At 37.5% G+C, this 60,948-nt stretch overlaps 1 protein-coding gene across 1 annotated transcript; it reads right to left on the reverse strand.

Moving 5' to 3' along the window:
• Positions 1 to 7,574: 7,574 nt before the first annotated feature.
• Positions 7,575 to 46,501, reverse strand: SLC15A4 (solute carrier family 15 member 4). Its single transcript, XM_001378944.4, has 8 exons — positions 45,737 to 46,501; positions 33,312 to 33,607; positions 27,020 to 27,188; positions 26,338 to 26,415; positions 25,384 to 25,552; positions 20,309 to 20,464; positions 17,669 to 17,827; positions 7,575 to 7,838 (listed from the first exon to the last, which is right to left on the reverse strand). Exons 1-8 carry the CDS (start codon positions 46,370 to 46,372, stop codon positions 7,690 to 7,692), a joined length of 1,812 nt encoding a protein of 603 aa, XP_001378981.1. The 5' UTR covers positions 46,373 to 46,501; the 3' UTR covers positions 7,575 to 7,689.
• Positions 46,502 to 60,948: the final 14,447 nt, after the last annotated feature.

Below are 60,948 nucleotides of genomic sequence, written 5' to 3' on the forward strand. Positions count from 1 at the left end.
TCTCTTTACATGTGAGCAATGAATCCAAGAATCTTTTTCTCCAATCTTTATAGATGTTGGAGTAGTCAACAATATTTGGAATGGCCCTACCCAGAAAGGCTGAGTTGCTCCAGTACGCTGGAAATTCTTAATATACACTTTGTCTCCTGGGTTCAGGTTGTGAAGTGAAAAGTCTAGTCGTTTGGCTTGTACTGAAGCTCTGGATTCATGGAGTTCACACAGTTTGTTCTGTAATTCCTGTATATAGGAAGCACTAGTAGTATCTCCCCCTAAGAGTGATGTCTATGCCGGGGAGAAAGGCTTAGCCTGTATAGGTGGATGTCCAAAAAAGCACCTCAAATGGTGAGATGTGTAGGTCTCCTCTAGGCCTACTTCTAAGATAAAATAGGGCCAGAGGAAGAATTTCAGGCCATTTTTAAATGTGTCTCAGTGGATAATTTGCCAATAATAGTTTTAATTTCTCTGTTCATTCTTTCAACTTGGCCTGAGCTCTGGGGATGATATGGTACATGAAATTTGGGAGTTCTCCCCAAGCAAGAATATATCTGATTTAGAACAGAATCAGTAAAATGACTTCCTCTATCTGAATCAATATGTGCTGCCAGGTCAAAGTGAGGAATAATTTCTTTTAAAAGTACCTTAGCAACAAAAGCCTCTGTGGCTCAGGTCGCAGGAAATGCTTCCAGCCATTTGGTCAGTTGATCTACTATGACTAGACAAAATTTATAATGCCCAGCCTTTGGCACTGTTATGAAATCTATCTGTAGGTGCTCAAAAGGTGTGTAAGCCAGAGAATGCCCACCAAAGGCTTTGCCACGAAAGGCATGTTGGTTATAGGCTTGACAGGTAGAGCAGGCTGTACACACATTAGAGGCTATAGTAGTTATATGAGGGGCTATCCATACTCTCTTAAGAGTCCACGATGCCCTGGGTATCAAAGTGACCATTTTTATGAATAGATTGGCAAATAGAAACTTCTAGGGAGCAGGGGTTTTCCTTCAAATGATACCCATACTCCATTAATCTGTTTTGCTTTGAATTTTTGCTTCCATTTTTCCACTTCCTTTTCATTACAGGAAAGTGATAAATTTAAGTCATCAGTGGGTGTTAATGTTAAAATTAATTCAGGCCCTTCTATGGCTGCTAGCTTTGCAGCAGCATCTGCTCAATCATTTTCCCTAGGTCAGCGCTGCCTGCGTGGGCAGAGCAATAAACTACAGCCATATTACTGCTGGGTTTGTACCCCAAAGAGATAATAAAGGAAAACATGTACACAAAAATATTTATAGCCACACTCTTGTAGTGGCAAAAATTGGAAAATGAGGGAGTATCCCTCAATTAGGGGATGGCTGAACAAATTGTAGTATCTGATGGTGATGGAATACTATTGTGCTGAAAGGAATAATGAACTGGAGGGATTCCATGTGAAATGGAAAGAACTCCAGGAATTGATGCAGGCTGAAAAGGGCAGAACCAGGGGAACATTATACACAGAAACAGAAATAATGTGGCACAATCAAATGTAATTGACTTCTTTATTAGCAGCAATGCAATGATCCAGGACATATCTGAGGGACTTATGAGAAAGAACACTATCCACATCCAGAGAAAGAACTGTGGGAGTAGAAAAACAGAAGAATGTGACTGATCACATGGTTCGATGGGCGTATGATTAGGGATATTGACTTTAAATGACCACTCTATTGCAAATATTTATTATATGGAAATAGGTTTTGAATAATGATACATGTATAACCCTGCAGAATTGCTCTTCAGCTCCAGAAGGAAGGCAAACTCTACATTGGGGGGGCTCTGCCACTGAGCCCCACCGCTACCAGCCCCTCATATTCACATGAAGTGGGACAGTGAGTCTTACAGGAGGTGCAGACATGGACTGTTTGGACTCCATCTTTGTCTCTCATTGTATTATTCTTCCTATCCCCCAGATTCATTCTCTTCTGTGGGGAAAATAACTTTTACTACTTATTAATATTGTTTGAACTTAGCTTTATTAGGCTAGATAGTGCTTGATCCAGAATGTGAGGTATGGATCATAGTAACCCCAGATCTCAGCAAACAGTGCTTCAACTCCACCAAAGTCTTGTTTTAGGTCCACTCAAAAAGCCATATTATGGCTTCACCCAAGTTGCATGTCTATACACCCTTGCTGATGTACATCTCAAGCAACATCTGGAAACTGTCCTTTTGGGCAACTGTCTTCATGTGAGACCCCCCCAGCTTGTACCCTTGTTTGACTTTTATAGACTGTAAAACTCACAGCGGCTTGAAAGGGAGCATCACCTTTTTCTGGTTCTCCCCTTTGACAATTGACCTATAAAACTTCCTACAAATTTTGAGGTTTAGGTTATGTTCTTAATCAACACTTCCACACTTCTGAAGGTATCATCATCCTTCAGATCATAACCTCGATGTGTTGTCATCTTCAATTTTTCACTCTATCACTTCAACTATCTGCTATGTCATTTCAATTTCATAAAACTGATTCCTCAATAATTGTTCTTAGTTTTGACTCCATCACCATCATCATCACCCACACTACTACAACCTCATCCCCCAGGGATGAAACTCATGTTCAGGGAGATTATTTCAAGTAGGGTACTCATGTCTCATCAATACCTTCATTGCTTCTGACTGGACAGTAGAGCAAAAAATACCCACCATCATCTCTTTTAATAGAGAGCTCAAAATCCCAGCCATCTGCTTGATTTTTACTTTAATGTCATCATCATGCCCTATCAGATACACTCTTGTGGTTCTTTCCTTTAATGTATTGCCTTTTCGCCATTAGATTTTAAGTTTTCTTGAAGGCAGAGATTATCATTTTCTTATTTCTATCCCTAGCACTTAGCACAGTATCTTCTACCTAGTAGGCACTTCATAAATGTTAATCATATTATACAAAACCTCTCTCATCTGTGCCCCTTATTCACATAGCTACTGTCCTATCAATCAACAAATATATATATAAAATAATATAAAACATAATATAAAATATATTTTAAAATAAAATAATATTAAATATATAATATATTATGTAATTTTAAACATGAAATGTGAAATATTAAAAATATTGTGTACCAGGAACTGTGTTAAGTACTGGGGATACAAATACAATTTTTTTTAAAGAGAAGCAATCTCTAACATCACAGAACTTACCTTCTATTGAGGGAGACATGTGTGTATATATATATATTATATATATATATATACACACACACACACATACACTATAAGCAGCAAGTCTAGTTATGGATCTCATTATCTTTTGCTTAGAATCTTTTAACAACCTTCTAATTGGCCTCCCTGTTGAAAATCTCTCCCCATTCCAATCCACCCTCCATGCAGCTGCCAAAGCAATTTATCTAAAGTTCAGATTTGGTCATATTACTCTCCTTTTATTGGTCAATGCCAGCGACTCCCTACCAGGTCTCTAGTCAAATGTAATAGAATTTATATATCACTTGAAGGTTTGTAAGTTATCTCACAGTGCTCACAGCAACCTTGTGAGGTAGTTGCTACTGTTATCCCCATTTTACTGATAAGGAAACTGAGGTGCACGGAGGTTTAACTGACTTGCCTAGGGTTACACAGTTAGTAAGTGACCAAGGCAGGATCTGAATCCTGATCTTAAATCTAAGTCCCTTGCTTTATCCACTGCACCACCTGAAAGTTTCTAAATACCATTTTGAAATGAAATACCATTTCAATCATGTCATCATTTTTATTTCTATTTTGTGCAAGTTTTATAACAATTATTAGTACAGCAATATAAGTATGGTTTACAAATAAGAAAATATAAACACAGTTGGGGTATCAAATGACTTTTATTGGCATGAATGTGTTATCCAAAAATTCTAATCATGTCACCTCCTTACCCAGTAAACTCCAGTGGCTCCCTACCACATCTGGGAGCAAATACAAAATCCTGTCTGGTATTCAATGGTCTTCACAACCTGCTCCCTCCTACTTTTTCAGTTTTTTATGCCTCATTTCCCAACATGTACTCTTCTTTCCAGTGATATTGGCCCCTTGGCCAATGCACAGACACTCCATCTCAAATGACCAAATGAGGTCAAGCAGAGTTGGGCACAGCTGAATGACCATCACCTACAGCAAAGGGCTGTAAGAGTTTAATTAAACTTTTCTCACATGGGCAAAGGATATTTTGCTCATATTATTGATGGAAATTCTTTGATTATTGCAGATAGTATGACAGATGGAGCATCAGACTTGGACAGGGGCTTAGATGGTGGCTCTTCCTACTTACTACCAATTTAACTTTCTGCCAGCAGTCAACAAGCACTTATGAAGAGCCTTACTACATGCCTGCCCTATGCTAAATAAACACTGGGGATCTAAAAACAAATACAGCCCCTTCCCTCAGGAAGCTCACACTTTAAAGGAAAAGACACTGTACAAAATAACTAAGTGGAAGGCTATGTCCAGAGGGAAGACACCAGTAGTAGGGGCTGGGAATGGGAAAGTACAGTTTTATTCTGGAAAATCACTTTTCTCTAAGCCACCTTCCTTCTTAAAATGGAAGAATGTCCAACCAAAATGGATATAAAGGTTTTTTAAAGAACTATTTAAATGGGAACTGTGGGTATTATCATCATTTCTGCTTCAAAGTCCAGAATTCCTTATTCCTTCTCCCATTAAATTCTTATGTGGACTCTAAAAAGAGGCCTCCAGTTCTCCACTGTTTTGCAAGGCAGAGGCTGTGGATACATCCTGACTGTATCTTTCCTGGCTCAGATTATCAATTATGCCTCCTATGTAGGCTGGTTTGCGAGTTAAAAAGGTAAAAATGAGGCACCTCTTTGACTTCAGAGAAATCACTCAACTCACAGGACCCTAGACAGAGACGAAGGGAATATCAGAGGTTATCAAGTTGAATCCTTTCATTAAACATCCAAGGTCAGTATGTGATTTACCCAAGGTCCCAGGAGCAGGATTTGGAGCCAGGCTTTCTGACTAGAGCTAATACTGTCACCTTTTCCTCTAGGCTTCAGTTTCCCTGTTCATGAGAATTAAAGTCAAGATGACTTCCAAGGTTCTCCCCAGTACTAAATCCTATGATCTGATCATTCTCCTTCATTTGTTTTACTTGATTATTGTTATTTGGCAGTTATACGGGGGAAACCAATTCTGCATGGAAGGATGGAAACAGCAATGTGAGCTAACAAAAAGGAATGATTTCCTCAAGATGGAGAAGCTGTGTCTTTATAAGAGTTCTCTTTCCCAGAAGATATATCCCATATCTTCATCTTAGGTGAAGTAAAGCCAGTAAAATGTCCTTATTGATCCTAATTCATTAGAGATCAAAGCTACTTGTAGGAGGGAAGACTTTGGTAAAAAAATAATAAGAGCTTGATGGTACAGTGGTTAGAGTACTGCTTAGAGTCAGGAAGTACAGAGTTCATACCTAGCTTCAGTTATTAACTAGCTGTGTTGCCTTGGGCGAGATATTTAACTTGTTTGCCTGTTTCCACAACTGAAAAATGGGGATATCATTTATCCTGTCTGCCTTGGTCTCCCCATCTGTAAAAGGGGCTAATATAGCACCTACCTCATAGGATCATTATGAAGATTAAATGAGATGTTTGTAAAGCAGTTAGCACAGTGCCTGGCATGTGGTAGCTTAATAAATGCTTGTTCCTTTCTGTAATAGAAGATAAGTCTAAGGTCTTAAGATAATTGGACTGAGCATTCAAGAAGATTAATGGCTATATGAGAAACACTTCTCTATAGGTATAAGGCCCATGGGCCATAAATAGCAATCCTGTATGGGTCAGGTTTTCTGACTGCTTTAGGTGGGAATTGCAGCTAGCATCAATTACATGCAAGGAAATGTGCCCTCAGTCACTTTCAACTGCCTCATTTATAGATAGAATAGCTCAATTACACATGAGAAGGAGGAGGAGAAAGGTAAACTGTAAACTAAGATGACTCCTATATGCAGCATTTAGTACATACAATAATATGCTGTCTCTAAACATCCTTATCTTATATTAGTTTAATCACTATCCCTATTAGGGAGAGAAAAGATGAGAATTACCATGATTTATTACCTTCTTATAATTTCAAGAAACCAATCAATACTGCCCCCCCCCCAAACCAGGCTCAAATTCCTCACTTGGTTACTCTCTCTTCCCCTTCAATCAAATATTCCAACTGCCAAAGAAAGGAAACAGTATAAGTTAAAACTCAGAAATTAGCAACAGTTGGAGTTGGATCTGATCTTTCTCAGGAAAACAATGAAAAGTTTGGGGAAGAGAATGACATTGGCAAAGCTATGGAGTTGTCAAATAATTGTTTCTGCCAGGCAAAGAGAGAAGAAACTAGAGATGGGGAATGGGGCGGAAATGAGATATCAAGAAAAATTAGAGTTCCACATATGGACATAGACATAGATGACTGGGAATAGGGGGCAGAAGAGGGACAAAATATCTATATACTTAACTTCAAAGTTTGCAAAGTTAAAAATTATCAGGTTTCATATCTGATTAGAATTTTACTGATAAACTTGGGCTGGGGGGTGGGGGGGGGGGGGGAGTATTAGTTTCAAATGCAGAAAGCCAAGGTATGACTTTCTGCATTTCCAACTATGATTCTCCACATTCCTAATTCCCACTGAATTCCACTGGTCCTGCTGTTCAGTGCTGGGGAAATCAAGACTGGCATATTAAGAAACAAATGCTCCCTCTTGAAAATGAATTTACTTGTGACTCCGTCCTACATAAATGTATATGTGTATGTACAAAGCCTTACCCTCTGTAAAACACATTTCTAGACATCATCCATGTAATATTATATATGATATACTTGTACTGAGTTTGAATTTTTTAAGTTTCTGAAATTTCCATAATCTACAATGACAGGAGTAGTAGATTGATTTCAACATTTTCAAACATATCTGAGCTTCAGGGGGCTGATTTATTTACCTAAACTGAAATTCTTACTGAATGGTTGAAAAACATAAATTTCTAGGACTGAAAACAATAAAATTTGGAGCCTCAAAAGTCAAAAGATAACATTTTAGAAAGCTGAAGAGGACTTGTTAGTTCCAATTGAGAAGAACTGTATAAGGTTTGGAATTTACCTCCCAAGGAATATACATTTTTCAATACATTTAAATCAACAATACAGATTCATACACAATTACTGTATGACTGGACAATCTGCATGCTAGGGCTATCTAGACAGCCACAATCTATCTAAAAAGTCTCCCTGCTAGGACAACTTAGCTGAGATACTTGGGTTATCAATAATGTCATATGTCTGCTAAGGGAAAAATTCCGATGCAATGATAGTCCTAGGTGTTCTGTGGAAATAAAATTCTTAAACTAAATAATATTTTCAGTGGAGTGATGTTGATTCCATAAGTGGAGAAGGGGTTGGAGGTTGGACAAAGTATGAATTTTCAAAGTACCTCCTTCAAATATGATGAATGACATACTTTTACTGAAGAAACCTGAAAGGGGTTCATAATGTAGGATAAGAACGAAAAGAGTTTCCCAGCTCACCAAAAAAGAAATTACAGTAGACACAGGTAGAACAAATTGTTGTGCATTTAATGGCACCTCTTCTCCAATCCATAGCTGGGCAGTACACTAAAAATCCACAAGGTCAAGGTAGTTTCACAGTGTATACACAGGTCAGGGAGTATCAGGACTTGCCATTAACAAGCATTCCATTAGCCCGAGATCGTTGCCGGTCATATTTCACAGAGACAATCAGAAAAAGCAGGAGAGTAACTCCTTGGATAGCAGCCAGCAGGAAAAAGTAGTAGTCCAAGTAGCAGCCATTAATGTTACCTAGAGAGAGGGTAGTAGAGTGAGTCAGCTGAGTGTGACAGAGCTTCATATAAGAAGTCTCCTAAAGCAGGAGATACCCCAGTTCCTCAAGAGCAGGAGGTATAATTCTCTTCTTACCCTCAGTACCTGGCTCAAAGTATGTTCTTAATAAACACTGGTAGACTGATTAATTTATAAAAGAGGCCATTTCAGCCAGCTGGAAAATATCACAAATAAGATTTTACAAGAAAAGAAGTAACATGATAAATGACTTCTAAAGCTTATTTAAAGTTTTCTAAGTAAACAAAATTGAAGTCAAATACTTTTAAAAAACAGTTAATTATAGCACCCAACTAACCAAAGATTAGTTTTGTTGACCAGACTGATTTTATTAAGAAAATATCATTAGATAAGTAAAAATAAAGTTTATGAAGAATACTAAGCCTTCACAATGGCCATTTATGAATGTCAAGAATTTCATGAATGCCTCTCCACCCTATGAAAACCCTGCTCTGGTGCTTCATGGTAGTATAGAAGTGACCCTAGAATCCTAACTGCCACATCCAAGGAACAAAAGCTTAAGCCAGTCCTAGGAAATGTTTCCAAAATGGTCGATACACTAAGTTCAAAGAGACTTCCCACTGGGCTGGCTAAGGTGTTCAGTCATAACGACTCTGAAAGACCATCTAGGAATCACAAAGTGGTTGTCATTTGCATTGGTGCAAAGTATATCTACACCAATAAAATCAAACACCCTTTAAGTACAAAAGGAATGTTATGATTTGTCAGTAAACCAAGATCACTAACCAGTAAGTTTTCAAATAATAACCATAAATCTTAGCTAAATAGGTTAAGTATTTTAAAATCAAAGTTAAAAGTTTTCCATTACTTAATACCTTGTGGAATAAAGCTTCAATAAAATTTTAAGTTAATAAAATTTAGACAAAGAGAATTCCAATAACTTTAATTTTCCCCAATTTTCAAATGATAATGATAGCATTAAGATAAAAGAAAAAATTAAAAATATGAACACAGGTAAATGGACACACACAAAAAATCCCTATTTACTGGTGATATGGTAGCATCCTTACAAAATCCTAGAAAAATAAGCAAAGAAATTAATTGAGACGATAACTTCTGGAAAGTAGTAAGATAAAAAATAAACCCCACAAAAACAATATCATTTTTTATATAGCAAGAGGAACAGCAAAATCTAGAAAGGAATCTTATTCAAAATAGCTAAAAAATGTATGAAATATCAGAGTCTACAAAGATATACTCAAGATACAAGTGAAGAATATTCTTCAAAGACATAAAGAGCAACTTAAATAACTGGTCACAATCCTCATAGGTGGGCCATGTCAATTAACCTAAATTAATTTACAGATAAGAGTGCTATGACAAATAACTAAGGGGATGCTTTACAGAGGTATGTAAATAAAACAACAATAAAATTCATTTGGAGGGGGAAAAAGTCTGGCATCACAAAAAAAATATTATTAAAGGAGAGTAAAATGAGAGAATGAAGAGAATTTAAATTTAGTCCTTCAAATAGCAAAATATATCAAATTGTCTATATCATTTGGTATGGGTGAAAAAATAGAAAAGGAAATCAATGCAACAGATTAGGAGCAAAAGTAAAAGAAAAATAAACATCTTAGAAGAGAAGATGGAAAACCTCACCAAAAGTGATTGAATCCCTAGTAAAGAATAGAGCAATCAGAGTTCAGGGGAGACCACAGGACATAATAGAAACAGCCAAAAGATTGTAAAAAAAAATTGAGGAAAATATAAGGTATCTGAAAAACAGGAATGATAAAATAAGCTGATATCACCAATAAATATGAATGCAAAAATATTGAATAAAATCAGTAAAGGAGCTACACAACAACATATTCAAAAGGATTATTATACACCATGACTAGGTTGAATTTAAATCAGGAATGCAGGACTGATTCAAGATTAGGAAAATTACAAACCTAACAACATTAATAACAAAAAAAATAAAATAAAAATCATATGATTATACCAACAGATTAAAAAAAAAAGCTTTTGGCAAAATATACCACTAATTTCTGTTAAAAACATTCAAAGGTATAGGAATAAAAGGTGCATTCCTTAAAAGGCTAAAGAATATCCCTATAAAACCAAGAGTAAACACTACTTGTAATAGAGAAACACTAGAGGCCTTTAAATCATAAGTCAAAAAGGTCCACTGTCACTTCTATTATATGAAATGATTCTAGAAAAGCTAGGAAGACAAAGAAACTGAGAAAATAATCAAAGGCAAAGAAGAAACAAAATTATTATTTTTTATAAATGATAGTTATTGCCATTTTTCAATCATTCAATCATGTCCAATTCTTTCTAACCCAATGAACAAGAGATGTTCAACTCTGTTGAGTTTTCTTGACAAGGATACTAGAATGGTTTGTTATTTCCTTCTCCTGTGGATTCAGTGGATCCTTTTGTCAATCAATCAGAGGTTAAGTGACTTGACCAGGGTCACACAGCTAGGAAATGTCTGAAGCTGGTTTTGAACTCAAGTCTTCTTAACTCCAGGCCCAGGGCTCTTAACCAGTGAGCCATAGGTGCCTGACATTTAGGCAACTATATTCAACTTTATAAACTATAAAGATTCGACAATTTGGCACAAAAACATCAGTAAATAAATTTTTAAAAATCTAAGAAAACTGTCAGATAGCTATCATAGCTATGACTAAGAGAATTCTTAACCAAAGCTTAGATATGTTCAAAAAGTATAAAATATAATTTTTATTATATTTTACATGAACAAAATGGATTTTACATGAACAAAACTGATATAAGTAGGATAAAACTTTATTCCAAAAAAAAAAATCTTGCATGAAAAATCTCTGATATAGATCTGCCTGATACTTAAAATATATGGGTAACTTAGGGCTATTATCCAACAGAGAGATTTTCCAATTAATGTTAATAAGAAAAATGCAAATAAAATGACACCCAGCAAATTAGAGAAGTTGGCAAAATATGAAAATAGTACTGGAGAAACTATAGAAAGACAGGCATATTAAAATATGTTGTTGGTAGAACTGTGAAATAATCCAACTATGCTGGAAAGTAATTTGAAATTATACTCAGAAATGGACTTAACCATTTCTAAATGATCAGGAAGTAAAATTGCTAAATCTTTATTGGCATCATACTCTGTGGACACCAAAGATAAAAAGAAAGGTATAAATAGCATCTTTTGAAATGGAAACTAGAAAACAAAACTGATATCATCAAATACGAAATGTAGAAATATAATATGCCATGAAAAATACAGAGAAGCAGAAGATATGTACTGATACAAAAGTGAAATTAGCATAATCAGCAAAACAATATGTATAATTACAATGTGAATGGTAAAGAACAATTAAAATGAACATAAAACTGAATTCTGCATAATTATGGTAATCAAGTTTATCCTCAAAGAGAGGAGAAAATACACCTCCCTTCTTTGCAAAGTGGAGGAATGCAAATATGAATGCATACACTAAGGGTTTGGATTGCTGGGGCATTAAGGTACTCAAAAATTACAGAGCAGGAAGCATTTTCTGACAGTGGGGAAAGTGGGAGAGTTTGACTGTGGATCCTGATGCTAAATTTACACACCTGGATGAGTTTACATATCAAATGTGCCAAAGAAAAAATCAAATATAATGTCACCACCAACCAAATGGATTTCTAGTCTCTTACTGTAAGAGAATCTATAGTATACTTTTCCACTGAGACATGAACATAGGTTTCCATTGCAAATGAAACTAGTGACTTTTCTAAATCCTGTGCAATGTAATTGTGTGGAAGAATTTAACAGAGGACCTTGACATTTAGATCTCCTTTGTATACTGAATTCTGTCGAGTCTGATGTGAATTTATGCTCTTTCACAACTTGTGATAGTTGCACACAGAATGGGAAACAGAGGACAGAATCTAGGAAGAAGAAAATGTTCCATAAGTTCTGAAAGGGAAGGAAAGGAAGGGAAATCATTTCTTTCATAAGTTGACTGCTTTTACCCACAATACTTCAATACAAGTGAAGGGAGAAAAAAAGGGTACTTATCAGACAGGGATAATCACAAAGGAAAAAACTACACATCAAAGTGCACTACTCTGCCACACTTTATTTTTCTAAAAATGAGTCCATTTAAATGAAGGCCTCAACTCCCTCCTGGAAGAGAGCAACATACAGTAGAAATGATGCTGAGTCCTGGAGACAGCTCTGCCATAGACTTCCTGCATGACCTTGGATAAGTAAACATGGTAATTCTGGGCCTGTTTCATCAACTATAAAGTGAAGAGGTCTTTATACAGCTCCCATCCTGGTAATTGTACATTCCTACTGAATGATTCAGGTAAGGAATCAGGTTGGGAAAGCATCTGGGAGTTTTTCCCTCTAAATTAGCCCCTTCCCAGAATAGTTTTCCTCTGTCCATCAGTCTTATTCACTAGGTAAATAGAAACATGCTACAATGGTTAAAGCTCTAGGCAAGTTAGAGGATTCATCTCAGGTATGTTTCCATTCAAGCTTCCACATACGTAGAAACCTCAGCACAACTTATTGTCCACCTGACTCCTCTATTTTGATATTTTGCTGATTTCTCCACCATGACCAAGGAAATATCATTCTGCAAGATCTCATCAGCCTGGTCCTCACTCAGTCTCTGCCACTATGATTACAGGGAAGACCCAAGAACTCTAACACCTGCATTAGAAAAGGGGGCTCAGCAAAGACATCTCTTCATTTCCAATGTGAATGCACTACTCTGGGGCTTCTTTGGATTCTCTATCATGCCCAAATCCTTCCCTCCACCTTCTGGCCCTTGCTTTTCAGCTTCCTTTTTATGTCTTCCCCCATTAGACTGTAAACTCTTGAAGGACAGGGATAGTTCTCTTTTTTAATCTGTATTCCCAGTCCTTAGCACAATGCCTGGCACAAAACAAGTACATAATGTTTACTGAGGACAAAGATATCTATGACCAAAGGCACCAAAGGTAAATAACTATTGTGGTTCCCATTCTACTATTTCAGAAAAAAAATCTTTGGCTTACCTGAGACCAGGAGAGTTAGCATCACATAACTTCCAGGTACTTCTTTGTATGGATCAAAAGTATAAGCTCAATTTGAGGTTGAGATTTGGTACCACTATATTTAATATTTGGGTATCTTTAATGATTACTTGACTAACAATTTGCTTGTAAGAAAAGGTATAGAGAACATATTTGGTTGCTTAAAGTTTTGGAGCCTTAATAAATGAGTCAATCAACAGGTATTTCTTTTTTTTTTTAAACCCTTACTGTAGCAGTCCGCCCCCTGGCTATGGGCAAGGGGAAAACAGTATGTGCAGATTGCTCAGTCTTGGGCATGCTCAGTAGTGCTCATGGCTAGGAAGGCCTCTGACCCTTGACCCCAGCTTCTCCCAGGTTAGGCGGGAAAACAGGTTTCTTTGTTCTCACCTGGTTAAGAGAAACCACACCTATGCCTTGTCATTAACCAATGAGAATCATCCCTATGTACTGTGTATATTTGCATATCAAAAACTATATCTAGCCCAGCAAGCTCCGCCTTCGCTCTCTCTGCTCTCTGCTCTCCTTCTCTTTCAGGCTACCTGATGGCTGTCCTTGCAGGAGCTTGGCCTCTGGCCAAGCTCCATCTTTAATCTTTCTCTATTCACCTCTCTGACCTGCGTGGTATGGATCTCAGGACTGGAAAAGCCTACAGAATTGGTCCTTTGATCAGAGCTTAGCTGTGGCTCATTGATAATTAATAAAGACTCATCCTGACCACCTCATATCTCTATTAGGACTCCGTCACTTCCCTCGTGGTATCAAAACTTCTATCCTGTCTCTATCTTCCCACCTTGTGGCTTCTCTCACCTCTGAGAGAGCCAACACTTACCTTCCATCTTGGAGTCAATACTGTGTATTGGCCACAAGGTAGAAGAGTGGTAAGGGTAGGCAATGGGGGTCAAGTGACTTGCCCAGGGTCACACAGCTGGGAAGTGTCTGAGGCCAGATTTGAACCTAGGACCTCCTGTCACTAGGCCTGGCTCTCAATCCACTGAGCTACCCAGCTGCCCCCTCAACAGGTATTTATTAAGTGCCTATTATGTGTCAGATATAGTATGAGGATACAAGTATACAGCATGAAACCATTTCTACTCTTCAGAAGGAGCTTATTTTCAAATAAGGAGGAAAACAAGTGCATATAAAGAAATATACAACATAAAGTAAACACAAATATTTACAAAGTAGTTAAAAACAAGTTAGGAAGGACACTAGTAAAAAGATCATTAAAGATTTCCTATACAAAGAGAGTGCTTGAATTTCATCCTAGAGGAAGAAAAATATGAGGAAGAACATCAAGCATGTAAGGCAATCACTATAAAGCAAGCAAGAAAGGAGTATGATGTGCATTAGGAATAGACATGGCCTGTTTAGCTAGACTGCAAAGCATGGGCAGGGAAATAGTACCCAATGTGACTAGATAGGTTGGGGACAGGATATACATACAGGGCTTTAAAAGCTAATCAGAAGGGGTTATCGAAGTGACTTAGTGAATTGAAAGCCAGGCTTAAAAAATTAGAAAATGAGGAGATGTCCTTTGATTGAGGAATGGCTGAACAAATATGGTGATGGAATACTATTGTGCTGTAAGGATTGATGATCTGGAGACTTTCCATATGAAATGGGAGAACCTCCATGAACTAATGCAAAGTGAAATGAGCAAAACCACAAGAACATTGTACATACAAAGTAAAACACTGGAAAAATCCAATGTAATGGACTTTTCTACTTAGTAGCAATGCAACAAGCCAGGACACTCCTGAAGGACTTGTATAAAAGAATGTTATTCACATTGAGAGAAAGAACTATGGAAGTAGAAATGGAAAAGCAAAACAAATGACATCACTTATCACATGTATATATGGGTATGTGATTTGGGGTTTAGGTCTTAAAAAAAAATTTTTTTAATGGCTCTATAGCAAAAAAAAATACTACAGAAATAGGTATCAAATAACATTTATGCAACCCAGTGAAATTGCTTGTCGGTTCTGGGAAGGGGGAGGGAAAGAAAATAAATCATGTAACCATTGAAAAATATTTAAAAATAAATAAAGTGAAAAAGAAAAAAAAGGCAAGCCAGGCCTAGCAACAGGAGGTCCTGGGTTCAAATCTGTCCTCAGCACTTCCTAGTTGTATGACCCAGAGCAAGTCACTCCACACCCACTGCCTAGCCCTTACATTCTTCTGCCTTAGAACCAATACACAGTATTGATTCTAAGCCAGAAAGCAAGTTTTTTAAAAAATGCTAATTAAAGGAGGTTATCCTAGAAACAAAAGGAAGCCACCAGAGCTAGCAGAGGAAGAGACATGCTTAAGGAAAACTGCTTTGGCAGCAGTATGTAGGATAGACTAAAGTAGAGAGAGAAGCAAGAAGGCCAGTTTGGAAGCTGGTGCGATAATCTGGGCAAGAGGCAATGAATATCTGACATAGGGTAGAAAGAAGGGGTTTGATCTGAGGGATGTTCTAAAGATAGAAAAAGCAAGATTTGACAATTAAGTGAATGTGTAGGGTGAGGGAGAATGTGTTGAGTATAATGCCAAGGTTATGAACTGAGAGACATGAAAGAACAAAAATAGTTAAATTTGTAAGAATAGAGGGGTTGAGAGGAAAGATGAGTTTAGTTTGGGGAATGTTGTGTTTTAAGATATCTCCCATTTATCTCCCAACCCTTGGCCAAAGTTCATTATCAAGTAAACATAAACCAACAGTGATCTGAGACTCCTAGTTCCACCAAAAATTCACATGCACCCAAGGATATACCATGTATTTATTATCTTTATATACCTCACCACCTATAAGTGTTTTAAAAGACTTTACAAGAACCATAACCAGGCAGCATTTATTGTTATTAAAACTCCCTTAAATTCATACTGGGGGAAAAGATAATATTAAGAAAATTTGTGGAAGAAGTGCCAGCTTCTGGCTATACCCAGAAGTGAGAAATAAAACATGGGTATCAAAATATACTGTAGCTGACTAAACACTTGGAGAAATTATAAGTGTCCTTTCTACAACTTGAGTGATGATTGTACTCAGATTAAATTTAACAGTGATAAGTATGAAGCCCTACATTTTGATTCAACTAATCAATTCATAAAGGACAAGTGAAATGGACCTAGGAGTTTTAATGAGTCAAAAGAATGGTAAAAAAAGAACAGCATATAATCAACAAGAAAAATAATGTGATCTTAGACTACATGAAGTGAATCAATCAATAAAATATTTATTAAGTACCTACTAAGTGCCAGGTACTCTGCCTGGGGACTGGAAACACTGCAACATGGAATGTGGCTGCTATAATCATGATGGCCTGTGTCCTGATCAGGCAGTATCTAGAGTATTGTGTTCAGTTCTGGACACTATTTTTTTGGAAGAACACTGCTTAAGCTAGAAAAAGGTCTTAGGAGGGCAGTGAGGATGGTAGTCTTGCCAAGAGGATTAGCTGAAGGAAATGGAGAGATTTAGGGAGAGGACATATTTGTCTTTAAGTATTTGAAGGACTGTCACAGGGAAGAGGGGTTAGACTTCTATTTGGCTCCGGAAGGTATTGAAACCACGGGTGGAAATCACAAAGAAACAAATTTAGGCTTGACATAAAAAATAACTAACAATTAGAATATCTCAAAGTAGAAAGGGCTGCCTCAAGAGATACCAGGTTCTGATTCATTTGAAAACTTCAAGAAAAAGTTAAATTGACCATTTTAGGGGCAAAATGTCCAGCTATCATGATGTTCCATTTTTAAGCTAACAAAGTTGCCATTTCTAACAGAGAAGGGTGCCTAGACATTCTTGACTTACAGGTAATAAAAAATGTTGACCTACATTATAAGCAATATAATGTTATCTATAGTACTTTATGGTACTAATAACCAACTAACATTCTTAGAGAGTGTGGAAAGGAAACAAGAGTGACAGTTTGTGGGGGAAGGGCCCAACTGGGAGTGGCAGTGGGGTCTTGTGACTAGTACTTCCTTCCTGCCATGTGGGACTGGTTGCCTGGTGTTGGAGGAGAGAGGAGCTTGTTCAGCCTGTCTGGAGTGGCATGCTCTTCTTGGTTCAGCCCGAAGATTCAGGCCCATTCATCTCTGAAGGTCAGACCTTGTTGCTTTCTGTGTACTGCTAAGATTCTGAATTAGAACGACGAGAGTAGACAGGAGTGGGACAAACTTTCCGCCAGCCTCTGGGGCCTGGCCTCAGGTCTGAAGCTAAGAAAAAACTCCAATCCCAACTAGTTTTTAAACTTTATATTATTTGAATTCGCAGTCAGATAAGTGGACTATCTTTTCTGGTCATAGAGGGAGCTGAAAATCAGTTCAGTCATCAAGGCAAAACAGACCTTATCGGACCCTTCCTGTTTCCTCTCAGCAGTGGGCATCTCCCTCCCTTGCATCACCAAGCAGTTTTTCCTCTCTCCCCTTAACTCCTCCTCACCCTCATACAAACCTCCCAATTATCCCCCTGTTTTCCAAATCCTATTTCCTTTTCCCAATAAATATTACAAGAGATCAATATTTTAAGTAAGCCAGTTTACCTATAAAGGAAATATGTAGCACTATATCCTTGTACTTAGTTAAGTCTACACTTGTATGCTCTCACTCTTTATCTACCACCAACCCTTTGGGAAATGAACATCTGTGTATAAAATATCAAGGCCCAGGACAATTTCTGCAAGGCAAGTCACATTACAAGAAATATTGCCTTTTCATTAAGGGCTGGCAGCAGATTACCCAAGAGACTTGACCCAACAAAGCATCCTTACCAAAGTCTGTGTGATTACTCATCCATCCAATGCCTTTCACCGATACTAATGCCAACAATCCTGAGCCAAAAAATGATCCAACTCCAGAGAAGAAAAAGAATAATCCCATTATGGCACTCTGCATAGATTTTGGAGCAGCTGAATATGCAAATTCCAACCCTATTAAAAAAAAAACAACAGAGAAAAAGCACAGAATATAAGCAATTAAATGTTGGCCTAATAGAACTAACACCTATAAAAAATCTTCAAAAGTTAAGTTCATTTTCTACATAAGTCTACTGCATTATAATCAAGGGCTCTAAATGGACCATCACTACTTTTCAAGACTAGTCACAAAATTTAAAGATCTGAAGGAATCTTAAAAGCCATAAAGTTTAAACCAAATTGGGGGGGGGGGGGAATACATGCCTGGCAGAGATCTGACAGTCTATATTTGAAGAACCCTCAATTCACCTCTATACTTTTGGATGGCTCTAACCATTAGGAAGTTTTCTTGACATGAAGCCTAAATTTACCTCTTTTCAGTGTTTATTCATTGCTATTCTTTGAACCTCTGGTGCCAAAGCAAACAAGTCTATATGGCAGTCCCTTCAGATAATTAGAAAAATTTCATGTCCCTTCCCCTAAGGCTTCTCTTTTCCAAGATAAGCATGTCCATTTACTTCAACTGATCCTCATATGGAATGAAGTGAAGCCATCTTCTTGCTTGACTCAGCTTTATTTAGTTCTTAAAGAGGCCACCAGTCATTCTGGATGCTTTCCTCTTGAAGCTCTCAAGTTCACTGGTGTTTTGCCTAACCTGTAGCACTCAAATATAGTCTAACTGGAGCAGAATAAAGGAAGGCTATCCCCTTTTTATTGTTAAGCTTCTTCTTAGGCAGCCTTAGAATGCATTGTCTTTCTTGGTTACCACATAATACAAATGGCTCAGACTAATCTTAAGAATATACTAAATCTCTAGACCTTCTTCAAACTGTGTAAAAGAGAATTTGCAAGGCAAGCATACAACACAAAGCTGAGGACAAAAGAGCTATCAATCAAAAGGTAACATTCCATTTGGAAATAATTATAAATTTTTTGTTGCTAGCTCAAATGGAAAACTTTAAATTTATGCTTCTTTAATTTCATCTTCTCAGATTTAGCCCTGGTCCCTCAACTGGCAGGATCCTTTTAGAACCCTGACTTTTTCATCGAGGATTCTGCTTTGTGTCAACTGTAAATTTAATAAACATTAATAATAATCTATGCCTCAATGTAAGTCAGTGACACAAATGCTAAACAGGGCCAAGTACTCAACCTTGGGGATCATCATCTCCAACCACAGGTCAAATGCTCAGCTTTTAAGGATGTGGGCTAAGATACAAAAACTGACCTTTCAAAGTCTCCTTTCTTTTTGGTACAATGCAAGCTGATAATCATGGACCAGGTACATAGTCATCATTATGTAATATTTCAAGAAATGGATGTTTATAATATTGTACACATGGTAATTTTTTCTGAATGTTTTAAAAATAAGGATAAAGTTTTGCTCTTGATTCAGCTTTCTATAATCCCTAAACTACTTCCTGACTTAAAGATAAAGAGGCCACCTATTTTTTTATTACTTTTAGAAGCAAAAAATGTAAAATACGTATATTATTCAGAAAAAATAATGTGCTGAATGTTATCAAATCTAATTGTGCAAAGTCCTAATGCCTTTCCTTGGTATTTGGTCTCTGGGAAAGTGGAGAACAAAGGATCCTGTAGTGAAATCCTCTATGCAGATGAGTACTATCTAGGAGTACTCTCACTATCTTCTTACTAGTGTTAAGATTCAGCTAAAAACTCATTTTTAAAGAGTGCTGAGTCTTACAAACTGGTGGAAAGGTTTCAAAGTCTAATTTCTTGCCTTTCCTTAAACCATGAGTAAATTTATAGAAGAGAAAAATCAAGTCATTACCGTCCCAAACATATCAAAAACCTTGATGTCTATTGTTTTGTTTTGCTAATTAATATTCCATTCTTTTCAATAAGGGAAATCAGTCAATTTTCCAAACAAATATTCTTTCCACCTTTTATATAAGGGAAAAATACCACTCCTAAGACTTACTTGTAGAGCAGCTACAAGTTGGCATTAATACAGGTTGGCATTAATCAAGTGGAACCTGCAAACAAGTTTTGGTAAAGTGTGGTGATTAAATTTAGAAAAGTTCTATTATCTATTTACAGGGGAATCCAGGCATAAGCATGTGATTTTTAAAAGAGTGTATAATCTATCAAATATTAAAACATTCACAAAAGGATACCCAACAGGGGGCATATTTTCTACCTGGATAAAATATCCCCTCCCCCAACATAACTCATACTGTAAGAGTAAAAAAATTCTTTACATCTGATATACTTATTTAATCAAAAACTATGCATTAAAAATAAGAGCAAACTTCAAAACTTAACTCAAAAGACAAGGGTATTTCTTTGGCTAAAAAGTTATATATGTATGACAGGAGAATTTATAAAAATCCTTTTTAAACATACATTTTAAGGGACAACATGGAGGTATGACAATAGGCCTTAATGTGTTTGCAATAATTTGCAAAAATTCAATGGGTAAACTTGTAAAGATATTTAGAGTCCATTTGCTGATTTTGTAACAAGACTTACCGGCTATACTTGCAAAAATTTCACTCATTCCAATCAACACATACTGTGGAACCTGCCACCATATTGGCAAATCAGCAGCATGGTAGATGACATTTCCAATCGTCTGATTAATTGTTTTCTCCTTCACAAGGTCCAGTCTTTTACTCTCTAAAATTCCTAGAATTAAAAATGCAAGGGTTGTTTGTTTGTTCATTTGTTTGTAAATGATACTTAGAAGCAGAAGAAAATGACTAATAATCTTTACCTAGCCCCACTTCTTTTTCGTATAAGCATTATATATCAAAACTAAAATTAAAAAAGTAGTTATATGCTAGTCACTCAGATTTCTTAACATGTAGTACTGGTCATTTCTGGAATAATATTCTATTGCTTACTCTACTTTTCTCATGCTACTTTCTTACTGCCATTTTAACTGAAAAAAATTATGTACCCAATTAGAAAGTACTCTTTCTCTCTCTTCCTCTAATCTTCAAAAAGCATTCTCTGACATATAGGGAAGCAGAGATCCAAAGAAAAATCTATCTTTTGTGAAGATTGGATTTGGCTATCCCCTGATTGTAACAATGAAGGTACTTAGTTAGCTCTTCCTTTATTGTGAAGATTAAATTGTAACCCCTTGTCTATTTTTAGATTTTAATCCCCAAAAGTGTTAACTCGGTATTTAAAGTAGATCCACCCATTTTAACTACAAAAAGTGTTAATTAACCAAAAAAGGTGTTAACTAACTACAAAAGGTGTTAACTAACCACAAAAGGTATAACTAACCACAAAAGGTGTGAACACCCATTTCATACATTGAGTGGGCATTCCTGGAGAGGAGCTTCTGCTGAGAATGAGAGATGTAAAATTTAGGGGAGGGGACACAAGAGAAAAAGATCTTTAAATAGAAGAAACAGTGGGACATGGGGATTTATTCAAGATCATTCAGTCATTTGTAGTTGGACTGGAAGAAGACACTTGGAGTTGAAGTGAAGAGAGACATCTGAGGAGAGACTGGAAGACAGACACTCAGACTTGGAATGAAGACACTTGGCTGTGGAACTGGATCCCTGGAGAATCTCATGTAGGAGATCTCAGACTGCCATGGCGAGTGAAAGGGTGACTTAGTTTCCTTGTCCTCCAAGAACAACTACTTTCCTGTGACTGGGGCATAAGAATTTCTATCTGGCTCAAAGGAATCTCTCTCTCTCTCTCTCTCTCTCTCTCTCTCTCTCTCTCATATCTTCCCTCTACTGTAAAAATAAACTACCATAATTTCCATTCTACTTTAGTAATTCATTTTGAGATTGAGAAATTAAATCCCTGACAACCACCAATTAAACATTCAGTCTGAAATATAAATAAAATTTAACACTTTTAAATTCATAAATTCATTGGAAATTCTCATTAGAGAATCAGAAGATCTAAATTTTACTAAGTGAAGCAATTTCATAATATACTATCTACTTATATGTATGTATACATGGTAAAAAGCTGCTGTTTAGGACAGGGTAATAAAAGAAAGGGGTGGGCTAGGTAGTCTAGAATCTCTCTTTATTCCAATTCTAACTGAGAATTGATACTTTATAATAAAGGAAAGAGAAAATGGTAAAAGGATATGCAATATATACTATAACCTCAAGAAATTAGTAAATCAAAAAAATGCTACTTTTAATTGACTTCTGGAAATGGTTTTCTGATGATATATCTAATTCCATTAATACATGCTCTTTACTCCCTTCTTTCCTCATCAAAAAATTAAATAAAAGAAAAACTGTCAGATATAACTTTGCACAGGACTACCACCAAACGTGATTCAGTTCAAACTTGAAAACCAAGACATGAATTATTTGTCAACATAGATGCTTGACTAGATTATTCCACTCGCACAAGCCCTTTATGTTTGGGATGAAAACCTGTGGAAGTTGATGCCATCCAACCAGGACTCTATTCATTAATTTCTAGTATAGATGGATAAGCTCTATGGCAGAAGTCAAATGAAATTCTTTGAAGGGAGAACCATTTAATTATACACAAAAAGGAACCATTTAATTATACACAATACCAAGTTACATATATATTTTTATGTGCTATGTTATATATATGTTAAGTATGTACATATTTCCCTAAAGTCAGTCTTCCAAGTTAAATACCTTATAATAACTACATTTTTTATCTGGGATATCTAGAAAAATAAAGATTCTTCTTACACAGATACTTTCAAGGTTTGTCATCCTGAATAGATTAAACTAGTTCTTTAGTCCTAGAGGGTAAAACTAAGGGCAAGAGAAAAACTTCTAAAAAGCAAATGTCAGCTTAATGTGAGGAAAAAGGTTCTATTTGAGCTAACCAAATATAGAACAGGTCACCTTAAGTAACAGAGGATTTTCCATCACAAGTTTTCAGCATTTACTAGACTAACTGACCATTTGTCAGATCAATTGTGAAAAGGATTCTGGGTCAAGTATGAACAAGTCTAACATGGATTGGTTAAGGTGGCCCTTTAAGGTCACTTACAATTCTGTTATTCTGTGAAATATTTCCTCAGCTCTATCCATCAGATAACAGGGTACATTTTTACTATTTACCTTGTTACTTTCCCTAAATTTCTTTTGGCATACACATTTTTTTGTGGAATTAAAAGACCATCTATTAAAAAAAAAAAAAGACCATCTAAAATCCTGATATGATATTAACATAGGAAATCTCTTTCCTTCTTACAAAAAAAAACTTTTAAATCATCTTAGTAGGGGCAGCTAGGTGGCACAGTAGATTGAGAGACAGGCCTGGTGTCAGGAAACTTAGTATTGATTCTAAGACAAGAGACAAAAAAAACTTTAAGAGTAACTATATGTATATAATAAATTAATTTAATCAAGCAAAAAGGCATGCCTATAAGAAACATCCTTCTGCAGAACAAATGTGTTTATATTTGTTGTTTCCATTAATCTCACTGCTGACCAAGAATAAGAGATAGTCAGGACAGAAGTTTGCACCACGTGATGATCCACTATCCAAATGAAGTGAGTGCTTCAATGTAGTACAAAGGGTTTCTTAACCCCTCCGGTATCCTTCATCTCCTGGGTAGTATGGTGAAACCTCTAGACTCCTTTTCAGAGTAATTTTTTACATGTACAAAACAAAATACAGAAAATTATAAATAAAAATACAGAACCTAAAGTTAAGAACCCCTGATATAGTGGACTTGGATTCCCTCAAATTTGTGTTCAAAATCCCACCCCAAATACTTATTCGCTGTATGACCCTGGGCAAACTCCCTAATCACTTTGTGCATCAGACAACTAACTCCCTAGAACTTATTAATTCAAGAGATCTGAGTTAGTGGAGTTCCTGATGCTGATATAGATCCTTCAAGTATGTGCATAAAAAGGTTTATCTATGTGCTGCCATCACGAATAAAATCAAATTTCTTCCAAACCTATGTCAAATAGTAAATCAGCAGCATTCCTACGTGTAAGTCCTTCAAAATGGATGATTAATGGTTGGTTATTCTGAGATATCTTTTTCATTTTTTATGTCCTCACATTTTTAGAGAATATTCACCCCCAAATATTACTACAATAATATTCCAAACACAAATAAGAGACAATTGAGTGATAACCAGTCAAGGTACATGAACATAAGCTTATTTATAAAAGTCTGGCATAATTGCATTTGGTGCGAACAAAGAGAATGTTTTCTTTAGTGTTCTATCACAACTCTGTGGAATTACTTCACTCATCTATTGCACTAAGCATAGCCAGCCAGCCTCTGCAACAAATTAACATTCCTTCTTCAGAAGTCTCTTTAAGCACTTACTAACACACTTTCTCTACTGGACAGAGGTAGTGCTCCAGATTAGTCAGGTTTTTGTTCAAGATGACCCTGGATCATGAATAATCCCCTTAATCTCTCTAAACTTCAGTTTCCTCATCTGTATAATGGCAATAATCATATTGTACTACATACCTCATGGAACTGACACTCAAATGAAGTCATGGATGTAAACCACTTTAGTAGACCTTAAAGATCTATATAAATGTTATTTATTATTGTTGTTGTCATCAACAAACTATGCCTATCTCCCAGAGGAATAAACAGACTTAAAGCCACAGATGTGATACAGTGAATAAAATGCTGGACCTTGAGTCAAAAAGACCTGAATTCAAATCTGACCTCAGACACTTAGGAGATATGTGACCCTTAGCAGTTTACTTAACCTCTATTTGCTTGTTTCCTCATCTATAAAATGGAAATAATAACAACTACCTCCCAGGGTTATTACAAAGATCAAATGAGAAATGTGGAGATTTAACACTAGTCTGTACCCTTTCTTTGGCACTCCAAGACAACCTATGGATTTTAAAGAGAGAAAGGTTTAATCTTAAGATTGAATCTATAACTTTGCTTCTTCCCTCACCCTCTAGTTGAATTAGAAAGGAGATAGAGCTTTTTGTGTATCTTGTAAACAAGTCTCTTAAGACAGTAGGGTAGAAAAAAGTAGACATGCCACTCTGCAGCCATTCTAAAAGGCTCATGACTTATGGCATCCAGAAGACCCTTAACTCTTACCCAGAGAAAGGTTTAAAGGAGTTCTGGAAAAGAAAGTCACAAAGAATATAAATTGTAGTATGGGGAGGGAGTGGGGGAATTTTTTTCCTGAGAATCCAGAGCTAGAAGGTAGTACCAGCTCTTGGGTCTAGGCTCTGGGCAGAAAAGGCAAGGCAGTTGTCCACAAATGGCTGGAGATCCTCTTTTTCTCTGGCCTACTTTTTATTATTTAATAAATAATTATAAATTAAGCTACAGTCTCCAGAGAATTTTCTAATTTAATTTCCAAATAAGGTACATAAATATTTGTTTCCTTCTCCTTTAAGAGGAGAAAAAACCCATTTTGTTTCCTAATATATATTATTCTACCCCTTCCTAAAAGTATAGAGTCAAATTACTATATTCTACAATATGAGTTTTAGAGAATATACTAAGTAGGGCACAAAACTGTCATGCCACTCACCTGCCACCATCATTGATATGAGCTGGATATTTGAAGCAAAAAGTTCCTTTAGGGCTGAAATGTGAGTCTGATATATTCTTACCTGCAGCCAAGGCTGAGCACATGACAAAGAACATGCCAACTGCAATCCTTCTTAAAGATGACGGCAGCAAACCATTTCTCTTCAAAATAGGATCTACCAGTTTATCCTTTACAGGTATAAGGACCAGAATAAGCAATGCATCGAACATAGTCAGCCAGGCTGCTGGAAACTGGACAATTAAAATGGAGACAGTAGGTACAAAGGTATCTAAATTATCAAAATCTAAATTATATTGGTATCTTTTTTTTAACAAGGAAGAAATCCTTGGAAACAAGTACATTTTGTTTGTGTCACCTTACTACCAAGTATATATGATTTACTTCATAATGGTACAGTTAAGAAACAAGTACTTTAAAGTAGGAAAAAAAATATTTAGCAATAAAGCAAATTAGTACCATGCATATTGCCACTTAAGTTATATGAATTTGCTCTTACTCTATGAAACACTACTACATCTATGCATTTTTGTGAAATGTCAGCTTTTCTTCAGGTCCAGGTACCTAGATGAAAGAAATGATCCTCCAGACAAGAGATATGATTAATACCACAAACTCAATTTACTACTATTCTGCCAAACTAAACAACACCAGGTATGATCTAGCTGACCCTACTCCAGTGTTCAGGCAATGTGCAGAGATGTCTAAGGAATACAGCATGCCTCAGCTAGCAATCCACTACAAATATGCCACCAACAACCATACCACATACTACTCCCTAATAGCAAAATCCACACTTTGACCCTTATCTGTAGAAACAAATCAAAAAACCATAGCACCTAAGCAAATGTACCAATTCACCTAGAATACCTTTCTTTCTCCTTAGCACTGATAATCCCAATTTGATACAGAGACAAAGGTTTGCTACAGAGAAAAAAGAGTTGCAATAAGAAGGAATTTTTTCCACACAATAACTATTTTCATAATTGATATAATTTCTAGGTATGGCTTTATTTACCGTATGTGGAGTGGTTGTGATGCTCGAAATTTCTGGAATTCTCAAATGAAGACTCTGCAAAACATATGTTGTCTGCATCTAGGTATAATAAAAAGATGTGACATTAAGAATAAGTTTTAAAGATGCAATTATGATTCCCCTACAGATATATATATCCACATAAATCCCTACAAAAAAGGGATCAGTCTAAGCAATTATAGATTCAACTATGACTCATGAAATAGCAAATGGTCAATAAATGAAAGGAAGGAAAAACAAGTGAATCAGGCACATTAACCAAATAGGAAGAAGAAAATTATTTTGAAAAAGTACTAATGTTTACCATCCTCAGATGAGAGGAACAGGCTTAGAAAATCTCTAAGGGCCAAACTAGTATTTGAGCAGAAGAGGTGAATTTTATGGTTTCTACAACTGAATTGAAAGCTCTGCAACACTTCTTGAAAAAAGTTGACAAGATAACTCCTGGATTACATTATATCTGTTCAATGACATTACAGATGAAGTTTCGGTAAGATTCTTATCAAGGTTTTTCCAACAGGCTGACTTAAGCTTTTCGTTTCCTTATGTTAACTACGGTCTACAGACCTATCTATATCTAAAGTATTGTTTTATAGACAAGGTAAAGGATTAGAATGGCCCTTATAGGGAATTGAAACAAATTATTCTACTTATTTCCACTCACTTGAAAATATACTGTCCAGTAAGGTATCAAAGCCAAGAAAACCGGGATAATCTTGACTAGGGCTTTTACATCTTCCACTTTATCTTCTGTAAATGGCCCTCCACGGGACATTTTACATGAATCAAATAGACTTTGTTTATGAGACTGCTGAAATACTCCAATGGTTTCTCTTTGGGAAATAAAATACAGGAATTAGTTTAATATTGTTCTATAGCTAAGTGAATGTAGAAAAGTTTGGAGAATAGAATATTCTTGATTATATTTTACTATATACATTTGTGGATTCCACATTCATATTTACTACACTGTGCCCCCTAAGAGTTAAGAGCCCCACTTTTTCTTTCCTATGGCTACATATATATATATATATATATATATATATATATTATACCATCTTTCAAAGAAATGATCTCAATAGCAAAAGTGCATTATGTAAGAACGGTCATCATTAAGAAGCTCCAAAACCGCTTTAACAGTTCTACATTATGGAGAAGACAATCTCTCTACTTTTAGATGACTGTCCACCTCTCTGGTTTAGTTAATGTATAGAACAGATACCCTAAGCCAACTCCCCGGAGTCAGGAAGGTTTGAGTTCAAATCCAACATAAGACAATTACTAACTGTGATTCTGGGCAAGTGACTCTGCCTCTGTCTTTGTTTCTTCATCTGTAAAGAGGAGATAATAATAGCACCTATCTCATAGTGTTGTTGTGAAGATAAAAATTAGGTAATACCGGTAAAAGCGCATTGCAAACCATAAAGCACATTAATGCCAATTCTATATCCAATTCCAGGCCTTCTCTCATTTTCTCCCATACCCTCAAACCTATACTTTTTTTGAATTGCTCTATTCAAGAGCACCATCAGCCTTCCAGTAACAAGGTTCATGATCTGAGTGAATCATTCTTGATTCCTAAAACCCCAACATATCCTATTAGTTGACAAATCGTACTACTTCTACCTTTGCAACATCTCTTGAATCTGTTCCCCTCTCTCTACATACATCATCACCATCCTGAGTCATGCTTTTTCCCTAGATTAAATTCAATAGCCTCCTAACTGATCTTTCTGACTCAAGTGTCTCCCCACCTGCAATCTATCCCCAAAAGAGATGACAATGGGTTTCTTAAAACACAGTACTCATTAAGTCACTCTTCTGCTCTACAAATTCCAGTGGCTCACTATGGCTATAGAGATCAAATAGCAATTCTTCTGCTTGGCATTTAAATCGCAGATTTTTTTGGCCATACTTTTGGCTGCAATTTAAATGACATTAAATTTTGCACCTTAGTACCAATCTGACTTTCTAGCCTTATTATACAGTGCTTTCTTCCATCCACTCTGTGGTCTAGCCAATTGGCCTCCATGTTATTCCACAAATACAACATTATACCTCCTACCCCCACATGCCTTTGTAACAGGTGTCCTTCATATCTTAAATGTACTAATTTTACCCTTGATTTTCAGAATCACATTATTTACTTCAAAATTCAGCTCAAGTATTATTTTCTCTGCTCTTTTTGTTTGAAACTGGATCTATCTCATTCAGGATGATCAAATCACTTATCTCTACATCTGTGCAGAAGCTCTGACCTGGGTCACTTCATCTTTCTTTAGGCAGCCTAGTGGCCTCCACTTCCAGGGGTTTACCATATTAGTGCTAGACTTGGCTAAGGATACTCAATTATCTTCTCCACAACATCTTTCATGATCATTCTAGCTATACAGGCCTCTCCCTCAAAAAATTACATTGTACATATTTTATGTATACTTTACATACATACGCATATATAAATATATGTATATATACTTATGTATATATTTTCTCCCTAGAGATTATAAATTTCTTAAAAAGAGAAAATGTTTCACTTTTATTTCTATCTTCAGCACCTACCACAGAATAAGTGTTTAATAAATATTTGCTAACTAATTAACAATACTTTTTCATCCTCAATGTTTACTGGCTATAAGAGGTAAATGTTAAATATCCAAATGAGAAAAATGGCTATACTAATGATGATATATTAGTGTAACTGAATGCAGTAGCTACCATCATTACAAATGACCAATTGGAGGAACACACACATACACACACACACACACACACAAAACTATGGGAAAATATTACATATGAAAACAGGCTAAAGTGAAAACAGCTGTAACTGTTTTTTAAATTGAAAGTAAGAGATAGGGGCAACTAGGGGGCTCAGTAAGTAGAGTCAGGGATGGAGACAGGATCTGGTCTCAAACACTTTCTAGCAGAATGATTCTGGGCAAGTCACTTAACCTCCTAATGCCTAACCCTTACTTCTCTTCTGCCTTGAAACCAATACTTAGTATCCATCCTAAAGCAGAAGGTAAGAGTTTTTAAAAATGAAAATATACGGGGAAATTATAAAGAGAACCAAAGGGGAACAAAAAGGAATAATCAAAAAGCTGTTTCAAAAGTTTTTATTCTTTCACTCATATTATTTCTTTGGTTTTGTTAGATTAAAAAAAATAAGAATTCTCCTCCCTGCAAAGCTGCCCCCTCTCTTCTCCAGACCCTCATGCATGAAAAGGAAGAGATTCCTTCAATCAACAAGGAAAACCACAATTTTGTATGCAATTAAGTCTCCTTTTCCCTCAGACTAAAACAAATGGAAAAAAAATTAGCAAAACACACCACCCTTTTGAAAGCACTTTTTGCTTTGGTCTTTTTTTCTTCTTTGCTATGTCTGACTCAGGGTAATGTATAACATCACGCACTTAATGAATACTTGTTAACTGAATTGAACCGGCTCTCACATTTTTATTCCTTGTTCCAATGCATATATGTAGTATCCTATCTGAGGGAAATGTTGACATTACAGTTATTCACCATTCACAGCTATGAAGAAGACTTTCAGACAAATAGGTTACTGTGCTACCAAAATAATCGATGAACTACAAATACATTTAATAAGCATCATACTGTATAGGTAATTCTAATTATATTCTAATACATGTATCATTCCCACTAGAAATCATCTTATTCTTTTGTTTTAAATATGTATGGAGGTGCAGCTAGGTAGCACAGTGGATGGAGTGCCAGACCTAGAGTTAGAAGGACGTGGGTTCAAATCTAGCCTTAGACATTCCCATCTCTGAAACCGTTAGTAAGGCACTTAATCCCAATTGCCTGGCCCTTCCCATTCTTCTGTCTTAGAACTGATAACTAAGACAGAAAACAAGGGTTTAAAATATATATATATAAAACTTGGGGATAACCAAGAGAAGGAAGCTATACAGGTTACATTACAATGTCAATTTTTTTAATAATTTCTAATCTATTCTAAACTTCAAATATATATACCAAAAGTCCAAGGAAGGAGAAAAGGAGTGGTGCCTTAGAGAAGAAACTACCTTATAATGAGATCTCCCTAGTAACTACATCCTCTTGGATTATGTTCACAGAATCATCCTTTGATGGAAAAATCTATACTGTATCAAGTATCTGTACTATATCTGTACTGTACTACATCAAGATACTGTAATATATCTAATCTGTGCTACCCAATGAGTATTTATTTGCTTGCTTATTTATTTTTGTTCTGGGATGTCATTTCACTGTTGTGAGGAACTCCCTGTGAGGAAACTATCTCTACCAATCTGAGGACAAGCAAATATTCTGCAACCGATAATTTTGAGAGTTACCTGAAGTACTGAGCAGGTAAGTTAAATGCAATGATAAAAGTCAGAGGCAAGACTTTTACCCACATCTTCCTAAATTTGAGGCCAACTCTACCCACTAAGCCATTGGAATACCTATGTGAGGGCATGCAATTTCACATGCATACACAAATATGTTGAATGCCTTAACCAGAACTTTACTTTGGGCTATGAACACAATATAAAATAAACAGAAAATCTTCAGTTATAGCATTGGGTCCACAAATCAAAAACTGATACTGAGAAGATTACCAAGCTTAAATTGCCTCTCCTTCCTGCCATGTAAACTTATTTAACTATAAAATGAATCCCAGCAAAGGAGAGAAGTCAATAGATGCAAGTAATGGGGTTGCTGCCACTTGCAAGTTAGATACAAATATTTTCACAATTCCTTTCCCTCCCCCATATACTAGGTATATGGCTAATTTTGACATTGACATTGTATGTACAATTGAGCAATTCTTAGGTAAAAGACTACAATTCCTACGATGTAGGCTACTCTTAAATGCTTACATCAAAAACAATAAGGAAGGTCACATGCTACTTTCTGAAAGATAACACAAGTAACTGGTAGGTTTAGGTCACTATATTTTCCCTCAGCAACTTCTGTCAACCTTATCACATGGTAAAACAGGGGCAGAGATCATGCTATGTATATCATTGTGTCTTTAAATGCTTCTCCTCCCATCCCTCCAACCCCACTGCTAAAATGTTTTTCTACCAATGAATAAGATTCAGTCTTATGCTAAATAAATTCTTCAGCTACTAAACATGCATTAATTTTTCTGGCTATGAGTCACCATTTACTGGACATTACTTACTGAATCGGTTCTTATTCCTTCCACTAGCTTAGAGGAGATAAAGTCAACCTCAAGTCGGCTGTTATTTTCATCTATATCTTTCCAAATGGTCTTACAACTACATATGCTGCCACTGAAGCGCATCAGGAAGGGAGAGAGGAAGGGAAGAAAGGAAGGGAAAAAAGGAAGTGAGCAAGGAATTTATTAAGTGCCTATTATGTGACAGGTACATGTTAAATGTTTTGCAAATATTATTTCATTTGATCCTCATAGAAACCCTGAGAGATAGGTGTTATTATTACCATCATTTTAAATTTGAGCAGAGATTAAGTTTGCTCTGAATCACAGAGTTAGTATCTGGGAAGTCAGATTTGGATTCATAGTCTTTCTGACCCCAGGTATGTCTAGCTGAGGCTATTTACCATTTACAATAATAAATGAAATCCAGTTCAAATTCAAACACAAAATGCTCAGGTTATTCACTAAAAATATGGAAAATGGGTTAGAAATATGACAGTTATTCCGCAAATGATTCCAAATAACTCATATAAATTCTCAGTAGCAGACTACAAACTGAAGGAACAAAAAAGATGTCACTTTCTGACCAAAAGGGGCCTCTTTTGTATATATATATATATATAAAGAGAGCAAGTTTCCATTACTTTTCCTTCAGCAAGCTCTACTGAATGCCTAAGTCTAATAGACCGCCCATTGTCTCCAGAGTCATCCAGACACTTTATATAAAGTAGGTGCACTTCTTTAGGTCTATTTCCTCCTCTGTGAATAAGGAGAAACTAGCCTTGGTGATTCCCAAAGTCCCTTTCAGTGTTAAATGCCATGAGTAGCTATTATGTTCTTCTTGGCGCTTTCTTCTTCCCGATCCTACTTACTTCAGAAGTCTTATTAAAGGATGGGCACACTTAAGTCAAAAAAGCTACCTAGTCATTCCAGCTTCTAACCAAACTCATATACAACACTATTAAGTTAATTCTTATGTATTCTCCTGTTTTGTATTTTTTAATTGCCTTTCTGCTTTTATCTTTGACTGGTGATTTAAGTTCAAACTGCATGATTCCACTTGAATTTACAAAGCTCCTATGTTCTAGATTTAACTATATGTTTATAACCTTCAGCTGGTAACAAGAATTTAATTTTGCTATTTCTTAATTTGGAACCTATTCCACTTTTTAAAGCTGCTCATCTGTAAGCTGCACAAAAAACAATGGGACTATATGCACTCCTGCTTTTTGGATAGCTCTATTCTTTGTTGAATTGGTTTAAGTGAATAAAGGGATTGTTTAACCCACAAACTCTAAATCCTATACCTAAACCTGGACTATACAGATAGGAAAGTTCCACTCGAATTTCAAACCAGTACTAATTTTGGTATTCTACTTGTTCATTCCAATTAATGCAAAAATTTGTACTAGGTCATCCAGGAAATTATCATAGACATTTACTGAAACCTCAGCAGTAATAGGTGTTTCTATGTTCCAAACCAGAGCTAGGATAAAACAGTCAAAAAGGGGTGGAGCTTAGAAGTAGGAAAGAAAGAGATCTAAGTTGCTGTAACCAGTACCCTGAAAAAGTAAATGTAATTCACTGTGCTGATTCATTTTCTCCCAAATATGTTGTTAAAACTATCTGAATCCAAAAATCAAGGGAAGACAAGAAAAGTCCTTCATCAATGGTTTATAGCTTAAATATCAGCCCCATGGCAGCCCTTGTACTTCATATCAATACTGAACTTTGAACTATTAAACTGAATATATACTCATTATATTGAACTGTTACTACATACCCGCTTCTTCGATGTTCCCTGAATTGTTTCCTTGAACAACAGGAATATGCCAAAATCCTGAACATATCAGTAAAAGCACTGCCATCAGGAGGTTTGGTGATAAAAAAACTTTGACCACAGAGGAAAACCATGAATGCAATTCCAATGCAAACTGTTGGGATGGTGTATCCAATAACAAAACTCATATTCTGTTGAATATATGCAATACCTCCCAATGAAAGAATTGCTCCCAAATTAATGCTCCAATAAAACCAATTAAAAAATCTTCTAGTGGCTTCTGGACCTCGATCTTTAACCTAAAAGGACAGAAAAATGAATATTAGTAACATGTAATAATAGTGTCATGGTTTAAGATAGATAAGAAAGCATCTACAATAATTTTTTATCAAAAGATTTTGAGTTCTATTTAAGAAAAATAAGACAATCACATAGTTATTTACAGATACCTTTATATGCTCTGAAATCAAGAGACCTGGGTTCAAATTATCTCTAAAGCTTACAGTCTCCTGTGATCGTGGGCAAATCACTTCCCATCCCTAAGCTCCCATTTCCTCATCCTCATGAAAGGAAGAAGCTGGACAAGATGACCTCCAAAGTATCTTCCTGTTCAATATGTTATCTTAAGAGCTTACAAATTCCTTCTCCTTTTAATTTAGATAGCTCTAATAGGGCTCATTACTAAACCATAACAACTGCTATAAGGTGTGACCTCATCATATAAAATGAGGATCCAACTGATATGATCCTTGACCAAGTTACTTTATACTTCTCTAGACCTCAATTTCCTCCAAAAAAAAAGTTATGAAAGTAGTAGTAATTGTAGTTGTTGTAGCAGTAGTAACAATAACAAAAATATCCTCAAAGTCTAACCCAAATCTCATATTCTCTATTACCCATCCCAAAAATAACATTTATCTTTCAGTTAGACTTAAGAGAGGCCTATGGCTGTTCCTTATCCATAAGATAGTCAGTTTCCTCATAAGTGCTCACTCATACAGAAAGAGGAAAGAGTCAAACCTAAGACACTAAGAGATCTTAATTTTCCTCAGACAAGTTAACAATGAAATCACGCATCTCAGTAACACCTTCTAGCAACTACTGTTGCTAAACAATGCATCTAAACAACCTAAACTCACAAACTATATCCCAATGGCACTTCTAGGGACTCTCCATTCCTCATTATCATTCAGACTTGATCATATCCCCATTAAACAATGAGCAAGTCTAAGAACTTTAATTCGCCAACAAACAATGTAAGGAATCTTCCCCTTACCTGCGATCCCTAGAGAAATGGATTTAGGTTTGTGAGAATCCTGAAGGAGATAGGAGTGGCTAGATTCCTAGACACTAACTAGGTACAATATATCCAAACCAGGTATTAATCTAACACTAAGAGTAAAGAGAAAGTGAAGTTCTTGTCATTAGATTATGAGGTTTAGCCAATCTCTCTGGCTTTCTCAACTTGAACAGTCATCATACCTAGAAATTCATAAAGATTCTGATGAATCAAAATTGGCTTAATTCCAGTCCTGGTTGAAGACCTCGAAAGTTATAGGGAAGATTACTGAATAAGCATTCAGGTCACAGCATAGAAGGTAGATTATACATATATGCATGAGTCTAAAAAGGGAACCAGTTTGATGGACAGCTTTCCTTCAAAAACAATTCTTAAAGAGATTTAAAAAGATCTCTAGCTCTTCCCTCAGGATTGGAGTGCTGCATAGCTCCCCAACATGAATTGTGTCCAAAGGTCTTAATGACCCTGTCCCACTCTCTATTCCTTAGTTCTTGGGCCTGGCACTGACAGTTCAGCGCCTGCTTGCACTGGAAGAGGCAGCATGGGTGTTCCTTAGTTTCAGGTTCCAACAGGCTTTTGTTCCTAAAAGCCAAGCTAGCTGCTGAAGGCCAAGAAAATTTCCACAGCACAAAGCTAGGGCTCTATGGTACTGAAAAAAAAGGAAGAGGACCCAGAGTACAGGGGTGGGTTTTGGTGTAAGTTATTGTTGTGTCCTTGGGTCAACTACTACAATCTCTCTGCTCATAGCTTGGGAGCTGGGGGCAGGGTGCTGAATTTTGGGGGGTGGAGGTGAGGGGATTACCTTCTTTTCTATTCCAGGTGTCCTAGACCACAACAATAAATTAAGCTACTTTATCTTGGAACATAATTTCTGTTTCGAGAAGGTTTGAGAGATAGTAGAAAACAGAGAAAAGTATCTAGTCTACTAGTTTAATCTTGTTGCTCACATAACCTGAAAGTTTCTTGTATATAATCTTGATACATCTTAGAACTCTTACAGAAAAACTAGAGAATACTGTTACAGAGCATATGTTGAGAAAGGACTTGATCAGCAATATAGACTCCCCAGGTCAAGAATAGTGTATGACAATCTGAATATGTACCTTTGAAAAAATAAAATGGGTGACAATGGATTTAGATAATATTGAAATGAAAATTCAAACCATATTAGAAAATATTGTGCTACCACAAGAAGCTCAATTACAACTACTCATCAAATATAAGAGGGCTGGTAGATATTCTCAGATTGCAAGGTTCAAACTCAAGTTCAAAATTTAACAGATGTTACTTCACAGAGCAATCGTTTAGTCTGATCATAGAGACCAAGCAACCTATCAAATAAAATGGACAGTAGTTTACAATCTATTAAACAGCTAAGATCCAAGAATGGAACGAACAGGACATGTATTCTATACAAACCAAACCAAAAATATGTCAAAAAGGTACAAAGAACAGCTGAGTCAAATAGATTTGTTTAGAGAAATTGTAAAGTTCATGATAGTAATAAAGATTGTCATTGTTACCAGAAACTACAGAAAATTCATTCTTAAAGAGGTCTGGACTTAAGGACCAATGAAGACTTTGTAAGGAAATGAATGGCAAAATATCACTGCAGGTTGCAAAAGATTAGCAGCTACTGAATATCTAGAAATACAAAATTAGATATCCAGAATGATATGCCAGAAATCACTATTCTCGACAAATCAATAGACAACAAATCTCTGTATTGCCAACATAAAGTCAAAAATACATTTGAAAATTCAACAAATAAATGCTTATTAGAATTGGAGCATTATTATTACAGAAAAAGTTATCACCCACAATCACCTGGACAAAATATTAACACACAAAAACGTGACAATTTTTAAAAATCTTTATTGGTATCTGGTTTTGTATCCCTTACAAGAGAATAAAGGCAGTTTATCAAAACCAACCAATGCACTAATAAAATCTGATAGTGTATACAGTATTCCATATCCATAATCCTCCACAGAGAAGGAAGCTAAATTCTTAAGTCTTATTCAGTGATGATTTATTCATTACAATTATATAACATTCAGTTTCAACTATTTTGTTCTTTTTAGGATCACAAATCTAACACAGGAACAGATCTCTTCAATTTTTTATAGTGTCTAATTCAAATTGAGTTTATTTGTTCAGGAAACTGAAGATATATAATGTGAATCTTAAAAACTGCTCAGACTCTACCTTAGAAGATTTGGTTAAGCTATTCCCCATTTTAAACAATGGAGGAACTTAGTCAGGAATGTATTGAGAACTTTAAAATTACTCCACCCTGCTCAAACAGTGCCTTAGGAAAAGATAAAGTTGTAAAATTCCTTACTGAACAATGAAAAGTCCCCAACTCATACTTATGATAAAGCTAGAACCTTACCCTAGGTCTATTTTTAGATCTAATGCAAAAGGGTGCTAAGTACCTATAAAGGTTAAATTAATCACTAAAAGGTCAAGCAACTTACAAAAGGCAAGCTTAACAAAAGAGGTGTGAAGTTTTAGTCTACCCAGAGAAGGTGATAACAAAAGAAGATGTGAACTAAGAATCCTCAGTCCTGGGGAAAACATCTACTGTGATTGATAGATGTGAAAATTTAGGGGAGGTGACATAAGAGAAATTTCTCTTTAAAAGGAGCTGGTTCTCTGAACTTAGAGGAGAGTTCCAACAAGTTGGAGTTCAGACTAGTTGGAGTAGCTGGGTCCCTGAACTCAGTTCAGGAATTGAGGATTTCAGTGAAGGACTGGAGTTTTGCTTGGGACAAATCTTGTGGTGAGTGGATAAAAGACTGACTGGTCTTTCTTAAGGCTCAGGCCTAGGCCATTTGGCATAGGCCCTTCCAACTATTTCCTCTTACTCTGTCTCTCTCCCTTCCCTTAATTCCTTCATTTGTATTAATTAAAATCTCCATAAAAACCCAGCTGACTTGGGTATTTTCATATTTGGAATTTTTCCCATGGCGACCATTTATTTTTAATTTTAAATCAAGACACTAAAATTATCTTTACAGTTTTGGCAGTTCAGTCTTGAAACTCACATTTTTGTAGTCACAATAACTTGCCCAAGTTCACATTGTATTATCCCTGATATACAAGCTCTATTTATCTAAAAACTTGCAAGTTTCATGCCTAGAGTGGATATATACATAAAATGTTTTTTTCTTTTTTTTCCCAAAGAAGAGACATCTGGTTTTGCTTACTTCATTTCTCATCAGTTCATCTGAGTTTTTCCATGTTTCCTTATATTTTTCATATCTGTCTTTTTAATGGCACAGTAATGCTGTCTCACATGATTAATAACGTTTTAATAGATGTAATAGTCACCATAATATATAGTCATAACCTCCAAACTATATGGAATGGAAAAACTTGCTTTAGAAATCATTTTCATATGTAGATATAGATATAGATATATCATCCCTCTATGACCCATATTATGTGATATGGCCAAATCTTGATGGCCCCAAGCATCTTTCTTAAAAACCAAGTTGTAGGGGGCAGCTGGGTAGCTCAGTGGATTGAGAACCAGGCCTAGAGATGGGAGGTCCTAGGTTCAAATCTGGCCTTAGCCACTTCCTAGCTGTGTGACCCTGGGCAAGTCACTTGACCCCCATTGCCTAGCCCTTACCACTCTTCTGCCTTGGAGCTAATACACAGTATTGACTCCAAGACGGAAGGTAAGGGTTTTTAATTTAAAAAAAAAAAAAACAAGTTGTAAATAAAACAGTTGCCAGTCTGCATTTGAAGGCATTTCCTCAAAAGGAGTCCCTCCATACCAAAGATATCACAGGTCCAGATCCAACTCCCTACAAAAATACCCTATGAATTATAGTAGCTTGCCCTTCTACAACATTTTGTAAATGGCAAAGTAATTTCTTTACCACAGTTCTATATGGCAGATCTCCAAGTCACTCAGGGCAGAAACTAAATTATCTGATTCTTAACTATCTCGGGCTCCACAATCAATTGAAAAGTCTAATTGATATTATCTCTTCAATCTTTATTCTCATTCCATTCACCCTAGTTCAGATTTTCATTTAAGATCATAGGATAGAGTTGGAAAACCCTCAGTGATCATCTAGTCACATTCTCTCATTTTATATACAAAAAAAAAGCTGAACCTCAAAGAGGAAATGAAATGCCCAAAAGTCACATAAGTGCCAAATCTTCTTCAAAGTCACCCGACCATTGTCTTTATTTTATTGATGTCTTTTGTTTTTACATAATATTTATTCCCAAATATATTCCTCACCCCCCCATACCCACAAAAATGAATTCTTATAACAAAGATTTTAAAAGATTGGGGGAAAAGGTAGTTCAAAAACCCAACCAACTCAACAACTATGTCACACAGCACAAAGCACCAAAATTCCACAAAGCACCAAAATTCCCCATCTTCTCCAATTTTCTAAAACTTTTTTTTTTACATTGCCACAAGGGAAAATGTATCCACTAAATGCTCAAAGAACAAAAGTAAGGGATCACCCACTTAATAAACATTATACTCAAGAAGAGCTTATATCACACAGGGAAAGGGGCAGTAAATTATAAAAGAAAAAAGCATAAGAGCAAATTTTTAAACTTTGGGAGGGGCAGGGCATGTTTTTCTTTTTATTAATTATATCCCTAAAATGTAGCACAGAGCCTGACACATGATAGGTACTTAATGAATGTTTATTGGATTGGATAAGTTATGAGGGGCTAGATGATCAAGAGAAAGAAATTGCTATCCTATCTTCTACATTATATTCCTCGATTATTTCATCTCCCAGTTTCAAAGATCATAAGGACCAGCAAATTTTTAATCTCCAGTCCTATCCTCTCCCAAGTTCAGATGCTTAACTCCAACTATAAGACAGATCCACCTGAGCACTGTGATGGAATCTCCAAATCAATATATGTCCAAATAAAAGTTTCATCCGTACCACTTTTCCTAACTTCCTTATTTCTGCTGATTCTATGCTAAGATAGAATCAATCAGTCCCAACAGAAGATGCTCTCTTTACCTGTGAGCAATGAATCCAAGAGTCCTTCTCTCCAACCTTTATAGACGTTGGAGTAGTTAACAATATTTGGAATTGGCCTTCCCAGGAAGGCTGAGTTGCTCCAGTACGCTGGAAATTCTTAATAAACACCTTGTCTCCTGGGTTCCGGTTGTGAAGTGAAAAATCTAGTGGTCCAGCTTGTACTGCAGCTCTGGATTCATGGAGTTCATGCAGTTTGTGCTGTAATTCCTCTATATATGAAACAATAGTAGTATCTCCCCTAATGGTGATGTATATGTAGGGGAGAAAGGTGTAGGTGGATGTCCAAAAAAGCATCTCAAATGGTGAGATGTGTAGGTCTCCTCTAGACCTGGTTCTAAGATAAAATAGGGCCAGAGGGAGAATTTCAGGCCATTTTAAATGGGTCTCAGTGCATAATTTGCCAGTCATAGTTTTCAGTTCTTAATTCATTCTTTCAGCTTGACCTGAGCTCTGGGATGATATGGAACATGGAATTTGGGAGTTATTCCTAAGCAAGAATATATTTTGATTTAAGACAGAATCAGTAAAATGATTTCCTCTATCTGAATCAATATGTGCTGGCAGGACAAAGTGAGGCATAATCTCTTTTAAAAGCACCTTAGCAAAAAAAAGCCGCTGTGGCTCGGGTCGTAGGAAATGCTTCCAGCCATCTGTTGATCTACTATGACTAGACAAAATTTATAATATCTGGCCTTTGGCATTGTTATAAAATCTACCTGTAGGTGCTCAAAAGGTGTGTAAGCCAGAGGATGCCCACCAAAGGCAACGCAGCAAAGCACTGTGGAGTGCTTAGGGTGTGTTGGAGCACAAAAGACAACCCGGCCATCCAATGCAGCTGAGGAAGTCTTCAGGTGTAACGACCTTTCGTGCCACTGGACCCAGGGAGGGGGAAGGAGAGGGAAACAGAGAGAGAGAAAGGGAGGGAGGGAGGGAGGGAGGGAGGGAGGGAGGGAGGGAGGGAGGGAGGGAGGAAGGAAGGAAGGAAGGAAGGAAGGAAGGAAGGAAGGAAGGAAGGAAGGAAGGAAGGAAGGAAGGAAGGAAGGAAGGAAGGAAGGAAGGAAGGAAGGAAGGAAGGAAGGAAGGAAGGAAGGAAGGAAGGAAGGAAGGAAGGAAGGAAGGAAGGAAGAAGGAAAGAAAATGAAGGACAAACAGCAGCAAAGGAAGTCAGGGAGCCCCAGGAAGAGAGGAAGAAGAGCATTCTAGGCACAGGAGATTGGACACTACTTTACTCCCAGTACTTCTCTGGTTCCCTGTCACTTTCCAAATAAAATAGAAACTCCTGGTGCTAACATACAAGGTCCTATCCTAGTTTGCTCCAATCCAGTTGACCTCCCCTTTAGACTGTGAGCTCCTTTACCATTAGGGGCTGCTTTTGCTAGTTTTTCTATCTGTTGTCTAGCCAAACTGAACTACTTCCCATCTCTTTAATACAATGTATGCTCTCATGTCTCTGCCTCTTAACCATAGGAGCTCCCAAGTCAAAAGTTGTCTCTTCACTATTACCATTTTCTCATAGTGAAATCTCTTTTCTTCCTTTAAATCCCAACTCTGGAACAACCTTCTCTAGGAAGTGTCCCTCAAATCCCACAACTATATATGATATCTACTTCTGCAAACTTCTTAAAGTTCTTCATTTGCACCTCTTCCTCACATTCTGCTTTGTATAAGTTATTTATGTGTCTGATTCAGTCAATCACTAAACATTTATTAAATGACTACTATGTGCCAGGCACTTTGCAGCTAGAGCTACAAAAAAAGCAAGACAGTCGCTGCTCACAAGGAGCTCAGTCTAATGGGGAAACAAAATGAAAAATCATTAGAAAAAAGGTATTAGCTTTACGGAGGATCAGAAAAAGGCTTCTTATAGATGGGTTTTTGGCTGAGACTTGAAGGAAGTCATGGAAATGGAAATTAAAAGACAAGGAGGGAAGAGTATTCAAGGTATGGGAAATAGCCAGCAAAAATTCCCAGAATAGGGAGATAGAATGGTGTTAAGAGGAACAGCAAAAAGGTCAGTGTCACAAGATTGCACAGTACTTGGAAGAGACAGAGGGCTGGTTGTGAAGGGTTTTATATGACAGAAGATTTTATATTTGATCTTGTTGAAGAGACACTGGTGTTTAATGAATGGGTGAGAGAGAGAGAGAGATGACATTCAGATTTTAGTTTTGGGAAGATTAATTTGGCACTAAATTGAGGAGAGACTGGAAACCTGAAACAAGGAGACCTATCAGCAAGGTATTAAAATAGTACAGGCTTGAAGTAATGATAACCTGTACCAGGATGGTTTCAGTGTCAGAGGAAAGAAGAGAGCATATACAGAAGAGATGTTATGAAAGCAAAATCAAAAGGATTAGGTAACACTGGATTATTCTACTCCTACCCCACTGTCCACTCTCATAGACTGTAAACCCTTTAAGGAAAAAGGCTGTTGTGGAGAAAGTGCCTTATAAACCCTGAAGAGAAATAAATTTTTTGTATATGTTTGTTTGAAACATTTAATTACTATTACTTCTCTCTGAACCAAATGGGATGAACTCATCCCATAAATCAGTTCATAGTAAATGTTCAATAAATGCTCGCTAAATTAAAAATCTCTGACCTAGTGAAGAAAACATTTAGAAAAAAACTTTAATTGTATGTAACATTCATGCAATTATCTTTACATGAATTTGAATGTTTTTAGAGCCTTTTACTTGGTGTCTACACAAACACAAAAGTATGCAAGCAATCATGAAAACTCACATAATCTAGCAATAGAATATGAAAGTCTATTTCTTTAAAATGCTTCCCTTCAAACAAAAAAACATACCGGAGAAACAAGAGGACACACCCTAGAAATGAGATGTCTGACATGGAAAAATATACATATAAACATATAACCAAATAAAGATTATATTTAGATTTTATACAGTCAAACTGGGCAGGGGTGGGGTGGGGGGTGGGGGAGTATAGCCTATATTCAGGCCAAAGTGGTACTCTATTTAAACTATCAATTTACTACCACAATAACTTAATTATAAAAGATTCGTACCAAAATAAAATTATCGTTTTTTAAAATAGTACAAAAGTTGGCACACAACACATCACTGGCAAATTGTAACCAGCACTTTGAAAGAATTTATTTTAATCATTAGATCAAATGCATTTTTTCTTGCAACATGCTGCATCACTGTTACTATGATAAACAACTTGTACACATGTACCAACTTCTTTCAAAATTCTAACAAGGCAGTGATCAATATGAAAAGACCAAGCATTTGAACACTGTATTAACAACCTTCTTAAAAGAGAAGACAGTTGGTAGGAATTGCTGTGACAAAACTGTCAGTAGGCTTGATGTCAGGAAGTTTCCTTAAAACTTACATCTAAAAATGGAATAAAGGCCATATCAAGAAGCAGTAGGTTGTCTCTGAAGATCTGGGTAAGAGAGGAGGATGACCATGAGGGGAGAGACTATAGTGTGCATATATTATAGCAGAGATGCTTTATAGAATGGACTGAATGTCCACTGAGGTTTCTTCCAATGCTGAAATTCCATATTGAAATTTACCAGCTTAACAGTATTTACTCAGAAGCCTGATGCAAAATCCCGAGATAGTTCTGCTACATGATAATGCAAATAATTATCCTACCTAAGCTGATGAGGAAAGTTCTCTGTAGACCTTAAAGGTGTGACAAGGAAGGATTATATAAATGTGTTGTTTTTCATTTATTACTCCTTTCTGAGCCTTAGTTTCCTCATCTGTGCTTTGTAAACCACAATAAACTATATTAATGTAAGCTAGGATGATATGATTACAGTAGCATTAATTTAAATAGAGACCTGCTGGACTACAGAACACCCACACCAAACTCACTAAGTGGGAAGGGGCAGGGTTGAAAAATCACTCCAGGACTGATGATCAAATCAAACCTCTGGAAACTATCAAGTTACTTCATCTTTTAAATATGCTTCTTCATCTACAAAATGCCATTAAGACTAAAAACAGATTGTCCTGGCAACTAGAGCACTGGCCACAGAATCAAAATGAAGATCTTCTAAGGGAGGAGAAGGGGCTGTTTTGGCCTTTCTCAGTCTCTAGCATTTAACACAGTACCTGGGAGTAGTAAGTGCTTAACCCTTATATACTGATTGATTGACATTCCCTAAGTGAACACACCATTAATAGCTAGTATTTTTAAGATTTGCAAAGCTCTGTACAAATATTATCTCACTTGATCCTTATAATAACCCTGTCAAGTAGGTCCTATTGCCCCTCCCCCCAATTCCAGGTAAGGAAACTGATGTTCAGAGGTTAAGTGACTTACTCGAGAGTCAAAACAGTTATTAAATGTCTGCCTCAAAATTTGAACTCAGGCCTTCCTGATTCCAAGTCTGACACTCTAGTCACTTTGCCAGTTACAACCAATGAACCTCTCTAAGCCTTAGTTATTAGTTACATGATCTGTAAAATGGGAATAATAACCCTTATCTCTGATGGTCGTTATGAAGGTACATACTAAGAGATAATATATTAATGCATTGTTCAAACTAACAAGCTCTGTGTCCGCTACTAGGTCTCTTCCAGCTCCAACTCTAAGATCCTATGGACTTCAATAGATCTCTTTCCTCTTTCCTTTAGAAATGGAAATAGTGACAATGGTGTTTTGTCAACTCAAATAGAAACCTGGGACACTAAACTATACATGAGAATCCCTACAGGCTGCAGACTTACTTAGAAGAACCACATGTTAATATTATCTATGTTTTACATAGATTGGTATTCTTATTTTATTAAATAAGTCATCTTATTTTGTTAAATATTTCCCAATTCATTTTACCTTGGTTCTGACTGCACTTAGGAGTATTATGGGCCATGTGTTTGTGACCTCTGGACCAGATGAACTGTGAGGTCCCTTCCAGCTCCAACTATATGATCCCATAAGTCTCTTTCCTCCTCTAAAAACAGAAAAACTAGATTCAATGACCACCAAATCCCTTCCAGATCTAAATCGAAACCATAACAGCTTAGGTCTCTTCCACTTCTAAATATATGAACCTATGAACTATTATGGGCCCATTTGCTCCTCTAAATATCTACTTAAGTCTTCCTGCTTCCAAATCTATGATGCCATTACTAGGTCCTTAGACGACTCCTAAAGACCTTTCCAGTTCTAAACTTATGATACTATTAAATAGATGAGCTCTGAGGTCCCTTCCATCTCCCAATCTATAACTCAATAAACTATTCAAGTTCTTTCCAGGTCCAAGTCTACGATCCCATGAATTTCTTTGGGATTATTTTTTTCACATGGATGGATGACATGAAATGCCCACTATGAAGACGGTTCTAATTCTAAATAAAAGATGCTTTAACTCTTAAGTCCCTTCAAGTTTCAAAAATAATGTTATTGTGACTAGATAACCATTGAGGTCTCTTCCAGTTAAAGCATCTTCCAGTTCTCAGTCTATGATGCCATGGACCTCTGGGAGCCTGTTTGCTACTCTAGAAATGGAAAGGATGGACTGGATGACTTTTGAGAGCCTTTGTGGTTCTAAAAAAGAGATGCTTTGACCAGCTGATCACTGAGGTACTTCCAAGTCTCAATCTATGGTGCCAAAGTCCTCTGTGAACCTGTTTGCTCCTCTAAAAATGGAAGGATGGACAAAATGAGATCTGAGAACCTTTCCAGTTCTAAAATAATGATGCTATAAGCAGTTGACCACTGAGATCCCTTCCAACTCTCAGTCTATGATGTCACAGACCTCTTATGATCCTGTTTGCTTCTTTGGAAATGAAAAGATGGATTCGATAGCTGACTTCCCAGGATCTTTTTGGTTCTAAACTAATGATGCTATGGCCAGTTGACCACTGATGTCCTTCCAACTTTCGGTCTATGATACATAGCCCTCTTTGAACCTGTTTGCTCTTAACAACGGAATGGATGGACCAGATGAGTACTGAGGACCTTTCTGTTTCTAAACTAATGATTACTTCCAGTTAACCACCGAGTTCCCTTCCAGGGCTAGCTCTCGGACCCAATGCCCAGCTGCAGACCTCCCGGCCCTCTGGAGTCAGAGGTAATGGAGCAGTGTCAGGTCCTACCTGATCTGCTCCAAAGGGAGTGATGTTGGCCTTCACGGTGCCCACGCCGAGCCCAACAATGACCAGCCCGATGTACACCGCCCGGGCGCAGTAGCGACTGCCCCCTGTTCCCCCTCCGCCGCTGGGGTCGCTGCCATTCGGGAAGGGTCCCGAGCTGTTGTCAAGCGGACTGAGCGCCAGGTTCCCGCAGAGGCCAGCACGCGTGGCAGGCGCAGCGACGAGAGGAAAGGTGAGCATGCCAAGCAGGTAGAGGGCGAGGCTGAGCAGGATGGCACGGCACTTGCCGAGCAAGGCATCGGCCAGCCAGCCGCCGAAGGGCGACACCAAGTACGTGATGCCCATGAAGAGCAGCAGCGCCTGGCTGGCCTGCGCGCCCTCCCAGTTATATGGGGCGCCATTCAGGAACAGAACAAGGTTGGACGTGACGCCGTAGAAGGCGGCGCGCTCCAGGAGCTCGGCCACGAGCACGGCTCCGCAGGCCGCGCGCCGCCCCGCAAACGCCGCCGGACCGGGGCCCGCGCCCGCGCTCCCGGGCCTCCACAGCCGCCCGCTCCCGCTCCCGCCCAGCAGCGGGCTGCGCTCGCCCGCCCCATCCTCGCCGTCGCCACCGCTGCCGCCACCGCCGCGGCCTTCCATCCGCCGCGGGGGGCCGGCCCGCACCGCCAGCGGCCGCCCCCTCTCGCTAGCTCTTTAGTCCCCGGCTCTCTTCCTCTGCTATCCCGCCGACTTCGCTGCCCGCCGCCCTCTCCTCAGCTGACTACTCCAGCCCGGGCCCGCCCTCTGTGCGTCCCGATTGGGCCAGCCTAACTTCGATCAAAACCTAGGGCGATAATTCCGGTTCCGCCCCTCTTTCTACACCCCGCCTTCCTCCCCTTCTGAAGGCACGTGGGGATGAACACAAACCCAGAGGCGTGGGAGAGGCGGTTCGGAGGCGTGGGTTCCTAGGAGAGAAATACTGCCTAGCACCGCCCGCCCGCCCCTGCTGGCTGCCCTTCGAGAGAGCACTGTCTTTAGTCATTGAGCAACCTCCTGGCTTAAGTTTGGGTTCTGTGCTAGGGAGGCAGGACCAGAAAGAAAACAGCGCTGGCCCTCAAGGAGCTTCTAATAGAAGAGATGTAATGAATGGGGAAAAACATCTAGTCGGCCTGACTGCAAAACTAGCATTTTCTCCATAATACAAACATTTGTAGGGGCAGTTAGATGGCACAGTGAATACAGCACTGAGCTGGGAGTGGGAAAGATCTGATTTCAAATCCAGCCTCATATTCTATCTCTTCCTCATCAGTAAAATGAGCTGGAGAAGGAGATAGCAAACCACTTCAGTATCTTTTCCAGAAAAAACCCAAATGGGTTAGTTATCGGACCTGACTGAAAAACAACAGCATTTTATGGAGCTCTTTAAGTTTTGTTTACAAATATTTCATTTGATCCTCCCCCAGACCCTGAGATAGATAGTATTATTATCCTCGTTTTTACAGATAAGAGAAACTAAAGCAAAAAGAAGGTGAATGATTTTTGCCTAAATTTACACAGGGAGTACTGGCTGGCAGGAAGACCTGTTTAATTCTAGTTTCAGCTACTTACTAGATGTATAGGACCTGTAGACTGGAAAAAAAAAACCACAGAATTATTAGATAATCAAAATCACTCTTTAATCAAGGGAACTAGGGTTTCAATGCAATAGTATGCCTCAACAGCTATGGGCCTTCTTGGGGAAGGGTCTGATACAATGGGGAGACTACCTAAAACCAAGAAGGTCTTTAGCATATGCTTAGTCCCTTCTAACTAGGATTGTCATTCACCTGAGGGTCCCCCACTCATTCTGAAACTGCTAGCCCGGGATCCCCTTCAGGGTGAATTCCCTTGGGAACTGAGAACAAGTGCACACTTTGGGGTCTCCAACCTACAAGCTAATCCTGAAACCTGAGGTTCTCTGGATCCCATTAGGTCACAAGTTTGGGGTTTCTAGATTCCTTGTTGGCAGACCCTAGTTAAGTCATTTAACCTCTCATTCTGAGTTTCCTCATCTATAAAATAAAGATAATACCACCTACTTCCCAAGGTATTGTGAGGATCAAATGAGATAATTGTAAAGCAATTAGCACAGTGCCTGGCACATGAGAAGTGCTTTATAGATATTAGTTATTATCATCATTATTATTATATTAGAATACAGGTCTAATAGTGCCACCCTGGAAAGTGGGAAGGCTTGGAATAGAACCCAGGTCCCAGTGACTTCAAATCTAAAGTACTTGCCAGTAGTTGAGGTGGAGAAGGAAAGAGAACAGAATAGATGTCAGGAGCTGGGAGACACTTTAGAACAGAGCCTTAAAATTGATTACCAGTTTCAAGATTGAAACTCCGGGAAGGCTAGACAATGGAGGTTAAGTGACTTGCCCAGGGTCATAGAGCTAGGAAATGATTAAAGAGTGATTTTGACTATTTAATAATTCTGTGTTTTTTTCCAGTCAACAGTTATATTACAATATTTTATTAAGACCCACCAAGGGTAGGGAGGAGAGGCCTGGCCATTTATGGACTGAGTGAGACAAACTATATTTTCACTTCCAGCACAAATCCTGTCTTCCTTCTAGAAGAGTTGTTGGTTTTCTCTGCCTCTGTGTGTGTGTGTGTTTTGGAGAGGGGAAAGTTGGTTCAGATCTATGACTTCATGAAGTAAGGCATCCTGGTATGGTAACTACTCCCTCCACTGATGCAAAGCAGCACCTCTTTCTACAACTTCTAGTCTGACAGTCACAGGAAAGCATTGAGGTTTAAGTGCTTATAGCCCATGTGTATTATGGTCAGTTTCTGTCAGAGGCAGTCTAGGCACCTACTTATTCGTGACTCCAAGGGAGTCCTTTTCTCAGTGTTTCAATAAAATAAATAATATTAGCTCCCTTTATAGTTTATGCAGCATTTTTTTTCTACCCAGGAAGTCTTTAATATAGCCAGCTCTGTGAGGTGGGCTCATCATTCCCCATCCTGAACTGAGGACCATAGAGGTGAAGTGACTCACCCAAGGAAACAAGCCACAGCTAGCAAATTTTTGCTATTGTTTAGTCATTTTTCAGTTGAGTTCAACTATGAGTCTTTTGGGGGTTTTCTTAGCAAAGATACTAGAATAGTTTGCCTTTTCCTTCAGCTCATTTTACTGATGAGGAAACTAAGGCAAACAGGCTTAAGTTAGCAAATAGCAGAAGCTAAACCTTGAACCTAGTGTATGAGGCAATATGGCTTAAAGAAATAGAGACCGTTTAAGTGAACAGAGAATCCCAAATTAATTCTTTTCACTTCACACAATCCCTCCCCTTTTTCTTAAGATATTGTCCTCACAATATTACTAGAATGTGTCCTCATAACAATCAACTACAGGTCTTTAGTAGTTCTCCTGACAATCCTCATGAGGCAAGGAATTAAGCAGGATAAGATTGGAGTATTGCCTAATGCACAAATCATACATCCTCCATCAATCAGAAAGATGCTTTTTGAACTGATACATAAGCTGTTGTATGACTACCTTTGCCAATCTCCTTTACCACCTCCCATTATCCACTTTTTGAATACAACAACCAGTAGCATTAGACTTTACATACATCCTCTATTGCATCCATTCAAGCTTAAATGTTACCCTTAAACCGCTACTGCCTTCTAGCACACTCATTTTCCAATACAAGAATTGCACTTCCACTTGTTTACAGTGCTGATAAATGTAACCTTGTTCACTTCTCCCATGGTAGCCAGGAGCCTATCCAGAGTTACTCTATGCCAATAAATTCTCCCTCATTTGTGTTATCTGGTCAGTTTATTCCCTCTAGGACTAACCTCTAGATCAGTGATGAGCTCTATCACTACTTATAGCCCAATTCATCTATTCACTAGGTATATGGGACCCACAGACCTTGACTATTCCCTAGGGCCATTTATCTCCCTAATTATTAGCATTTCTGGTATCAGAGTTCATGATTTTCTTATAACTCATACCTCAAAATTCATAGAGGCGCTCTCCACCCCTGTATACATTCTAGAAAGCAGGATATTTAATACACGGAATCATTAACAAAGTCCCAATGGTACAGAGCCAGGGGAGATCAAAAGTGCTGCCACCAACTTTCACAAACTCCCAGCAGCTCAGTCTTCCTGGGGCTTCTGGCAATGTCCTTGATAGAAACAGAAGAATTAGTACAATAATAACCCATGACATTGATTAACTTATCCCCACAGCCAATGGACAAGTCTTATGAATTCTGCTTTACTTCAAGTTGTTTATAGAAATTCTTGAGATGTTCCTGCTAAATCCTTAGCAAAATATACATTAGTTCAGCTTCTATAAACACATGAGTAACAATATTTTACAGATAAATTTCTTTACTCAAGATACTGGAGGAAATCCAGAAAACTCTGGACGATATTTCTAAGGTCAAGATCCAAACTTCAATTGTGGTAAATTAAGGCTGCAGATACTAATCGTCTATTTACAAACCTCATGTTACTTCTCAAAGTATGTTCCTAATAAATTGATAATTTTAAATTATTAATAGGTTGTTTGAGGAAATGGAAATTTTCATTTTATAATTAGCATTAGGTGTTGATAAGGGAAAAAAAAGAAAAGATTATATTATTATCATTTTTAAACCCTTACCTTCCATCTTAGAATCAATACTAAGGATAGATGTCAAGACAGAAGAGTGGTAAAAGCTAGACAATGGGAATTAAGTGACTCACCCAGGGTCACACAACTAGGAAGTGTCTGAGGGTACTAGCTCTCAAACCACTGAACCACCTAGCTGCCCCTTTTATTCATGCTCTTAAAAGGGCACTGAGTGACACTAGAGTTCCACTCAGATTCCAGCACCTTATCAGTCAGAAAGATCTCATTTCAGTGGAGGGCAAAACTGTCTCTCCAACCCTGTTCTAAGGCTTTCACCTGTAACAAGTCATATTCTTCTAAGTGCTTCTTATTTCCTTCTCTTAAGTGGATTTTTAATCACCATTCTTTTCTGAACACTCTTTCCTCATGGGCTCAGAGAAGTCCTACTCCTCTTTGTGTCAATTCCACCATCTAAACATCTCCAGTACCCCAAACAAGCTTTTCTCATTCTACAGGTTTACAGGAGGGATATTTGCCCTTTTAACTTTTATCCTGCTACAGATCTAAGTGAATATATTTCTCTAAAATAATTACTTGCTTAAACTTCTTAGTCCCCTCAGGTATCATTTCTCCTTGCTATTTGTATTGGCTCAAAAAAGCCCCAATTACCAATCTTATTAACAATTAATTATCCCTATAAATACTATACCTAATATCTTTTGCATATTTTCATGTTCAATTTGCCTCAAACATTACTTTTAGCTCACAATATGAATCATAAATCCTTTGCAAGTAAATAAAATCAGAGTGAACATAAGCTCATGGTTATATCTTAAACACATGCACATTTTAACAGTTATTCTTACATATTTGGCACAAAATAGCATATCACATTTTTAGTCATAAATCCAAAAATAAAGAACAGGTGTGTTGAGTTGGTTAACTTCACAAACTCTCATTACTTTACATTTGTCAACATGGAATCTAGGACCCCAAACTGGTAGCCTAGTGGGATCTGGTGAACCCCAGGTTTCAAGACTAGCTTGTAGGTTGGAGGCCCCAAAGTTTGTACTTGTTCCGGTTGGAAATTGCTTTGGGGGAAGCACCCCTGACCTGACCCACCCTTCCTCTGAACTGAATAATAGACTTCAAGGTACTTAATGATCCCAGTTTAGAGAGGATGAGTAGTCAAACAAGCCTTTAGTTTTAAAAGTTCATCAGCCTTAACAAAGTAGTCCAACCCTGGCCGGTATTGCCTGGGAAAAAACACAACTATTAAATAGTCAAAATCACTCTTTAATCAAGGGAAAAAGGGGTTCACTGCTAGTAGGCCTCGACACAAGAGCTGTGTGACACACATGACTGCACAGAGTCCGAGGATTGAACTCTGGCTGCTCTGGTCACTGACCCCTGGGGGTGCCACCAAGCTAAATGACAACTCCCAGGAACAAAAGAACTTGGGGAGCCTATATACCATTTGGGGAGTCCAGGGGCAGGGAAAGATGATTGACATCACTATAGCTACAAGGAAAATGGGAGTGCTCAATCTACACTGACAATACAATCAAGATTGGGAAAGGAATCATAGCTAGTGGCTCCGGTGTAAGAGAAGGGGCTACTTACTATGGATACTAAAGGATGGTTCCTGCCCAGCTGTGGGTCTTCTTGGGAAAGGGTCTCTGATACAATAGGGGAGACTACCTAAAACAAAGAGGGTCCTTAACATATGCTTAGTCCCACCCAACTACTAGGATTGTCATTGTCCTGAGGGTCCCCCACTCAGCCTGAAACTGCTAGCCTGGGATCCCCTTCAGGGTGGATTCCCATGGGAACAGGGAAGAAGTACAAACTTTGGGGTCTCCAACCTACAAGCTAATCCTAAAACTTGGGGTTCACCAGATCCCACTAGGCTACAAGTTTGGAGTTCCTAGATTCCATGTTGACACTGGAAACATCTTTTTGTAGCTAGTGCAAAGCATTAGCCCCTTTGGTCAGTCATGCCCTGGGCTCCTCCTCTCCTTGTATCCAATGTAAAGCTAGTCATTCTTCCAGTCCTTAGTTCTCCCAAAAGGTATATAAGACCCCAAGTTCTGTTCTTCCTTGGAGAATCATCTTTAGTGGTGCTATTCTCTAAGAAACTTTGTTCCCAGAGTACAGGAGCCCTTGACACCACTTGTGGTGGCCAAATATTAAGAATTTGTCTCTTACCTGTTTAAAGATTTGTTTTTTTCTGACCATTTTAGTGATTCTCTGTTTTTCCTAGTTAACACAGGCAAAGACCAGATATTCAAATTAACACTAATATACTTTCTCTTTTTCCCTAAACCAGGAAGTTCTTGCATTAAATCAAATCCCATTCTTCTCTAAACCTTGGAGGCAGAACTTTTCTTTGCTCTTTTTTTTTTGCATTTAACTTTCAAATAAACTTCTAATAAAGTTCCTTTTCTTATTCAAATTCAACATTTTTCCATTATTATTCAAATACACTTCACTCTACCATGTATTTTTGCTAATTAATAACCCCCAAGAATCCAGATTTTCATTTTCCTTGAAGATTGCATCACTTAAGCCCTATATCTTTAGCATACTCTTTTAACCAATTCATGTCATACATTAATTTTAATCCATAGTACAATTATGGTAAACTAACCACTTATGATTGAACAAATTCTGATAGATTGCATCAAACATCGGGCATTTACATTTAAAAAATGAAATCATTAAGACAACTCTGAGGTACCACCTCACACCTAGCAGATTGGCTAACATGACAGCAGAGGAAAGCAGTGAATGCTGGAGGGGATGTGGCAAAGTAGGGACATTAATTCATTGCTGGTGGAGTTGTGAACTGATACAACCATTCTGGAAAGCAATTTGGAATTATGCCCAAAGGGCCCTAAAAGACTGCATGTCCTTTGATCCAGCCATAGCACTGCTGGGTTTCTAACCCAAAGAGATAATAAGGAAAAAGACTTGGACAAAAATATTCATAGCTGCACTCTTTGTGGTGGCCAAAAATTGGAAAATGAGGGGATGCCTGGGATTTTTTGATTTGATTGGGAAATGAATGGCTGAACAAATTATGATATCTGTTGGTGATGGAATACTATTGTGCTCAAAGGAATAATAAAGTGGAGGAATTCCATGTGAACTGGAATGACCTCCAGGAATTGATGCTGAGTGAGAGAATCAGAACCAGGAGAACATTATATACAGAGAGTGATACACTGTGGTACAATCGAATGTAATGAACTTCTCTACTAGCAGTAATGCAATGATCCAGGACAATTCAGAGGGACTGATGAGAAAGAACACTATCCACATTCAGAGAAAGAACTGTGGGAATAGAAACACAGAAGAAAAACAACTGCTTGATCACATGGGTCGAAGGGGATATGATTAGGGATGTAGACTCTAAGCAATCACCCTAGTGCAAACATCTAATAGGTCTTAATCAATTACATATGTAAAACCCAGTGGAATTGCCCATCAGCTACAGGAGGAAGTTGAGGAGAGGGGAGGGAAAGAACATGAATCTTGTAACCATAGAAAAATATTCTAAATTAATTAAATAAATGAAATTTTCTAAATTAAAAAAAATAAAATCATTCTTATCCCAAAGATATCTATTTTAGTAATTTCATAACATGGCCATATTTCAAAATGAATTCCCATGTCATTCCAAATTACTGATACATGTTCCATTTCAAATTTACAGATTTCAAAGTTTTCCCTTTCCACTGTTCATAACATGTGAGAGCTTCCTCATTATTTCTTTACTAAGTCTATGTCACTATAAGTTATAGAATCACTTTCTCATTAAGCAGCCACTTTTTTTTTACCTTTTAAGTGCTGTTTTAACCACTTGTGAGCCGTAAAGTAAGCTTCTTTAACAAGTAGGCTGTTGACCTATTTTCAAGATTAAGAAAGACATTAGTTAATTAATATACACAAGTGAAAAACATTTAGGACAATTTCAAACAAAAGCCATTTCACTTTTTAAATCTCTATGATGAAAATATACTCCATGCTAAAGAGCAGAATACAATGCAACTTGAGGCTGCAAAGAAAATCTTTTGCAACACTAAACTATAATTTTTTCATCCAGATTGAAATTGCATTGAGTTCAACAAGCATGATTAAAAATTAAGTTTTTTATCAAATCCACATGAATACATGTTTTAACTCAAGCTAAACAGCAATTAGGAAATATTTAATAGAAATTAACTCTCTTTCAGTCCAGCATTTCCACATTTTCACTTATAAAACTCCCAAAATTTAGATCATACAGAATCTTCTCAATATTATGTATTCTCCTTCTAAAAAGGCTGGTATTACATTCTTATACACTTATACTCTCCATTTAGCTCTCATGTACATTAAACAGTCAGCAAACATTAGACCAATCAGGTTGGCTGCTCATGTGATTTTGATCCCCAACTTCAACTGAGTCAAAAAATCATTTTAGACATGTTCCACATTTAACTTTTTGGCATTGTTCACATTTTAAATCTCAGCGAGAACAGACAATTTTCCCACTACCAAAATGGAATAAAACTTTTCTGGAATCTTATTATCTGATAAGTGTAATCACTTTTACATTTACTTATAAGTACATTCCAGAATCATTTGTGTTTTCCTAAATTAACAGTTTCCAATCATGGGATCAAAATATCCCTTTTGTCATTTTCCACTTCTCCTCTCTGGGGTTAGCAGAGAGGGGGAAAAAAAGGGGGGGGGGTGGAATGTACCTTTTTATCTGTCTCTTTTGTATATTTTATAACTCCTTTACTCACTCTTCACTCCATCCAACATTCCTGCCTATCCCTCAATATACAGAAATCTATATAGACAGACGAACAAACTTATAACACATAATTCATAAGGGTTTTTCACAAGACTACACAAAACACAAAGACAGTCGTGTCCCTTCCAAGTTTGCTTACCTCCAATCTCCTCTGATCAGAGTTACAGGAGGGAGAGAGGGGCTTTTTGGTTTTCTCTCCTACAGTAATGGCCATTTGTTGTTACAACAGAAAATCATTCCTTTCTTTTTCCTTTATACTTTGGTAATTCTTCCCAATTCTCCAGTTTGTTCCTAAGTCGAATTTCTTCTGGTAAGCCTTCAGTCTTGCCCTTTTTGGCTATTCCTGAATTAACTCTCCCTATTCCTCCCACCTCAGAGGTCTTCTGCCCAGGAATTTTGATTCCACCTCCTCTGGTTGAGATAATCTCTCCTCTTCCATCCAAAGGCAGACAGGCTATACTCAGACCTTTGTGGAACCCTCCTCCAAGTTCACCCAGTAGTAAATTCAATTACTCCCTGGTTTGTACACAAACTTACATGACCTAATAACACCGAGTAGCTTCTCTTCCTAGGTTCGGACTCAGCTAACCAAGCTTCTGCTCCCCTTTTCAGTCTTTCCTTTGGGCCTCCTGGGTCAGAGGGACTCACCCAGTTCTGCCTTTGAACAGCCACTGAAAATTCGATGAGATGTCCTACTATTCACTGGGGATCCTGGGTGATGCCCTCCTCTCCTGGATCCCAGACGAGCCCCCATAAACTATATGAGATGATATGACTTAAAGAAATAGAGATCATTTAAGTGAACAGAGGAAAGGCTTAATCTTTCTCATGAGAAAGGGTCACACTGTAAACCTTAAAATTCCTTAGACTTATACATGTTGGAAATTTCACCATTGGGAAATTTCATACTTGGAAAATTTCTTACTGATAGTCTATTGGAATGTGAACCCCATTGGCATGGGAGGTTCCTCTTCCTCCCTTCTTAAGATTACTTTAGGACAGAAACCTTTTGCTGAACAATGGAAAGGACTTTGACCTATGCTTAAGCATAGAACAGGAATTTCTTTGAGTCATGATTGATTTAAAATTGATACAATGGAGATACTTGGAATCAATCTCCACCCTACTCAGTCCTAACAGGATTGAGGAAGGGCTGCAGCATAGATCAAAATTTAATTATTCCAATCTCTACCCTACTCAGGTTAACAGGATTTAGGAAGGGCTGTAGCAAAGGATCAAAGATTTAATTATTTGAAAATATGACCTTCAACAGACATGTGCAAAGCCAGAGACCTCTGGGCGGTCCTGGGTTAAGCTAGAGCCTCCATTGGCACAGGGAAATTGATGGACAGTGATTGGTAGATGTGAGAACTGAGGGGAGGGAACTTGGATGGTTTCCTTAAAGAGAGAGGGGGTCTGAAGACTGAGGGTGGTGGTTGAGGAGTTTGGTCCGAGTGGTTGGAGTGTGCTCTGAGAAGCTTGCTCTGAAGGAAGCTGAAGGTGGGGGCCTCTGAGACTGTTTCTCCATTTTGGTCACGTGAGTAATAGGGACTGATCTCTTTTCTTTGCCCCAGCTATCTAAGGGCTTGGGCCTTTTGGCCCAGCCTAAACAGAAGGGGTATTTAAGCCCTATTCCCTTCTCTCCCCTTTCTCTCTCCCTCTCTCTCTACCTCTAATTCCTTTCTTCCTCCTGTCTATAATTAAACTCTAAAAAAGGCTGACGGCTGACTTGAGTTTTCATTTAGGAATTACATAGCTGAATTCCTCGGCGACCTTAAATTAATATATATATCAGTCTTTTAAAGTGATTTCCTTGTCACAACACCCTAATGGTGATGCCCAACACATGGGTGCAGATACAAGCATTTCATAGCTTCCTGACACAAACCCCCAACCCACTCTGTTCAATACCTATGGTCTGGGTGCAAACTTACAATCTAGGTATGAAAGACTACCCATTCAGAAAGCAAAAAGTTACATAGCATGAATACCCCACTGCAACTCTCCACAGCATGAGTTCTGATATGTATAAATGGAGATTTTGAGCCTTTGGACTTCATCCCACAGAAGTCCCTTAGTTTTTCACAAAATTCCATTTTACTGCATCCACACATTTTGCCTGATTGAATTTAAGTGACTGTAACCCCTCCCTCATCCTCTTTTGAACCTGTGACTGGGCTGAAGTCAGGCAGTTCTTTTGTTTTAGTTATTATTCATAAAACTTTAAAAATATAATATTTAGTTATTGATTATTAATTTTAATACCCACAATCATGAGTTCCACCAGGCGGGAGGGGGGGGGGAGTTAGGAAGAGGTAGCTATGTCTTCAGGAGGGTCTCTTCTGACCTCTAAAGGTCAGAGGAGATAAAGAGGTAGCATAGCCTAATGGTTTGCTTTCTTTGACATAAGAGATCTCTCAACCCACTAGGCCAATGTCTTAGAGATGTCATTCTGAACTCCAAAACAGGTTTTCCTTCTCTAATGGAATCACACCCTAAGAATGAATTAATTCTTTTCTTTTCACACGTTAGCAATGTTTGACTTCCAGTTTAACTGGCTTTCTACTAGACCAGGGATGGCCAAGTTGCTTCAGTAATGAGCCACATAATAAGAAATCCATATTGTGTGAGCAGCATGAATTTAAATCACTAATTTATTACATTCAACTCCAATTATAATTACCAATTGATTCAAACCTGCTTGAATCACATCTGGTAGCATTTACACTATGCAGCTCTGGGCAGGTAGTTTAGCCCTATTAGCCTAATATTTCAAAGGATCTAAGTTTTCATTGATGGAATGTGAAGATTGAAAGCCTTGGAATGCAGGGCATCTTCACATCCACCACACAGAATTTCTAACTTTCTCCCATGCACAGCTCAAGAAACTCTACTTCCTGCAATGAGACTTTTTCTGATCTGCCATGCATTAGTAATCGCCTCCTTCTGAAATTACTTTGTATATATAATATCGAGGACCTTGGGTCCATCAACCCCAGGAATGGCAGTGCAAACCATTCACATACACCAGCAGATGCAACAGTAATAACTTTATTTTTTTAACTTTACTTTTTGTCTCAAAATTCATATTAAGTATTGGTTCTAAGACAGAAGAGTGGTAAGGAAGAGCTAGGCAATGGGGGTTAAGTGACTTTCCCAGGGTCACACAGGTAGAAAGAGTCTGAGGATAGACAGAACCACCTTTCTCCAGGTCTGGCTCTCTATCCACTAAGTCACTTAGCTGTTCCTGTTGTAATAACTCTTCAGCTATCCCTGGAGACCCAGAAAAGAAAGTTTTTCAACACCCAAATGCTTGGCACTGTCAGATGGTTCAACATCAGAAACTGTATAAATGGAGATTTGAACCCCAGACTCCTTGCTCTAGTTCCCAGGATGCCCTCTAATCTCACTGAGATTTCCACCTGGGTGAGATCAAAATTTCTATTTAACTGACTGTAAAAGCCTACTGAGTGCTCTTCCTACTTCCGCTTCCAAGCAGATGTTTCTCTCATGATGTAAGTGAAATTGAATGGGCCTTTCAGCCCTCCTAGGCACGTGCTTTCTTACTTGTATTTTCTTAAATTCTTAATCTTAATTAAACCTCTAAAAATATAATCCTTATAGCAGTAAAACTAATTTTTAAATGCTACAAAACCAATATGATTTTATCCATAGAAATGACTCCAAAGAAGATCTCTTATCATGTTATGACTTAACTTAATGATCTCTGGACCTTTCCCTCCCTGTAGCTAAATCTTCTATATGTTTTGTCTCTTCCTATTATAATATGTCTCTTGAGAGTAGGGAATGTCTTGCTTTGCTTTTCACCCTGTATCTACAGCACTTAGCACAATGCCTGGCATATAGTAAATGCTTAATAAATTATTTTTCATGCATTCACTTACATACAATTGTTTACCAATGGCCACTGCCAAGGCAGACAAATTTACCTAGTTCCAAGATCAAGGCATCCTCTGGGAAAGACAAGAGCCAGGTAGACCCATCCCTCACTACCATCTCCATTCAAAATCATCTCCCCTCAAACCAAGTAGAGACAGCCCTAGTCCCTGCTGGGGACTAACAATAGAACCCTAGAAATAATAGCACTGCCAGACTACCAGCCTTATTTCCATCTCTTCTCTATCCCCCTTTAAGGAAAACTGATCTAGTAGCAACTTCTATAGATTTTGCAGCTACAGCTAGAAAACAGAGGAAGACCTAGAAAGTTCTCCCTACCAAATTCCTTTGGCATAGTCAGATGACTAGTGTCAGAAATGAATAGGATTTTTTTTCCATAATAGATGCCTAATTTATTTATTTATTTATTTTTCAATTATACCACTTATGTTACATTTTATTGATTCATTCTTTAGTTTTTTTTTATTTAAACATTATTTTACTTGGTCGTTTTAATACATTATTCATTGGAAACAAAGATCGTTTTCTTTTCCTCCCCACCCCCCTTTCCCTCTCCCATAGCTGACGCATGATTCCACTGGTTATCACATGTGTTCTTGACTCGAACCCATTTCCCTGTTGTTGGAGTTTGCATTATAGTGTTCATTTAGAGTCTCTCCTCAGTCTTATCTCCTCCAACCCTGTAGTCAAGCAGTTGTTTTTCATCGGTGTTTTTACTCCCACAGTTTATCCTCTGCTTGTGGGTAGTATTTTTTTTTAGATCCCTGCAGATTGTTCAGGGAAATTGCATTGATACTAATGGAGAAGTCCATCACCTTCGATTGTACCACAATGTATCAGTCTCTGTGTATAATGTTTTCCTGGTTCTGCTCCTTTCGCTCTGCATCACTTCCTGGAGGTTGTTCCAGTCTCCATGGAATTCCTCCACTTTATTATTCCTTTGAGCACAATAGTATTCCATCACCAACATATACCACAGTTTGTTCAGCCATTCCCCAATTGATGGGCATCCCCTCATTTTCCAATTTTTGATGCCTAATTTATTTTTAAGTGAATTTATTTAGTCAATTTAGAACATTATTCCGTGGTTACAAGAATTATATTATTTCCCTCCCTCCACTCCCCCAACCCTTCCCATAGCTAATGCACAATTCTACTGGGTTTTACATGTGTCCTTGATCAAAACCTATTTCCATGTTGTTGGTGTTTGCATTAGAATGTTCATTTAGAGTCTACATTCCCAACCATATTCCCTTGACCCATGTAATCAAGAAGTTGTTTCTTCTTATGTGTTTCTCCTCTCACAGTGTTTCCTCTAAATGTAGATAGTTTTCTTTCTCATAGATCCCTCTGAGTTCAGGATCAATGCATTGACACTAATGGAGAAGTCCATTACATTCGATTGTACCACAGTGTATCAGTCTGTGTACAATGTTTTCCTGGTTCTGCTCCTTTCACTCTGCATCACTTCCTGGAGGTTATTCTAATCTCCATGGAATTCCTCCACTTTATTATTTCTTTCAGCACAATAGTATTCCATCACCAACAGATACCACAATTTGTTCAGCCATTCCCCAATTGAAGGGCATCCCCTCATTTTCCAATTTTTGGCCACCACAAAGAGCGCAGCATGAATATGAATAGGATTTATTAATGGAAATGAGACTAAAGAAGATATATTACCATCTGTCTTGATGCTGTGCCCTAAGGACCACTGGGTCTGTCCATCTAACTTGAAATCAAATCCTCATCCGCCTTACTATTTTTATTTCCAGCACTTAGCATAGTGTTTTTCACAGAGTAAGCTTTTAATAAATGCTTTTTAAAAATAAATAAATAAATGAATGAATAGACCCTTATATTCTGTCTTAGAATTGATACTAAGAATCAATACTA

Source organism: Monodelphis domestica, chromosome 3 (assembly GCF_027887165.1).
Source record: "Monodelphis domestica isolate mMonDom1 chromosome 3, mMonDom1.pri, whole genome shotgun sequence".
Taxonomy (NCBI): domain Eukaryota; kingdom Metazoa; phylum Chordata; class Mammalia; order Didelphimorphia; family Didelphidae; genus Monodelphis; species Monodelphis domestica.

Excerpts from the sequence above, each read along its gene's own strand:
- SLC15A4 (XM_001378944.4), bottom strand. The coding sequence starts at position 46,372 with ATGGAAGGCCGCGGCGGTGGCGGCAGCGGTGGCGACGGCGAGGATGGG. Across the intron at positions 33,608-45,736 it reads CTCCCTTTGGAGCAGATCAG|GTTAAAGATCGAGGTCCAGA; the intron begins GTAGGACCTGAC and ends CTGTCCTTTTAG. Across the intron at positions 26,416-27,019 it reads ACTGGACAGTATATTTTCAA|ATGCAGACAACATATGTTTT; the intron begins GTGAGTGGAAAT and ends TATTATACCTAG.